Consider the following 60,948-nt stretch of genomic DNA (forward strand, 5'->3'; position numbering starts at 1 on the left):
GGCCATGGCGGCCATGGTGGGAACGACGGTGTGTTCCCACACGATCATGCAGTAATGTCAAACCTAGTTCCTGCCAAAGCATATGGACCTCAAAGCCGCTACAGACCAGAGAAGAGGAGGATAGGAGGTGCGGTGGAATGGCATGTCTATGGTGAGCTGAGTGTGCGGTGGAGCTCTAGTGATGGCGTGGTGGCGATGAAGCGAAATGCGCCCTTGCCCTAGCTCAGCAAGTGGGGCTAGCGGGTCAGGGTGGAAGAGGTGACGATGGTGGTGTTGATGGTGAGCTAGATTGGGCGGTGGTTCAATGATGGCGATGAGTAGGCATGGCAGAGCGACGGCAATGGCGCGGTGGCACGGTGCTCCGCTTTGCTCTAGCATGGGCGAGAGAGAGCACGGTGCAAGGGTGAAATGGAGCGAGCAGCAGAGGCGCATGCCTTATCCCTCCATGCTAGCCTGACCGGTCGGCCTAGCACCAGCGTACGGCTGCCACACAGCGCGCATGGCCTGCCCTCGATCGGCCACTGACACCGATGTCGAAACGGCATCAGGCCCTGATGAACACGACTAACAGAGCGATTTCACGCCATCATTACTCCTAAACCATTCATCCTTTGCAAAAACTTCTTTAACAGGAATTGTAAAGCTACACAAGATCTACAACTTTGATTAAATGAGTTTAGTCTAGATCGGCCTTGTTTACAAACTACAGTGCATCAAACATAGGTTCATTGAAACGGTAAACCAGCTCAAGACTTAGAAAATTTTCAAAGTCGAAAACAGTAATTCTATTGCTACTTGTGGACTATTTTTGAGCATGCTATGCACCGAATTAGGGCTTGACCCAAAAATAAAAGTTGTTACTCAAGTCAAGTACTACAACTTTGCTTAAGGGTGCACTGCCATGTAAACAATCTATGCTATAGTTCAACTTAGGTCAAACATGTAACTTGAAAATGATAGCTTACACTATAACCATGACTTAGAGGCCAAATTGGTCCAAGTCATGAATACCAAAGTTGTTTCATATGACATTCGAAACATGTTAAAGGTACTCCTAAGGTTCCACAAACATTTTATATATTGGTCACATGTAAACCCTAGCATATGTAAAGCATTTAGTAACAAACACATGTGATATAAGCAATCATAGAGATAAAATTTGAGATGCTCATGCTCATGAATGATCAATGATGCTTGTGCTCATGCAATGCCAATGCCAAATGCATGCTTAACACCTAGGGTGTTACAGTCCACATGGAGGTTGGGGACACGGTTCGTGCCCTGACCACCATGCTGGGCTCGATGCACGACATTGTCGCCCCAGTTGGCTAGGTATGATATGACCATGCTTCCGACCCCCATGTTCTCTTTCCATGCCTCTAAGTCTTGTCTTCTTCGCAAGTCCTTATGGCCCATAGCTCCTTGCTGAGGAGACATGGCGGAGTGAGAGGCTGGCCGCACAGCTCGCTGCTGCCCATCAAGAGGTGGCTGGGCTTGCTCCTATCACCCAAGAGGTGGCCGACCACCGAGTCAGGGAGAAGGACGCTCATGACGACGCCTATGAGGCCAAGGAGAAGCTCACAACCCTGATCGAGAGGGCACACACGGACGTCATGGAGGCCGAACGGCTATGGAAGGAGCAGGATGATTTGCTTCAGGCCATAGAGGAGCAACACACGAGGACTAAGCTGGCTCGCTAGGAGCATGCGGACACTCAGCAGCAAGTCGGCCACCTCGAGAAGGAGCTCTAGAGGGAGAGGGACCTGAAGGTTGTAGCTGAGGGCGTGTCCACTGAGCTCGCCGTGGAGGTCGGGCAGTGCTAAGAGGAGGTCCAGCGCCTAAAGGCCAAGGTGCCCCGGTAGCACAATGAGGTGCGTGGGCTTCGGGCGGACATGGATGGTAAGTCCCTAGTTTTCCTTATTGTCTTTCTCCCTAGAATCCATGGTAGGCCTTTTGACATGGTCGGTATGTGACTTGGGCAGGTCTCGATGACAAGCTTAGGTCGGAGGTGGTGAAGAGCCACAGCCTGGAGAAGGAGCTCAGTGAGGTGAAGGGCACCCTCTAAAATGAGAGTGATGAACATGACAACCTACGCGTCGCCATCCAGCTGATCTACGATGAGCTCGAGTAGGCCCTAGAGCAGGAGACAAGCTCCCTCATGGTTCGCGCCACCCGGATTATGGACCGGGCACGTGATATGGTGAGGGGCGCGTTTTGCTTTGGCGTTCACCGATCGTTCGCGATCACCCATTCTCATTACGAGAATATCGATTTGGCAACAATGAGCCAAGGCTTCGTGCCCATCTGTACCGACGCCGAGCTAGACATCATCGAGGAGGAGGTGGCCCCCTGGCGCATGACCTTTTTGTCAAGATAGAGGATGAAATAATCCCTCTGAGGGGTTAGTTTAGTTAGATAGGTCGGGCGGTGCCTTTGTAATAAGTGGATGAGATCCATCCCTTTTGTTTCCTTTGAACAAGTCTGTTATTTTGTTTTGGTTTGAACGAATTTGTTCTTTCTCCCTTTTATGTGTAAAAAGGGGTTAATGCGCTCCAACCCCTCCTTTTGTTAAGACTATAGAGCTTGTGGTGTGGGTGAGAAAACTCTAGTCACACTGGTAAGCAAGAGTGCCGTAGCCACTAGGGCATAGGTTTCTTATAGTCCGACCAGTTTTACTCGGCATTTGTTTCTGCAAACCATGCTTCTAGGTTTTTAACGTGAGAAAGGGTTGGGCATGGCGACTGTTTCAGAAAGGGTATATATATACCCTTATCAGCCCCTAGGTGAGACCCAACCCCTTGCCATTGTTGGGGTCGGGTGTCACTAAAGATCGAGGAGACGATAGCAAAACTGATTGGAGAAAGCATTTTTTGTTTTAGAAACATTATTCTTAGTTTTCGTACATACCGCCTCCCTAGGATCCGAGCCATCATTCTATGACCATGCATTTAGTCTCCTTGCAAGTCCAACTTCCCTTGAGCCCTACGCATTGCAGGGGTTCGGTCAAGGGGTTAGCTCATCTTTGTGATCGTCACCCTGTCCATGGTTTCTGCAACCGGAGGGGTTGAGCTAATGTCACTTGCCTTGATGGCTCGAGTGTCATGCTTGGTGAGCTCGCTAACGGGCATGTCTAAGTGGAATCCAGGTCCATCATTCATAACAGGGTCAGCATAGCCCTCATGTGGCATTCCACTGCTCCTTAACCCACCTCTTGACAGATGTCTGAGTCATTCCGGAGACTGACTCAGGTGGCCCGTTGGCCTCCCCTCAATGGAGATTTTGTGGGCAAGGCTTGAGGTTAGGATCGAACGAGAAGGTCGAGATGACCCTATCCACTTTTGAGGGGGTCGGGCAAAGGCCACTGGGGCTCATCTATATTTTCTCTCCTGGCTCTGTTCGATGCGAGGCGGCCTCGAGCCCTTCATGGGCTAGCCTTCGAACCTCGGTTGGTCGCCGCTCATGTTGAATGAGATGACTACCACTTCGTGACATGACATGAAGCATTGTGATGCAATAATTACATATGCGATGCTTGGATGTATGAGAATGGATGAATGAATGCTCATGCACTAGAGAAGTAAAGTGGGGGTTGGTAAAGTTACCTTGATGGCTCGAGTGACGAGTTCGGGGAGCTCTTACTGGATATGTCCGAGTGGAATCTAGGTCCATTGTTCATGATGGAGTCTGCATAACCCGCATGGGGCATCCTACTGCTCCTTACCCGTCTCTCGACAGTGGGCCAAGCCATTTGATCGACTTGGGTGACCCGCTGGTACAGGACTTACCTCAATGGCTCAAGTGACAGGTTTGGGGAGCTCTTACCGGATATGTCCAAGTAGAATCTAGGTCCATCATTCGTGATGGAGTTGGCATAACCCACATGGGGCATCCAACTGCTCCTTACCCATCTCTCGGCAATGGGCCGAGCTATCCGATTGACTTGGGTGACCACTAGCACAGGACTTACCTACGGAGATAGAGGATGAGATCATCCCACCTAAGAAATTAGTTAGGCAGATAAGCTAGGTAGTGAACTCATAATAAATGGACAAGCTCTTAAATTTCATTATGGCCAAACAGATTTTTATCCCTTCTCCCCTTTTTGTATAAAAAGGTTAATGCGTTCCAATCCTTTTCATCGTTAAGGCCGTAAAGCTTGGGATGCGGGTGAACAAACTCTGATCATGTAAGCAAGCAAAAATGCCATAGCCTCTGGGGCATAGGTTTCTTGTAGTCCAACTAGTTTTAGTCAACGTTCATTTCTGCAACCCTTGCTTCTAGATCTTAACGTAAGAGAGGGTTGGGCATAGAGAATGTTTGCCAGGTGGATATACTCTTAAATGCATTCTGACTCATTCCGTAGTTAAGGCTTAAGAAGCTTGGGGTGTGGGAAAAAAACTCTAATCACGCTAGCGAGCAAAAATGTCATAGCCGCTGGGGCGTAGGTTTCTTGTAGTCCGACCAGTTTTACTCAGTGTTTGTTTCTGCGACCCTCACTTCTAGGTCTTAATGTGAGAAAGGGTCAGACATAGAAAATGTCTACTAGATAGATATGCTCTTACTAGCCCCTGAGTGAGGCCCGACCCCCTGCCATTGCTGGGGTTGGGTGTCACTAAAGATCGAGGAGTTGATAGCAAAACTGATAAGAGAAAGCGTGTGTAAATTTAAGGGTAAAAGCGACATAGCTATTCGATGTTCCAGGCATTGATGAAGACTTTGCCATCGATGGTCCTAAGGTTGTAGGTGCCTGGTCGAAGCACCTCCACGATGACATATGGTCCCTCCCATGGCGGAGAGAGCTTGTGGTGGTTCTTGTTGCTTTGGACAAGGCGGAGCACCAGGTCCCCGACGTTGAAGGCCTGACCCCGCACTCGACGGCTGTGGTATCAGTGCAATGCTTACTGGTACTTAGCCGAGTGAAGGAGGGCAACATCATGCGCTTCATCTAGCTGGTCCATGGCATCCTCGAGGGATGCCTTGGCTCCCTATTCGTCATATGTGCTGACACTCGGTGCTCCATAATTGAGGTCGGTTGGTAGGGTAGCCTTGGAACCGTAGACCATGAAGGATGACGTGTAGCTGGTGGTCCGGCTGGGGTCATCCTTAGGCTCTAGAGCACCATGGGAAGCTCTGTGATCCATTGTTTGCCAAATTTGTTCAACCAGTTGAAGATCCTAGGCTTGAGGCCTTGTAGGACCATGCCGTTCATGCGGGGGTGCGCCACAGTGGCCCAATCGACACAGATGTGGTATTCATCGTAGAATCGGAGGAACTCCTTCCTGGTGAACTGCATGCCATTGTCCATGATAATGGAGTTTGGGACTCCAAAGCGATGGATGATGTCAACAAAGAATAGCATGGCTTGCTCGAACTTGATCACCGAGATCGGTCGAGCCTCTATCCACTTTGTATACTTGTCTATGATGATAAGCAAGTGTGTATAGCCCCCGGGCGCCCTCTTGAGAGGTTCGACCAGATCGAGCCCCCAGACCACGAATGGCCATGTGATGGGGATCATTTGGAGTGCTTGGGCCAGTAGGTGGGTCTGCCGAGCATAGTATTAACACCCTTCATAGGTGCGCACAATCTATTCAGCATTGGCTACTATAGTCGGCCAGTAGAAGCCTTGTTAGAATGTGTTTTTGACCAGGGTCCTAGGCGCGGCATGGTGCCTGCAGACCCCACCATGGATATTACTTAGCAACTGCTTCCCTTGTTCGATGGGGATGCAGCGCTATAGGATCATGGTGTGGCTTGCTTGTAGAGCTCGCCCTCAATAAGGACAAAGGACTTGGCACGACGCGTGAGCCATTGAGCCTCTGTTTTGTCCATCGATAGTACCTCACAGAGGAGGTAGTCGAGGTAAGGCATCCTCCAGTTGGCCAGAGGGTTGGGCTCTATCGCTGGATCCTCATCAAGCTCCATGACTTCAAGGTCGGATGGAGCCACTGGTTGGTTAGCCCCTGAGCCTAGGGTAGGCAGCGCGCCACCAGTCTATTTCGGCTCCTCATAGCAAACCAAGGGCTTATACTGATCACAGGCGAAGACACCCATTGACACTGGCTCTTGGCCTAACGCTGTTTTTGCTAGCGCGTCGACCGCCTCATTAAGGCACCTTGGGATGTGATTGAGCTTGAGATCGTCGAACTTGTCCTCTAACAGGTGGACTTCTCAGCAATATCTAGGCATCTTGGCATTGTGGCAGCTTGATTCCTTCATGACTTGGTCGATGACCAGCTAGGAGTCGCCCTAGATGTCGAGTTGTTGGATACCCAATTCGATGGTGATGCATAGGCCATTGATGAGTGCCTCATACTCGGCCACATTGTTGGAGGAGGGAAAATGAATGCGAACCATGTACCTCATGCGTACCCCAAGGGGCAAAATGAAGACTAGCCCCATGCCAGCGCCTTTCTTCATAAGTGATCCATCGAAGTACATCATCTAGTACTCTTGGTCGATGACTGCTGGCGACATTTGGACCTCAGTCCATTCTACGATGAAATTAGCCAGCACTTAGGACTTGATGGTCGTCCAAGGGGCATATGAAATGCCTTGACCCATTAGCTCGAGTGCCCACTTCATGATTCTTCCTATGGCATCCTAGTTTTGGATGACCTCGCCGAGAGGGAAGGACATCATGATTGTCACTAGATGTGACTCGAAGTAGTGACCCAACTTCCTCTTAGCGATAAGGATGGTGTATATGAGTTTCTAGATTTGGGGGTAGCAAGTCTTTGAATCAGACAATACCTTGCTAATGAAGTACACGAGATGCTGCACTTTGAGGGCATGTCCCTCTTCTTCTTGCTCCACCACCAGGGCAGAGCTGACCACTTGTGTGGTGGCCACAATATAGAGCAAAAGCGGTTCCCCATCGGTCGGAGGGACTAGGATCGAAGCCTTTGTCAGGAGCTGCTTGACCTTGTCAAGTGCCTCCTAGGCCTTGGGCGTCCATTTGAAATGGTCGACCTTCTTCAAAAGCCAATAGAGGGGAGACCTCATTCGCTGAGGTGCGAGATAAAGTGGCTGAGCGCGGTGAGGCACCCTAGAACTCGCTATACCCGCTTTATGTTCTGAATCAGGCCCATTCTCGTGATGGCTAAGATCTTCTCTGGGTTGGCTTCGATGCCACGCTCAGAGACAATAAAACCTAGCAGCATACCCATTGGGACCCCGAAAATGCACTTCTCGAGGTTGAGCTTAATGTCATTTGCTTAGAGTTTCATGAAGGTCTGCTCTAGGTCGGCTATGACCTGGTTAGCCTATTTGGATTTGACCACAATGTCATCCACGTAGGCCTCAACGGTCCACCCGATGAGATCCTCAAAACACTTAAGCATGCAGCGTTGGTACATAGCCCCCACGTTTTTTAGACTGAATGGCATTGTGATGTAGCAGAATGATTCGAATGGGGTAATGAAAGATGTCACGAGCTGGCTAGACTCTTTCATCATGATTTGATGGTACCCAGAGTACATATCAAGGAAGCAAAGGGTTTTACACCTTGAGGTCGAGTCGACTACTTGGTCTATGTGTGGCAAAGGAAATGGATCCTTTGGACACGCTTTGTTAAGACCCGTGTAGTCAACACACATTCTCCATTTCCCACTCCTTTTTCGTACAAGAACAGGATTAGCTAACCACTCGGGGTCGTATACTTTCTTGATGAACCTGGCCGCCAAAAGCTTTGCAATCTCCTCGCCGATGGCCCTGTGTTTCTCCTCATCAAAGTGATGCAAGCGCTGCTTCATCGGCTTGGAGCTTGGTCTGATCTTCAAGGTGTGCTCGGCGACTTCTCTCGGAATGTCTGGCATGTTCGAGGGTCTCCACGCAAAGACGTCTCTATTGGCGTGGGGGAAGTCGGCGAGCGTGCTTTCCTATTTGGAGGAAAGCATAGTGCCAATGTGCACCACTTTGCCCTTGGGGTCACTAGGGTCTATGAGGACCTGCTTGTCGCCCTCTATAGGCTCAAAACACCCGGCCAACCGCTTAGGGTCGGGTGCTTCTTCGACAACCACCTCCTTGATGGCCACAAGCTCTTTGGAGGCGACAATTGCCATGGTGTGTTCGCAACACTTGACCTTGCACTCATAGGCGTGCTGGAAGAAGGTGCCGATGGTGATGACCCTGCGTGGACCCGACATCTTCAACTTTAGATAGGTGTAGCTAGGGACGACCATGAACTTCACATAGCATGGACATTCTAAGATGGCGTGGTAGGTTCCGTGGAACCCGACCACCTTAAAGGTAAGGGTCTCCATCGTGTAATTGGTGGGATCCCTGAAGGTGACGGGTAGACTGATCTACCCAAGTGCCATGGCCTGCTTTCCTAGCATGACGCTGTGGAAAGGTGCCCTGATAGACCGGATGTGCGCTCGGTCGATGCCCATGGCATCGAGCGTTTCAGTGTACATGATGTTGAGGCCGCTACCACTGCCTCCATCCATCAGTACCTTGGTGAGCCTCGGGTCGACCATGAGCGGATATCTTCCCGGCTGTGGGACACTTTCTAGGTGGTCGGTCCAATCATAGGTTATGGCAGACTCCGACCATCGGAGGAAGGTAGGTGCAGTCGGCACGGCCATATAGACCTCACGGCACGCAAGCTTCTAGCGGCGCTTGGAGTCATAGACCACTGACCCTCCAAAGATCATGAGGTAGCCATCCACCGTTGGAAAGCCACCATCCTTCCCCTTGGCAACGTTTGTGGTTGGCTTGGGATCCTTCCTATGCTCCCCTTGTTGGAGCCTCTAGACAAGAACCGCTTCATGAGGATGCAGTCCTTATATAGGTGCTTGACGGTGAAAGCATGGTTCGGGCATGACCCTTCGAGCAGCTTTTTGAAGTGGTCTGGGGTACCCTCAGTGGGCTTCCGACCCCCCTTATGGTCAGCAGTGGCCACGAGCAAGCCCTCACATCACTGCTTGTTCTTATTTTTGTTGGGACGGTTGGAGGCACCTTCGCTAGTGTCCTCGTCCTACATTGCCTTGCCTTTGAGGCAGTCGAAAATTGCCCCGACCGCCTCCTCGCTTGAGGCATGGCTGGTGGCGATGTCGAGGAGCTCCTTGGTGGTTCATGGACCCTTATGTCCTAGCTTGTGAACCAGGGACTTGTAGGTGGTCCTAGACAGGAAAGCTTCTATGACATTGGCGTCGACGACGTTGGGCAGCTCATTGCACTGTGGGGAGAAGCACCGGATGTACCCACAAAGAGTTTCCCTGGACTTCTATTGGCAGTTTTTGAGATCCCATGGGTTCCCAAGACATGCATATGTGCCCTAGAAGTTTCCCACAAAGATCTCTTTTACGTTTGCCCAACTTTGGATTCGGTTGAGCAGAAGGTGTTCCAACCATGTTCGCACCAAATCGGCCAAGAATAATGGAAGGTAGCGGATAATGAAATCATCACTATCCGCTCCACTGGCTTGGCAAGCAAGCCGATAATCCTCGAGCCATAGTTTGGGGTTCATTTCCCTAGAGTATTTTGGGATGTTGGTCGGCAGTCGGTACCACGGTGGGAAGACAGCATTAAGGATGTGTCAACTAAAGGCCTGAGGTCCCAACAAGTCGAGGCTCGGGCTTTAGTCCTCACCACTGTCATAGCGTCCACCACGATAAGGGTGGTAGCTGTGGCTAGCCTCCTTCCTCTCATTACCGTGGGCATGCCTACGGGCATCTAGGGTGTCACGCGCGTCACGGTGGAGGACAAGACGCTCATGCATCGGGGCCGCGGCACACAGCCTACCATCATGCTACACCTGGTGGACTAACACATCCTTGTCGAGTTGCTCTGAGGGCGTGTGCTGGCTGGCATCGAGCTCATGTCATTGGGACAGCTAGCTCTCAGCCTACTGTGCAGCCGCACGCTCGAGTAGCATGCGAATGTTGCGATGGGGCCAACGATCCTCGGGTGTCGTGGGCTCCGGAAGCCCTCGGAATAAGGCTCCTACGACAGCGATGTTCTAGCTTGCCCAGGTGAAGTGTGGGAGGGCTTCGTCGTCCTTGATGATCCTTTGGTTCACATCGTGGGCCATGGCACACACATGCCCACCGTCTCTGTGGTGCTCAATCTCTCGCTTGAGCTCTGCATGTTCCTGCTTGAGCTAGAGTCATGCTTCTTTGAGCTCTTGGTGTCATGCTCTTAGCTGCTCTACCTATAGGCGAGGCAGGGCCCCTACATCCCCCTCAACCTCATCATTAGGGTCATCTGTTGGGGCTACCCCTTCCTCGTGGATTCTTTCAATGTATCCATTGGGGTTACCTGCCATAAAACATTCTCGTGAGGGGTGATGGCTCCCCCTATTGGAGTTGAAGTTGGAGGGTGACTCCAATTCTCCTACGAGAAGGTTGTGGAAAGATTCTGCAACATATTCGGTCATCCCCACGAACCCATCGTTTGTAGGGGATGAGGGCATGCGTTGCGCTGAAAGGTGGCCAACGGTCTCTATGACATTGAGTAGACCAAATGGAAGCGCTATTGGGGTGCTCTAGATGAGGTATTCTAGGGAGAGCGGCTCTCCTCCGGCAAGCTGTGTTATGACGTTAGCGAACAAGAAGGTGAGGCGGCCTAGGTCCTCCTGGGATGGTCAGGGTCCTAGGAAGGCACCGAACTGGCACTCTAACCTCTTATAATCGAAGCTAAGGAGCTGGTCGCTCCTAGGGGCGTGGGCCTCCAGTGCATGCAGCTATAGCTCCTTGAACGCCTCGGTGATCGGGTTGAGGCCAATGGAGTGGAGAGTTTGGATGGCGGCGGGAACTTGTGCCAACTCTCCCTCCGTCGAAATGATGAAGTCTAGGTTCCCAAAGCGCACATGCATGCCCAGGACCTAGCTGACACCGTGACTAGCCATCTGAGGCCTGATGTGGATGTCGAGATGCACAAAAAGCCCCTACCTGGCGCGCCAACTGTCGGTGTTTTTGGACCACCGATGAGTAAATTTGTATTTGCTTCCAAGATCATCGGGTCCTTCTTCTCCTTCATGTGGGTCCTGCCAATCCTGTAGATGTCAATAGGGATGACTCCACATCGTGGCCCTATTCATCACTGTTGCCATGCACTGGCGTCATCTACCAGTCATGGCGTTCTAGTGGATGTCGTGGTGAACTAACGCACCTATCAGCGTTCGTACGAGGGTTAGACAGAATAGCACCGGCACACCCGATGCTGTTCTTGATGTGAATCCTCAGGTATGGCCTGTCATGGCCATGGGTTACATCAAGGCATGCCGGTCTCTTCCCTGATGTCAGAGTTTTGACTCAAGCCCATACGCTTGGACCTAGAGTGGTTGGTGACGGTATGGGTCCCTATCGGATGAGACAGAACCCGCGTCCTTGGGGTCAGGCGAGACGGAGCCTGCACCCGAGGAGTTGGGCGAGACAGATCCCGTACCCAAGGGGTCAGGTGAGATGGAGCATGAACCCAAGGGGTCAGGTGAGATGGAGCCCGTGGCCTCAAGGTCAGGCGAGACAGAGCCCACAGCCTAGGGGTCAGACAAGACGGAGCCCATAGCCTCGAGGTCGGGCGAGATAGAGCCTGTGGCCTTGGGCAAGACCCCCGTGGCTTCAAGATCGGGCAAGACAGAGCCTATGGCCTTGGGGTCGGGTGAGGCGGAGCCCACGGCCTTAGGGTTGGGCAAGACTTTTTAATACGTCTTGCCCCATCCGGGGAAGTCAGCGTGGGCGCTAACTTCCTTGCTTTGGGTATCCCTAATATCGATACCCAACAATAGCAACATAAAAATACAAGTATGTAACCTTGTGTGTGAATGATTGCTTGACTTGTTGAACTTATGGTGGCACCCTTTTTACACACTCATGCATTCAAATTTAAATTTGAAATCATTTAAACATATGCATATAGAGATAGGAAATAGAAAAGGAAATTGGAAATAGGAAAAGCCTCATGGGCTCATTATCCTCCTCACCCTCCTCTCGGCCCATAGCAGTAGCCTAGCCCCTCTCCTCCCTCCCTTCCTCCCGTGCGAGCAGGCCCAGCTCGGCCCAGCCCCGCCCATCAGCTCCGTCGCCTACCTCGCGGTCGACAGCCGTACGCGGCATAGCGCCCGCATCAACGCCCGCCAGCGCCATCCTGGTGCCAGCAGGACGTCAACAGCGACATGACAATAGCAAGACCCCATGGCACCCTTCTTTCTCTCCTCTCCACCCTCTCCCCCTCACTATGAACACGTCTACGGTCGGCGCCATGGTTGCCACCATGCTGAGCCACTAGAGTAGCCACCAAGGCAACTCCAGCGTGCGCACGAGCAAGCGCCAACCACGGCGATGTGACTGGACGAGGTCAACGGTGTGGCCACGTGATGGACAAGGATGGCCGTGAGAAATATCTCGCCGTCGGGACACCTGCCTAGCCGGCCTATAAATAGGCCCGACCGGTGACGCTCTCAGCTCGCCCTCTCTACCACCAGCTCTACCGACGGTGGGAACACCCCATCTCCCCCTCCTCTTCCCCTTTTCCCCTCTTTTTCCACTTTTTCCTTTCCTAAGTTCACTGGCACCATCAGCGCCGCCCTCTCCTTCCATCTTCTCTACTACATCTCTAGCCGATTGGAGCGATTGGTGAGTCCCCAAGCCTCTCCTCTTATGCAGTAGCTAGTAGGTAGTTTAGGTCTCTATGTTGCACTATCCACGTGAGCCCTGCTCCGCCGAGCCACCATGGCCATTGTCCATCACCGGCGAGGCCACCCCAGGGCACATCACCACCATCACTACATTTCTTATTCACCCGCACCCACGTACACATAGTTAGCTAAGTAGTATAGGGCCTCTAGGGCTGAGTCTAGTGCACGGCGCCGCCACAACGACTCCGGCGAGCCACCACCGCCGCCACGGGCACCTGTTGCCGACGGCGACCCCACCACCGGCTATGGCGTGACCCTGTGGACCCCATCCACCCCTCATCCACCACTCCCAAGGACTAACGTCATTGGCGTAAGCTGCTCCAGCGAGCCCTGCTCCCCCTCCCCTGCTCCATCACCGATGTGGGCACCTTCGTCCGCCGTCGTTCCCCCTCCTCCCCTTTCTCTGTCTCCACCAGGTGGGACCGGGAGAAAATGGCGTTGCTGTCCCCATCAGTCTCTCTCTCCCTCCTCTTCCTTCACCGATAGGTGGGCCCATGGCTTAAATGCCGACACCACCATCACTGCTGACGTAAGCAGGTGGCCCACCTATCACACACACAGCGTGGGGTACGCTTTAGAAAATGCTGGGTACACCCGACTAGTGTACATAGAGAGTTAGAAATGCATTTTCCTAGCTTAGAAAAAATCCCAATTTTTTTAAATAAACTAGATGCATTAGGGAAATTAACCATGTAGTTTGCACATATTTTCATGCACCAGAAAATGCATATAAAATTCCACCTAGTTAATTAGCTATAGAATAAACTTCTAAAATATATAACTTTTAAACCCTAACTCCTTTTTTTGCATGAAACCACTTCTAAAATTCATCTAAAATCAAACCCTACCATTTGCACTTAGTGCCACCATATAGTTCTATGGTTGCTTTTGCCTTTTTCTTTCGCGTATAGTGGTAGTCTTATTCGACCGATACGTCCGACAGACAATAGTAATCGTCAAGACGAAGACCCGAATTTCGTAGACGTGCTGGAAAGTGTCAATGACGAAGGCAAGTCCTAGCTCTCCTCCCTACCATCTTGCTTTAAACCACTGAAATGCTAAAACATGACTATGAGATTATTACCCTAGAAAACCTAGAAAAATGAGCTCGATTAATGCGATATGATTAAGATAAATGGTTATCTTGTTATTTCATGAGCTCTACACCATGACTAGATTTAGGGACAATAATAGAACTTAAAACTTGTTAAACCTAAACTAAACCCCGATATACGGCGAGTGGTGGTAAACTATGGAGGTAGTTTATCATGGCAGGAATACCTAGAGAGGATTCCTGTGGGAGATACTCGCCTCGGTCACATAAGGACCGATTCATAGTCCCTCTCGCCTAGTGAGTTATTTTCATACAGCCACATATCTATATGGGTAGGCTTGATCTCACACCCTGTTAGATAGAAGTATAATATCTACTAGGAGGCCGGTGTAGGCAGCGGAATATTAGGAGCCGATACGGGGGATAGGTTTTCCTTCGTATTCGGTTGGCGTGGTTGCTATGTGATCTTCCACGTTAAGCTTTTGTTTTTTAGGCTGCGTTCGAGCCACTGTTTTCTTGACCGTGTTCAAGCCATGTTTTTCTTTTGTGATGATTTGGTATCATCACGTTTGGGGGGATTTGGTATCTTCCCGGTTTTGTTTCTCCAACCCCTGAGAAGCCATAGTAGTTATATGGACATCTAAGGTCGCGTACATTCGGGTATGAGGTCTCGTTAGGTCTATTTCGTCCACCGATCATGGATGAGGTTGCACTTATCGTGTGGGGAAATTTGTATACCTCTGCGAATAGCCACGTCCTTGGAATGAGCAAATGCTAGGATGAGATATTATGATTAGCTTTACGTTTATGTGTAATGAAACTGGTAATAGAATTGATGCTAACCCGAGTACTAGTGGGAATGGTAATACTCCGCTAGGACCCAACCCTTAATTATAATCACCACTACACTTCTATTTCCACCCTATGGTTGGGACTTGCTGAGTACGTATGTACTCACCCGTTGTTGACTCACAGACTTCGGCACAGAAGAAGACTATGCCTTCAAAGATGAAGCGTACCACGAGGATTAGGTTTCCCATAAGGAGATATGATCGTAGGAATGTGACATCGAGGCTAGGGTTTTATCCGCGCTCAAGTTGCTTGTGGAACAGGATGTCATTTCGTTGTGTTATAATTCCGCTTTAGAGACCACCAATAATGTTGTTTCACGGCCATAGCCTTCCGCTAGCTATGTAGCCTATAACTAAGCCCCTTGGGCCACTATTGTAGACCTTATTTTAGATATCAATAAAGCTTAGAACCTTTTGTTATATATCTGTGTACCATCCCTGTGATTATTGCGTATTTATGTGTGATCCTAGCGCAAATATGGATGCACTAAGGACTCTCAAATTAAGGGGCCGACACCCGCCTAGCTCTAGCAGCACACGACCTCCACCCTCCACCACCATCAATAATGCTACTCGATTGAAGCTTGCCGCACTCACTGCCACCATTTCTCAAGGGTTATCCTCCATCACTACAAGGTCGATGCCGCCCCTACCACCTCGCCATCTTCCAAAGTCTACTACTACCTCCAGATCGGTAATAAGCTTTTCAGCAACCCACAAAGTTCAATAGTCTCAACAAGGGCATGCTTAGCACGGCTCCAGCAGCAACTTCTACGAAGGAGCCGTACAAAACATTATTTTTGCTGAGAAGTTATTTTCTGATGAATAGCGGAGGAGCTAGAGCCATCTTTAAATGAGGAGCCGAAGGTGGAAAAAAGCCAATCCTCCTTAAGTGCTCCGACCCATTTGGATGAGCATTTGAGTAGGAGCCATGCCAAACAAACTCTAAGGCCCTAAGATCCTAAAATTGACCTCATATTTAGTGATGGATGGATAAGCAAGTAATCAATCACCTAAAGAGGAGTAAATCTACTAAAATGTACTCCCTCTAATTCCCTAATAAAGCAAGTTGTTTTGGACATCAACACGGTCTTTAAGAACGACTTTGACTGCTACTTTTTGCTATAAAATATAATCAATATATATACTTTTTATAAAACTACATTTTAAGATGAATCTACTTACATCACTTTCCTATTTTGAAACTCAACTAAAAAGAATTAATTTTGAAATCAAAGTTTAAAATGTTTGACTTAAGACAACCTTAGAACGACCTGCTTTAGGGAACCGGAGGGAGTATTTTCTTAAGCAAAAGTAGTTATAAATTGTAAAAGTTGTTTTTATAATAAGTCTAATAATGTCAATTTTGTGGGTAAAATAAAATTTAGACATTATAGTTAAGCTAAAAAGTTTGATTTAAGACAAGACATATATTTGAAAACAACGAAAGTATTTATGTATAAATTATAAAAAGATTGCATGTACTATGATGCAAAACCTTAGACACAAATTTTTACTAAAAGAATATTTTATTAGGCTCTAAAACCCCTTAGGTGAAATCATAATGCACTTTTTTTAGCATCGAAATCATAATACACTTTCTCATGAAACGTAACATCTCGATGATTTATGGATGCTGCTTGTCCTATCCTATTCCGTTCACTTTTTTTTCCCTCTCGGGGTCGGAGCCGAACAAGCGTATATCCATATATCAAATAAAATATCGTGTTGGGAAGTCGGTATCCCGCCATTCTGGTAACACTTTTAATGGATGCAAAACCATAGACTCATTTTTCACGAAAAGAAAATCATTAACACACAATTTAATGCTCAAACATCGTCCCCTCCACTCTCCCACGTTCCTCAGGTTGCGTTCTCCTTGACCAGCTTCTCCTTCAGAGGGGAGTGGTATTATAAAAGATCGTAATGTCCTGTGTGTCTTTGAAAAAGTTCAGCGGTCTTCAGTGTCACTGTTTTAATTTTTTCGTGCCCTCCATGCCATTTCCGTCAGTTTGAGCTCTAACGTCATCAAACTGCATGCGTGAAAAGACGAAAATACCCTTAAGTCTAAGTATGTCATTAAATTTTTTTAAGCATCTTAACGACTTCAAATGAAAAAACTCAAGACTAGAAAGTTATAGATCTCGTCGAGATCTATAATTTTCATATAAAAGTTATTTTCATTTAATTCCACAAAAAATATGATTTAATATGATTAATATATTTTAGAAAAATTATATTTTTTTTGTGGAATTAAATGAAAATAAATTTTATATGAAAATTATAGATCTCGACGAGATCAACAACTTTCTAGTTTTGAGTTTTTTCATTTGAAGTCATTAAGATGCTCAAAAAAAATTAATGACATATTTAGACTTAAGGGTATTTTTGTCTTTTTACACTTGCAGTTTGACGGTGTTAGAGTTCAAATTGATAGAAGTGGCATGAAGAGCACGAAAAAGTTAGAACAGTAACGCTGAAGATCACTAAACTTTTTTAGAGACACGTAAAAATTACGATCTTTTATAACGACACACGTGAAATTCTACCCAACCAAGCTGGTCTCCCCACGCATCCAGCCACGTCGGCATCACACCCTCGCGAGATCCCTCCCTCACTCCCCCCCGTGCACCCAGCTCACGCCGACAACACCCACCGACACGCGGGTCCCAGACAACCCGGTCCCACGCGTCACCCACACGCGCCACCCCGGGGCTGCGTTCCTCGCGCCGTCCCGCGGCGGAGAGTGGCGTTTGACCGCCCCCGGCCGGCGTCGGCTTTTCTTTCTTTCGTTTGTTTAATTCCCTCCGCCTCGCTTTCAGCCTCTCATGGCCAGCGCGAGACTCCACCACTTCTCTCCTCCCCGGATCACCCACCGAACCCAACCGGCGTCCAGATCTTCTCCCCCGCGGTTCAGATCCCCGGACCGCGCTGGCGCCGCCTGAAGAATCTGCAGCAGCGGCGAGGTAAGCTCTTTTGGTCTTTCTTTCTTTTCTTTTTGAGTTGGCACAGCCGTACAGGTTCATTTCGTGGTTGGATTTGGAGCTGCTTCCCGCTAAAGCGTGGCGTAATTGGGTTGCTTTACTGGTAGCTGCGATGCTGCTTAGTTTGATTCTTTTCTGCTTCCTAGTTTTTTTTGCAGCGTGTTTCTTGCTTGGCTATTACAAAATATCCAAGTGTTCTGCTGGTTTAATTAATCAAAACTGCACTGTTCAAGCAATAATTGAGTTCGTCCCTTGCAACTTGCAGAGTGTGTGGCCATCTGACCTCCCTCCATGTCTATGTTTCCTGCTGCCAGGTTGCTTTGAGGCTGTGGTGGATCTCCTGGCCGGCGTGGCGACATGGGGCTGGGTTTGGGAGCTCTTCTCAAATCCGGCGGGCTCTCGGTCTCGGACTACGACGCCATCGTCTCGATCAACATCTTCATCGCGCTGCTCTGCAGCTGCATTGTCATCGGCCACTTGCTGGAAGGGAACCGATGGGTCAACGAGTCCATCACCGCGCTTGTCATGGTGGGCTCTCGCAGTCCGGGTGTTTGTGGTTTTGCTTCCGTGGCCACTGGTTTGAGTGTGTGCCTTGTTTCCTGTAGGGCCTCATCACCGGAGGCGTGATCCTGCTGGTCACTAACGGGACAAACTCACGCATTCTTGTGTTCAGCGAGGACCTGTTTTTCATCTATTTGCTTCCGCCGATAATCTTCAATGCCGGGTGAGTCTGCTTAGTACCATCATGGTTTTTGTGTCTTAGATTTCCCTTTGGAGCCGAATTTTCTTCCTAGGTGGCAAATGTTGTCGTAGTTTGATCTTAGTGTTCAAGCAATATGCAAAATTTCGTGAGTTTAACAAAGCCATGTAATGTGAGAGGTTAATCACTAAATGAGCAATGCACAACCAATGTAGTCAGCTTTGGACCTAATCTCTTTCCTCTGTATGTTAATTACACTATGGTGAAACCCTGAAACTCACTATCTTTACTATAAACCCATTTTCTCCAAAAGTCCTAAACAACTGCTTCCCCGAAGTATAAAGTTGTCTTTGGATTCTCTAGGGTTTGTATCAGGGTCTTATAGGGATCCTTCTATAACTAAATGATTCAAATTATGAGTAAGCACCACTTTGTTTAATCATTTTTTTTCTGAATTTGGCAAGCTATTTCAGTAATTTAGGCTAACAGAACTGTGCTAGACTATCTGCAGAACACAGTAAAACATTTTCCACTGTTTGTCTAAACTCCAAAGTTACATTTGATACAAGTAATGAAGTATACCTTTTTAAATGTTTCCCCACATTATCAGGTTTCAAGTAAAGAAAAAGCAATTCTTCCGCAACTTTATAACAATTATTTTGTTTGGTGCTGTTGGAACTCTGATTTCCTTTGTAATAATCTCTCTTGGTAAGTTGCTAAACCACTTGTGCTGTTTGCATGGTCTTACTTTGGTTTCACATGTATGCTCATATTGTTTCTAATCACACAATATTTTTGAGGAAAAATATATTACCGTTAGTATTTCGCATATAAAAATCATGATCGTGGTAGATTAGGTGCTATATAAAACACTTGCAGTGCAAGCCAACTTCATTTTCCCTAGTCAGTTGTAATAATAGATTGTTGGTTTTGTGGTGTACCATGTGGGATAGGTTGTTGGTTTTCCCTAGTCATTTTCCCTAGTCAGTTGTAATAATTTTCCCTATACGCTAGGTTGAAACTTGAAACAAATGGCTTTGAGAATTTGGATTAAGACATGGAGTGTTAAATGGATATGTGTCCTATAGGGTAGGAGCTGGTGTCTTCAGGGTTCGACGTTCCTTCCAAACCAACAGAATTGTCCTGAGACCTGGGAGGTCTAGTAAGTAGTATAGTGTATATGGCCGTTATTTGTAATACATAGTGACTAGGGCATGCTAACAGTGGACACTGAAAAGAAGTCAGTTCCTTTTAATTCAAAATGTGCCCTTGCATATATATTTGAAAAAAACAACAACAACAACAAAGCCTTTAAGTCCCAAACAAGTTGGGGTAGGCTAGAGTTGAAACCCAACAGAAGCAATCAAGGTTCAGGCACGTGAATAGCTGTCTTCCAAGCACTCCTATCTAAGGCTAAGTCTTTGGGTATATTCCATCCTTTCAAGTCTCCTTTTATTGCCTCTACCCAAGTCAACTTCGGTCTTCCTCTGCCTCTCTTCACGTTACTATCCTGACTTAGGATTCCACTACGCACCGGTGCATCTGGAGGTCTCCGTTGCACATGTCCAAACCATCTCAACCGGTGTTGGACAAGCTTTTTTTCAATTGGCGCTACCCCTAATCTCTCACGTATATCATCGTTCCGAACTCGATCCCTTCTTGTATGATCGCAAATCCAACGCAACATACGCATTTCCGCGACACTTAGCTGTTGAATATGTCGTCTTTTCGCAGGCCAACATTCTGCACCATACAACATAGCAGGTCTAATCGCCGTCCTATAAAACTTGCCTTTTAGCTTCTGTGGTACCCTTTTGTCACATAGGACACCAGACGTTTGCCGCCACTTCATCCACCCTGCTTTGATTCTATGGCTAACATCTTCATCAATATCCCCGTCCCTCTGTATCATTGATCCTAAATATCGAAAGGTATCCTTCCTAGGCACTACTTGACCTTCCAAACTAACAACTTCCTTCTCCCGAGTAGTAGTGCCGAAGTCACATCTCATATACTCAGTTTTAGTTCTACTAAGTCTAAAACCTTTGGACTCCAAAGTCTCCCGCCATAACTCCAGTTTCTGATTCACTCCTGTCCGGCTTTCATCAACTAGCACTACATCGTCCGCGAAAAGCATACACCAAGGGATGTCCCCTTGTATGTCCCTTGTGACCTCATCCATCACTAAAGCAAACAAATAAGGGCTCAAAGCTGACCCTTGATGTAGTCCTATCCTAATCGGGAAGTCATCCGTGTCTCCATCACTTGTTCGAACTCTAGTCACAACATTGCTGTACATGTCCTTAATGAGCCCGACGTACTTCGTTGGGATTTTATGTTTGTCTAAAGCCCACCACATAACATTCCTTGGTATTTTATCATAAGCCTTCTCCAAGTCAATAAAAACCATGTGCAGGTCCTTCTTCTTCTCCCTATACCGCTCCATAACTTGTCTTATTAAGAAAATGACTTCCATGGTTGACCTTCCGGGCATGAAACTAAATTGGTTCATAGAGACTCGCGTTATTGCTCTCAAGCGATGCTCGATAACTCTCTCCCATAGCTTCATAGTATGGCTCATCAACTTAATTCTCCGGTAATTTGTACAACTTTGAATATCCCCTTTATTCTTATAGATTGGTACCAATATACTTCTCCTCCACTCATCAGGCATCTTGTTCGATCGAAAAATATGGTTGAATAGCTTGGTTAACCATACTACAGCTATGTCCCCGAGGCATCTCCACACCTCGATTGGGATACCATCCGGTCCCATCGCCTTACCTCCTTTCATCCTTTTCAACGCCTCTCTGACCTCAGATTCTTGGATTCTCTGCACAAAGCGCCTATTGGTGTCATCAAAAGAGTCATCCAACTGAAAGGTTGTGTTCATATTCTCACCATTGAACAATTTGTCAAAATACTCTTGCCATCGATGTCGGATCTCATCCTCCTTTACCAAGAGATGCTCCCTTTCATCCTTAATGCACTTAACTTGGTTGAAGTCCCGTGTCTTTCTCTCATGAACCCTAGCCATCCTATAAATGTCTTTCTCTTCTTCCTTCGTACTCAAATGTTGGTAAAGATCCTCGTACGCTCTACCCTTTGCCACACTTACAGCTCGCTTTGCAGTCTTCTTTGCCACCTTATACTTCTCTATGTTGTCCACACTCCTGTCATGGTACAAGCGTCTATAGCATTCTTTCTTCTCCTTAATAGCCCTTTGGACTTCCTCGTTCCACCACCAAGTATCTTTAGCCTCGCGTCCCCTTCCTTTGGTTACTCCACACACCACTGAGGCTACCTTCCGAATTTTGGTTGCCATATTGTCCCACATATTGTTTATGTCGTCTTCTTCCTTCCAAGAGCCCTCTTTGATAACCCTTTCCCTAAATACCTCTGACGTCTCCTCTTTCAGTTTCCACCACTTTGTTCTTTCAATCTTAGCTTGTTTATCCCTACGGGCACGCACCTGAAAATAAAAATCTGCCACCAAAAGCTTATGTTGAGAAACAACACACTCCCCTGGTATCACCTTGCAATCCAAGCATGCTCGTTTGTCCTTTCTTCTTGCGAGGACAAAGTCAATCTGGCTACAGTGTTGTCCGCTACTGAAGGTCACTAGATGAGATTCTCTCTTTCTAAAGAAAGTGTTGGCTATCATCAGGTCAAAAGCTACCGCGAAGTCCAGAACTTCCTCCCCCTCCTGATTCCTACTACCATACCCAAAACCTCCATGAACTGCCTCGAAACCTGCGCTTGTAGTACCTACATGTCCATTAAGATCTCCTATAAAAAGCTTCTCATTACTAGGTATAGCTCTAACCAGGCCGTCTAAGTCTTCCCAAAACTGTCTCTTAGCACTCTCGTCGAGGCCTACTTGGGGGGCATACGCACTAATTACGTTCAAGACCATATCACCAACGACAAGCTTGACTAAGATAATCCTATCTCCTTGCCTTCTCACTCCCACCACACCATTCTTGAGGCTCTTATCAATCAAAACTCCTACTCCATTTCTGTTCGCGACTGTCCCTGTGTACCAAAGCTTGAAACCTGTATTGTCTACCTCCTTCGCCTTCTGACCCTTCCATTTAGTCTCTTGAACGCATAATATATTTACACGCCTCCTAGTCGCGGTATCAACTAATTCTCTTAACTTACCTGTAAGTGACCCTACATTCCAACTACCTAAACGGATCCTAGTTGGTTCGACTAGCTTCCTTACCCTTCGCACCCGTCGACTCTGATGCGAAGACCCTTGCTCATTTTTCACTACACCCCGGGCGCCGATGTAGCGCGCCACTAAGGAAGCGACGACCCGATCCTTGGTTACTTGACACCATGCCCAGATCACGACACGGCGCGCCACGGGGGTGACGACCCGGCCCTTGCCCATTTAACACCATACCCGGGTTCCGATATGGCGCGTCGCTAAGAGGGTTACGCCCCAACGATTTTCTTTCGGATTTCATCTCCATTTAAGTGGCTAAGTTTTTACATTGGCTCGCCACGCCTCACACAACCCTCCTCCTTTACCAGGGCTTGGGACCTGCTATGCTGGGACACCAAAGGCGCCCCACCATAGGCGGAGGCCGAGTTATACATTTGAAAACAAGAAATCAGATAATTTAGATAAATGCTAAATTAAGTATGCTTCTTGACAGTTGGCCACCAAATAATTTGTCACTGATAATTTGTTGTTCTTGAAATCTGTGGAGGTCATCTTCATACGGGAAGTTACATTCAAATATGACATGTTCAAACCTTGTAGTTGTCAGACTTGTCTTGCTCAGGCTTCTAAGTCTTTTTTGTCTAATGGACATATCAGGTGCTATGGGATTGTTCAAGAAACTTGACGTTGGTCCACTGGAGCTTGGGGACTATCTTGGTTGGATATATACTAGACCCTTTTCATTCTCTGATAGTCTGATTAGACCATGGATGCCATTGTCAATTTGCTAATACTTGTTTTTTTTGTTTACCCATGTTTGCAGCAATTGGTGCTATTTTCTCTGCGACAGATTCTGTTTGCACCTTACAGGTTTCTTGTTGAACAATCTGCCATCTTTATCTTATAAAATGAGATAGGAAGCCAATTTAATTGGAAATTCATTACTTGCAGGTGCTTAACCAGGATGAAACACCCCAACTCTATAGTCTAGTTTTTGGTGAAGGTGTTGTTAATGATGCCACATCTGTTGTGCTCTTCAATGCAATTGAAAACCTTGATATTGCTAATTTTGATGCTATTGTTCTGTTGAATTTCGTCGGAAAATTTCTCTACCTGTTCTTCACCAGCACCATACTTGGAGTAGCTGTAAGTAATCACCTACTGCCACTGTTGTGAATCGTCTTATGAATACTTTCCTACTGCCAAAATAATCAGAAAATCTACTCTGTTGATTTTAGCATGGCTCTTTTGACTGACTGATAATGTTGTTTCATGGCAGACTGGGTTGCTTAGTGCGTACATTATCAAGAAGCTCTATTTTGCTAGGTCTGTACACAACTCTCTGGCTCTGTAGGGTAGTTTATTGTGTTTTACTTTACACTACAAAACAACAGACATTTGAAAATTACTGTTTCATGCTTGTGATGTGCAGACATTCAACTGATAGAGAAGTTTCTATCATGATACTCATGGCATACCTTTCGTACATGCTGTCAATGGTAAGTGCATGAATATAAGAAGTTCCAAACGTCATAAATAAGCAAGTCTTGGAAAATGTTTAGGGGGGTGTATATTAAAATCATATGGTATTGATATTATATTAAAATTTTAACCTTTAGTTACTAATTTCTCTTGATCTGCTACCTTTGTTCTTATTTTCCTGCAGCATGTACTGATCTCAGTTTCTTAGCCTTTTGCAAACAACATAATACCAAGATTTGTTTCTGATATTTTCTTCCATTTTTCAGCTGTTGGACCTGAGTGGCATTCTTACTGTCTTCTTCTGTGGAATAGTAATGTCACATTACACTTGGCATAATGTGACAGAAAGTTCTAGGGTTACCACTAAGTATGTCTTTTCTGGATTCAGCATTTCTAGCAAAAATTATGGTTCTAACATTATTGATACTAATTGCTGATTTTCCCTTTCCATGCTGCAGGCATACTTTTGCAACTTTATCATTCATTGCAGAAATTTTCCTCTTCCTCTATGTTGGGATGGATGCATTGGACATTGAGAAGTGGAAATTAGCTAGTAGCAGGTACCTTTCGCTGTTGGAATGATTGATATTTTAAGGACTAGATATACCAACATAGATAACATACTAGTAAGAAAATTTCTGCTGTGTTATTAGTTATCTTGAACAAACTACATGTATCAGCTATTGACTCTACAGTCTGCATCCAGTTAGGCTGATGTTATGTCAGTCCTGAACTAAAATATTCTTGTTATACTGGTTCTGTTGTTGGCAAGAGGAACCTGTATTCTTTCTTTTTTATTTAGAGATTCCTCATTGAACCAGAATACCAGATCCTTCATCAGGTTTCTATTAACTGTTGTTTGCCAAGTGAGCAGCAATGGTCCACAACAACAGCTCCCAGTGGATGTCTTTTGTCCTTACTTTCTAAAATGATCTCCCCGCCCCCCCCCCCCCCCCCCCCCCCCCCCCCCCCAACCACCCCCAAAAGCTAATATATCTATTTGTTTCTCCTATGATGCAGTCCTAAGAAACCAATTGCTTTAAGTGCAATTATATTGGGATTGGTTATGGTTGGAAGAGCAGCATTTGTATTCCCTTTGTCGTTCCTATCCAACCTAAGTAAAAAGGAGTCCCGTCCAAAGATCTCCTTCAAGCAACAAGTTAGTACTAGATCTTTTTTTTCATTCTTCTGCCATTGTGTCCCTCTGGAAACCTGAAAGAGCTAACGCTGCTGGTATTTTCCTTTAGGTAATCATATGGTGGGCTGGTCTCATGAGAGGAGCCGTGTCAATTGCACTTGCCTATAACAAGGTGATGTTTGAATCGAATTGTCATCTGCTTTGAATCTGCTACCAGATTTTTACATATCATTGCTTGAGCATCTATAGGCTCTTATTTATACTAGGCCATGTAAACTTTTGCAGTTTACATCATCTGGTCATACTGAAGTGCGAGTTAATGCTATCATGATCACCAGCACAGTTATTGTTGTTCTATTCAGCACAATGGTAAGCCTGCTATATCTTATTATTATCTTGAACAGCTGTTCTTCGTATATATGCATATGTTACACAGTCCAGCACAAAACATGACACTGAAACCATGGGTATAATAATAACACATGTGATGCTTTTCATATTTGTTTCTTCATGCTGTATGTGAATATGCAAATAGAATTGAAGGTCCATACACATGAATCAACTAGTTTGTTTGTTTTTTCTTTTGAGAAAAATGAAAGTACTACCATTTTGCTAATTTATATGCCACCATTTAATTCAGGTTTTCGGTCTGCTGACCAAGCCGCTGCTTAGTCTCCTCATCCCACCAAGGACTGGCCTGAACACGTCATCTCTGCTCTCAAGCCAGTCTATTCTGGACCCACTTCTTACTAGCATGATGGGGTCTGACTTTGATGTAGGACAGATCAACTCGCCTCAGTACAACCTCCAGTTTATTCTCACAGCGCCAACTCGCTCTGTCCATCGCCTTTGGCGCAAGTTTGACGATCGGTTCATGCGCCCGATGTTCGGGGGGCGAGGTTTTGTTCCCTTTGTGCCTGGTTCGCCGGTGGAGCGGAGCGTCCCTGAACCTCACCTGGGCACTGTGACGGAGGCTGAGCATAGTTGAAATGAGGCAAGAAAGATGTATACAATTTTCTGTAGATCTTCAGACAGATACCACTCGTACTCCTATTTTGTCCTCAGAATCCATTGGTGTAAATTGTTGTTGTAGTATCTTGTGCAGATCAGCTCCTTCGGATGGTCCGGTGAACAGTGTTTTTTGGATGGTTTTGGATTATTGAATAGTATTATGTGAGAGAGAATAAGCTGAAACAAGTCAGGACGATACCAGCCGAAAGCACTGAGTTTCTGTAAAGCTACACAAGTTGCTGTAAATTTCTGGGAGGCACTCCCAACTGTAGAATACCACAATTCATCTGTAAATTTCAATGTTGTTCAAGAAGAATAATCACATGCTAGCATATTGGCATGTTTTTTTTTTATAATTGTATAATTGTGGGCCTGGTGCCCTGGTACAAACAGTTTCTCTTTTTCCTGAACTGAAGTTACCATGTCTCAAACAATGTTGAGTCTGGTCTAGTGGTCTTAGTTTTTGTCACGGGATTTATAGATTTACCCCAGGAATGTCAAACGTGAAAAAAACAAGATTGTAAAAACTCCCAGTGATTTTCCCTGTACATTCCCTTGGTTTGATGAAAACCCTGCCTCTTCCTTGAGCAAAAACCTTGAGTTTGATGGTTGGCTGTTTTAGCTTTGTCCTAAGTCAAACTTAACTAGTTTCGACCAAGTTTATATAAAAATACATAATCATCTATTAATGACGAATACTGCATTCCGAACCGCTTCTAAAGCACCACGCATGACTTATTCCGAATACACTTTCTTGATTTGGGTAGAGGGAGTTTGAGTAGGTTCATAAGTCGCCTGTATTTCTCGGTAAGATTGTCCAGTGTGTTGGATGCTTGAAACAAGGAATCATCGGTGTTTCAGTTCAGCTTTAGCTACGTCGTGTAAGCAGCAATGTGGACCCCACATGTTATAAACAAACAAGTAGAAAATGAACCTAACTTGTGTCTCCCAAGTCCCAAGTGCATTTGCATGTTCTGTCATGTGGACCTACGAGCCATTTTAATCTTTAAGCAAGCCTCGATGCTGGGAATTTTTTTTTTCTCAGCACTGCATACGACAGTGGGTTGCGTCGAGGCTAAAAGGCACAATTTGGTTCCAAGCATCGGTAAAAAACTAACATTGTGGCTAATCTAAGCTGATATATCCTGTAAACATTACATTTTCTATAAAGCAGGGCCAATGGTCTTTGATATAAAAAAAAAATACACTCCTTTGAGATTGTAACTCCTGTACTTCCTCCATTCCAAATTATAATGTCGCTTTAACTTTTTTGGCTCATACATTTTGTTATGTATTTAGATAATAAAAAAAAATTAAAGTGGCTTATAATTTATAACGGAGAGAGTAGCATTCTCGTATCTTTGCCTCATAGAATTTAGTATGAAGCAACTCGATCATGGATGGTATAGATACTGACTTGCTTTGGTTGATACTATAAATTGTTTTAGCTTTGTCCTAAGTTGAATCTGTAATTTTGTTTAAGTCTATAAAAATACATTAAATTATTCCCAAACAAGAGAGAGAGAGAGAGAGAGAAAAAGAAGGGAAAGAAAATCAAAAGGGAAAGAAAGGTGGAAAGGGTTGGAAATGCACCCGGAAGTGACCGCAGGCGCACAGACGCCGCAGAAGATCCTCGGTCCCCCTGACCGCAACCATTTGCAGTCCGAGAGACGAGACCGTTACACCCCCCCGCCTCGCCTCGCCTCGTCTCGCTCTCGCCCCTCCCCCGCCTTCGGAGCGGACGAACCAGCGAACCGCGCGCCCGCTCATCTCTCCCCTTCTTCCTCCTCCCCCACCCCCACCGAATCCGTCCACCGAATCCCCTCACACTCCCATGGATCGCTTGTCGCGGCCGGCGAGCCCGGGCGGCGGCGGGCTGGGTTACGCGTCGCGGCGGGGCCTCTACGCGCAGGCGGCGTCGCATCACCACCAGGCCGGCGGCGGCAGCGCGCAGACGTCGCCCGGCGGATCCCCGAAGGAGCTCTCCCCTGTCCACCGCCACGCGCGGGCGGGGGTCCCTCGGCGGCGCCGGGGCGGCCTCCACGGCGGGCCGCCGCGCGGGGGGTCGGCGCCGGCGCCGGCGCCCGCGGGCAGAACAGCGCCGCGCGCGCCGCCGCGCAGCGCCTCGCGCGGGTCATGGGCGGCGGCGCGGCCGGGGACGCCGGCAGCGGGAGCGACGACGACGACGACTACGAGCTGTCTGGGCCCCCCATCGAGCTCTCCAGCACCCCGCGCCGCACCTCCACCCGATCCCCTTCCCCCTCGGTAACCATCGTGTCCATGCGGTGGCATTTGGCTCTGCATGTGATTTTGTAGTGCATACTCTGCAATGCTACTCGATTCTCAATACGACCTGTGCGATGTGCTAAGTGGTGGCGTGCAATTCTGTGTATTTTAGATAGGCCGTTACCTTGCGGATCAGACGCAGGTGGGCCGGCCGCCGTCGCTGACCAACCGTTACACGGCTGGGAAGTCGGTCCCCATGATCCCGTCGATCAAGCGGCCAGCGACCAGCGGTGCAGGGGCCGGGGCTGGCTCAGAGTCTCCCATGCCGAACCGAAGGGAGCAGAGGTAAGGACTGTCCTGCTCTCAAGTATTAATATTAAATTGTGCCCCATGCATGACAGGACAGATTTCGTGGTGCAATACGTTAATTCATTTTGCGAGCATCTTCACTGTGGGCCTGTCTGGAGTTTTTCCAATTATCCAAAAGTTCTGCTATCTCAATTTAGTGTATTATCTGGATTCCATGTCTCTGCTTAAGGCAGATGATTAGTTTTCCCGTGCTTTTTTGGTTGGTAGTTTGCTTTGAGGCTACGACTTATCTTCCAAGCACTATGTTGTGGCATGGTGGATGTGGATCAAAGACTACGGAGTTGATAGTGGCGATCGACAGGCGGCCGAGTCTGTTCGCCTCACCTCACTGGAGCTATGGTGGACTTGAGAGAGAGGTAGAGAGGAAGATAGGAGGAATATTTTTTTCTCATTGCCGGCTTTGGGGACTAGGAGTACATCAGTTTGGTTTATATAACACCAACTGATCTCCTTCCGAAACACCTATTAGTTTTGCTAAACTAATAAGCCTATATAACTGGATTGCCTAATCCAAATCCAAAGCAAACTAATCACCTAAAATACTGAAGATAACTGAAGCCGATATTTCAGGCCGCTATAGGCTTCTTGTTGTGCTGGCTTTAGGTCCTGCCATACATAACACACTATCTATGTTGCGTGTGGCAGTTTCCCAGACGCAGAAACTGTGCTAAATAAATATCAAAGCAATAGAATTGTCTGTTAATTCTTCAGTTAGTTATTAGTGACCACTGCAACTTTAATAGTGGAGTAACTTGATGCTAAATTTGAGATGTTGGTGCCATATTACCATGAGCATTGCAACAGAAGTCACAAATCATGATTCTGCTTATGTGTCATTGTTTGCTTCTGAATGCACCACCACGTTTAATATGAACTAATCATTTCAGCAATTGTAAATAGGATAAGTCATCATTGGATAACTGAAACTCCAAAACTGGGGTTTTCTGAGACACCATTTGTCTAGAACGATTAGCAAGCAAACCTTTGCAACTTTTTTTCGAATGCATACTTAGATAGGAGTGCTTGGAAGACAGTTATTCACGTGCCTGAACCTTGATTGCTTCTGCTGGGTTTCAACTCTAGCCTACCCCAACTTGTTTGGGACTTAAAGGCTTTGTTGTTGTTGTTGCATAGGAAAACTGCGTATCATTATATGAAGGGCGGGCCTGGTGCAAGCGGTAGAGTCTTACCACCTGTGACCGGAAGGTCCTGGGTTCGAGTCGCGGTCTCCTCGCATTGCACAGGCGAGGGTAAGGCTTGCCACTGCATCCTTCCCCAGACCCCGCACAGAGCGGGAGCTCTCTGCACTGGGTACGCCCTTTATAATAGAAGTACAAACCTTTGCAACTGACATGCCACATTACTGAATATAACACTCATTGATTGAATTACACTTGACTTAAGACATTTTTTTAGAAAATTTAGTCATGGCGTTCATTTAAGAATTATTCTATCTATCGGTGTTAGTTATGTAAGTATAAGTATTTGTATTTTATTTAAAAGAACCTTTTGATACCTGCTGCCTTTGCATTCTTGGTTCTCAATGATCACTTGGTAAGTAATATAGGCTACATCATTCTTAGGAGATCAGTTGATCTTGGAAGCTCATTGAGAGCTCGTCGTACATCTTCTTCTCTTAATGATGAGGTAATTTCTTTCATGAATTCAAGTTTTATATAGAATCTTAATGCTACGATCTGTGTAACATTCTGTTAACTGCTTGCGGGGTTAACCTTCAATATGAGTTATCTCTCCTCCATGCTACAATTCTTGTCTAACCAATGTTATGGAGACTGTCAAAACAGCTGTCAATCATTTACCTAATTAGTTTTTTCTCTTAATCTGGAATGCCGCTGTGGTTCTTAATTTTTTATGTCCATGCTTTGCAGATTAACACACTTCAAGTGGAAAATGAAAGCATGTATGACAAAGTGAGATATCATGATTCTATTTTATTTTATGGTTTAACATGTTGGAAGCAATCAACCTTGTTTTATCTTACCTGCATCTTCCCAGCTTCAGCTTGCAGAAGAAAGGTCTGATGATGGAGATGCCAAATCCATGCACATGGAGGGAGAGGTCTTTTCTGTGATAAAATGCTGACTAAATCTTTGCTTCTGATATTACTTGATTGAATCATACCGTCCTATTTTTTAGTTTTTAACTTGACAACTGGATGTATGCTAGTATGATTTGTTTGGATACGTTTTTTCAAAAAAAATGATTTGTTTGGATACCATGCAAAAATTTTCATGTTTTGCATTTACCATATTTATTTCCAAACTTCAGGATTCTGATATTGGTGATGCAGTAGAAACAGAGCCAATTTTGATTAGCGGGTATGGCAGTTACTAAAAATATGCTACTTATTGTCGATGCCTGCATATTTTAAACCATATGTTCAATTTGGCTCTCAGGAAAGACGCAGCACTAGACCAAAGAAAGGTATGTTTCCATAGAAAGCTTCTCCTGCTCAAAGTTTTGAGGGAGCACTAGAGAGAGAAGTTTGCTTTGGTTGAGTCACTTTTGATTATTACTTTGTGCACTATAGAGTTATTTGTGATCAATTTTTGCGTACTAGTTTTGTTCGAGCTTGATGCCTGTTTTGCTCTTAGATTGCTATGCGAATTGCTTCGCGAAGGTCCAGCAGTGCAAGCTGTAATGAGATTGCAACCCTTAAGTCAGAAGCAAAGGTGTATTGGATTTTTCCTTGAATCTAGTTATCCATTGCTGAACGAATTTTCCAGAGTCATCTTTTGCAATCATAAACTTTATTTGCATTTTGTGATAGGTTACTAGTAATCTGGTTACATCTGTATCTCGGAGAGTGAAAAGTGCTAGATCAGAACTGAGATCTCTTCAGGCAACAGCCAACAGAATGATCCTGTCACAGGAAGAGCTGGTGTGTACGTTGGTTACATAATCACAATATGAGCACTTTTTGTCTGTGGCTTATCATTGTAATTGTTCATGAAATTCCTTAATCAGGAGGAGGTGGTACTAAAGAGATGTTGGCTGGCCCGCTACTGGACATTATGTTCTAAACTTGGTACCAAGATCACTTTTGCACTGTTTATACTCCTTTACGATGAGGGAGTATTCCCAGTTGCCTAAATAATGTTTCAAATATTATGTGTTCTTGAATTATAACATATTGAAACAGCAACTAGCAACCATTGTAATCTGTAACTGCTAGCTCAACCTTAGGACCATGGGCTAGGATGCATAATTATCCAACCCTGTTTGTCCTTTCGTGTTCACACCACACATTTTTTTTGCTACTGTTTCACTTAATTTGCGTTTAAACACTAGTGTTGTCTGGTTATTCATAAAGTTTGAACTTGTAGTCTCTCTTTTGTTTTTTTTCATAATAAATTCACACAATATTTCCCCAAAAAAGAAGATCAATGTTAATTTCCAATTTTATATGTTCAATGAAAAAAATGTGTCTCGTCTATAAGCAAGCAGATGATTTTTTAATATAAAAATTGTTATATAGTGTCTGGTTTTGGCTAATGTGAGTCCCCCCTCCCCTTAGGGATACATTCTGATATTGCTGAAGAAAAAAAAGAATACTGGTCCTCATTTGCACCGCGTGCACTTGAAGCAGTTCTATCAATTGGGCAAAAGGCAAGAGATGGAACTTTATCAGGTCATCGAAGCTATCTTTAATTCTTGTTTTGATATTTTACTTCTATGAAGCTGTTGATACAAGAATAATATGTTCCACTTACTATGCAAGTACTTCACTATCTCTATTGGCTAATCATGGAGATGAGACCCAGATTCCCCACAGGTCATGACACAATTTGACAAGTAACAAATGAAAAACCTTCAGTAGTATTCTTATATTATACAGTGATTTGATTGTAACAAAATGAAACAACGTGGCCTATTTCTACATGCTAGAAATTTGGGAACAACTTCAATTGAGTTGCTCAGATTTGACTCTCTATTCTCATCTTCTGGCTGCAAAATAGGATTTATTTGCACTTTACATTTGTACTGTGCAGTGTAAAAGGAGCCTTTTGCTATGTGTACTAAAAAAATCTCATCTGAAGGGCTAATGTTAGTAGTTTTACTGCTTTTAAAATAGTCTCGGATGATGAAGGATTACTAAGTGTATCAGATTTCATGAATGACCTTAGTCACATAACCCCGTTCTTTTCTCATAGTTCATGTGGTGACAGATAATGCTGACATGGAGAGCAGAAGCAAAATGTCTGATGTAAATGATATATCTAGTGATGGCAATATCGAGACCATGCTTTCAGTTGAGAAAGGATTGCGTGAATTGGTTTCACTCAAGGTTTTTCTCAAACTTGAAGTGTGTATGGACCTATATGCTACTTCAAAGTTTCAACTGCATGTCAGCATGATCAATTTAACTCAGAGACATGATTCACACTGTTTAAAATCCTCTTTGCGTGTATTAATTGATGTACATGATTTCCTAGAATGTGAAACCTATTGCCTGCCACGTCTCATACAGTTCTATTCTAGTTAATTGTTCAGAATATTTTGGATTTTGCTGTGCCACATCAGGTGATATGGAAAACTGGATTATCCAACTTCAGAATCCTACTGCTACTAGAGTGACTGGTCCATCTCTGTAAAGTATATAGCAAATGCAACATATATGAGATTGAGTTAGCTTTTGCATATTCTCAGAAAAATGGCATTAATATATTTCTGCTTTTATTCATAGTGCAGTAATAATAACTTCGTATTTCCTTTGAAGGTAGAGGATGCAATCATGCTTACTTTGGCTGAAAATCGACATATCAAACCTCTCTCAGGTGGCTTTTCGAAAATGTACTCATTTCTTATACTTTCATCTTACTAATATTTTATGTACAATATTTCCCTGGACCACCAATAGATAGCCATAACTGGTTATTTTCGTTAACGAAGATAAACCCATAAAAGTAATGATCTTGATTTCTCTTATTCAATATAACAAGAACATAGTAGGGAATAGATCTTAACTCAATGTGATGATGATAATATTTGCATGTGTAGCATGTAGCTTAACTTGCACAATGTTGAGCCGCTTCCGAGAAATATTATGCATAATTCACCTGTAAAAAGTGTTATTGTATGAATTAATGTCATTGGATGAATAATTTTTACCTTTTGATAAGGATTGAACTTCCATTACAGGCCAAGCTTCTGAGGGTCGGAGCCCTTCCGAGTCATTAGGTTAGTTGCTCTGTCAGTACTTTTGTATCCATGACCTTTGACGTTTCACTTTCCTAATTATGTGTCTGACATATTTCCTGGTCCTAGAGTTAAGTGCGGAAGAGCGAGAAGATGTACGCTTTAAGCAGGTAACAGACTACGTTATGTTACTCAAAATTTATTTCGCTCTGGCCAGCATTAATATTCTTTTTTTGTTCCATTGTTAATAATATAGAATGAAATACACTAACAAACTATAAACTTATTTTATGGTATCATCAAGATCACTAAACTCTTAAATACATTGTCACTCTAGGTCCAAATCAGCATGTGTTTGTTTATGTGGTACTCTTGGCTAAGAGAGATGTCCCTCTAATCACATGCTGATAGGGGGATTTGGACCTTGAGTGGCACGGACTGTGATCTGCAATATTAAGAGTTTAGGGACATGAATGACACCATGGTACAAGTTTAAGGATTGCTAGTGCAGTTTATATATAATCTTGAGCCTAATCTCCTAATTCCATATTGTGTCCATTATGTGCTTAACAAACTGGACTACGTTAGTAAAGAGAAATGTAAAATAAATATTATGTGAAAACACTTCATGGCTCTGCTTTTCGTTACCTGGTAAGCTTCATGTTTAGTGTCCTCTTATTTTGACTTCCAACACACTACAGGCATGGTTGACCTATTTCTGGAGGCGGGCCAAAAATCACAACGTAGAAGAAGATATAGCTGATGAGCGGCTACATTTTTGGATAGAACAAAGCAATCACCCAGTTACTACGAGCGACGTAATAGAAGGTAGGTTATTTTCATCCATTCCCATAGTGAAACCTGAACCAAAACCATAATATTTCTATTTTGAGTGATCAACTGACAACTGGATATTTTAGTTTAATGCATGTTCTCTCCACCTGATCCCTTGCTAAATTCAAATTTTGAAGTCACGATGAATTCATTGTAATTGGTTTTTCCCATAATCATGTATAAAACCATAGAGGAATCGGGAAGCTGAATTTCAAACTTGAGGTCAATGAGATCATTATTGATTATCCTTTTCTTTTCCTGCAAACATGTAAAAAGTTGAGAGAGGACTCCACGAGCTGAAGAAGCTGGGAATCGAGTCTCAGCTGTGGGATGCGACGAGGAGAGGTCTCGATGATGATTTAAGCAACCACGGGAGTCCAACTGGATCTGAAGCTTAGCATACAAATCTAGCAAATGCATAATATGGACCGAGGCTCTATTGCCGATTTTGTGCCGTCAGAGGCCCTAGAGCCCTCCTGATATTCTTTTTCGTATTGTTACTGGCCTTTTGCTTGGTATCTTCATGTAAAATATTAAACTTTGATCAAAATATCCACGAATCCTTTCTTTTGAGTTATCTATTTTCTGTTAAATGCTAATTTATCTGTGAAAGCAAAAGGGGTTAATCATGGAGCCATCGTGATGCTTTGCTCTCTGTCAGGTAACTCTACTGCAACAAAAATATGTATTGGATGATTTCCTTTTTCCTTTTGCAATGGTGGTGGTCTATTCTTTTTAGGAGCAAAAAGCGTACCAAAGCAGCTTCCAGGGTTATTAAGCGTAGCAATGATCGGAGCCTTGAATCACACACACTGACGGTCTAGTAGTCGCACTCCCCATCCTGCGATCCATGTCCACGGAGGCGCCGTTGCCGGCGAGCCAGCGGCGACGGCAGTGCACGGCAGCAGTGGCAGCCGCGGGCGCGGCCTGCCTCGCGCCGTTGGTCGTGTTCCTGGCGGTGCTCGTCCTCGTGCCGTCCCTTATCCCGCGGCTGCTCCTCCGGCCGCACCACGTCGTCCCCTACGTCGCGTCCGGCGAGCTCCGCGCCCTTGCCTTCGACGCCGCGGCCTCAGCCGTCACGTACAACCTCTCCGCCGTGCTGCGGTTCGACGGCCCGCCGAGCCTGTACGCGCGCCGGTACACGGGGATCAGGGCCGCGCCGTTCTACGCCGGGCAGGAGCTCGGCGCCGCCGTGGCTCTGCCGGGGTTCACGCAGCGCAGCGGTGGAGGCAACGCGCTGCCGGTGGCGTGGGCCGGCGTGCAACGCGTCCCGCCCGGCCGGCGCGAGCGCGCCGTGGCCGCGGCGCTCGCTCGGGAGCGTGAAGAGGGTTGGATCAGCGTCAAGGTCGCCGTGCGCGCCGCGCAGGACGGCGAGGAGAGCGACTTCGCGTGCGTGCTGAGCTTCCCGGTGCCTCACAAGCGCGACGGGGGTGGTGCTGGCAATAGCGCCGCCCCCGGTGTGTTCGATGGCGGCAGTTGCATCGACGCCGTACGCGGCGAGTTCTAGACGCCACGCCACCATAATGCATGCTCCGACGATGTTTGGCATGCATGCTCCGACGATGTTTGGCTTCGGTTCATTCGTGTCCACCATGTTGTACAATGCTGCGCATGTTCTTCGATTGCCAAGATTAGTTTTGAGCATCTTTAATTCAGATTCGGATTTTTTTCCCTAATCTTGACGGAAATATACCTGATACATCCTGAAAATTTCTACCAAAACACTGTAACTGCCACTTAGGTGTCAGGATCATGAACTCTATTGGAAGCACGTCATTCTTCCAACATGGAAGGCGGTTTCATTGCAAAACAGTTGTAAGCTAGTATAAAACTTGATAGAGCAAACGTGGGTTTCTTCGTCTATCGTCACCCAACAAATCATTACGTTACAGCATTCAAACAAGGCAAACGCCAGAAGCAGAGCTGAGCATTGGTAGCACGACTATTTGCTTCTCTTGACAGCACGCCTTCCCTGGCCCTTCTTTGGCGGGCCCTTGCCACGACGCTTCAGCATTTCCAGCTTAGCCAGACGCCTGCGGAAAGTAGACATGTCCCAGTAAGACAAATGCTCATAGCAATGAGAAAGTTCTATCAAAAAATACTGAGTACTCTGTAACTTATGCATTTTATCTGCTTCTTGGCTCATGATAATGTGGGCAGAAAGAACAGAAAACAACAGGCTATGTTCAATGCTGCAGTTCAGAATGGGAAACACTAATATCTATCATGCTTGATTCACACTTGCTATATGCTTTTCTTAGTATCTTTCAGCTAGCGTGCTCCATTTTTTTTGCATCTCATTGTCAAATCTGCAAAAAAATTACTGTCTTCCAAGGGTGAATACTAAAAGTCTAAAACCAAAGACATATAACTATACATAACAACATCACAAACTCCATTTCGGTCCTCGCAGTAGAACTAAGGTTTGATAAGCAGTCATAAACTCCTATGCCAGTGGAATCTGCAATACCTTTACTGTCTTACAAGGGTGAATACTAAAACCGAAGACTTGTATAATTATATAAGAATAAAATCTGGCATTCTAAAGATGCAAGGCAATCCACAGGTTCCTCATGTAGTTCTCTCTGCAGAACTAAGGTTCGATAAGCATTCTTGAACTCCTATTCCAAACAGCACAGGACAAACCTGATGCAACCCTAATGCCATTAAGAAAACACATATGGGAGTTTGCACCATTTTCACGATTTCAACTCACACCCAGGAAAGAAGGATCAAATTATGATTTTTATGGTTTCAATTGAAACCCAGAAAACAAAAAGAGAGGATTAAGTAGTCACACTGATTCTTGCATATTTTCCATACATTTTTCAACTGTCAGCATTACCTCAGAAAAATTACCAAAAAAAAAAAATTATAGATGGGTCTGTGCCAACCAGTTTTTTATTCCTAGATACTAAGTGGAAATATGCCCATGTGCACGAAGCTTGCAATAAACCGAAAGAGAACTAAGTCCAACATGGTCAAAGACTGAATGATCAGATTTACTGTACTACAAATCATCTCAATACAGATATTCTGGACATGTCAGCTGTAGTATGTATCTTGCATTTCTCAACACATATTAAGTTGTGCGAGAGGACTCCTTATCAAACAATAGATGCATTCTTGGGACGAAAAAAAGCCAACATATCCTATAGTGACACCAAATCCAGATATCAGAGCACCAGACTAGCTGGAGAAGCCAAAGTACATAGTTCTATACTTTACTTGGTGATTACCAGACTAACCCTCTGACAAAAACAAATGCATTGTGCAACAACACAATCAGTAGAAGCTGCTACCCAGCCTGCTGCTGCCAACTTATCATCCAGCATCACTAGCTCCCTACTCGCCCTGGTCTGTTTACTATCAGATTCAGTATGAACAACCATGCTACTGAGGGCGTTCATTTGCTTCACAATAACACAACATCGTGCCAGATCGACATCAACCACCACCAAAGATAGATGAAAATGAACTGGACAGCCACCAGAGGTGCTAGAAATACTAATTGCTCTAGACCTGCAAAAATATCCATCAAAGGTGAAAGCACCGTATTCCCATGCCTAGAAGCACCATGCTACAATGGCACTACAGCATCCTGGTTGCAACAACTAACGATTAGTACATCAAGTCTGTGATCCCATCAATTTGCGTCGGTAATTGAAACCAACAAATGCATCCCCGAGCGTCAGCGAGATGACACACTGGTTCGGAGGCATATCAACGAACACACACCGAGCACGAGCAACCCACGGCACAGGGATCCCGTAGCAAAGCAAGCGAGACATGCGGATCACTACAAGTCCCCCAGCGGCGGCCGAGGAGAAGGGAGGGGGAGGAGGAGGAGGACGTGAGCACTTACTCCTTCTCCTCGCGCGCCATGACGAGCGGGTCGTCGCGCTTGATGTCGTAGGGGTACCACTGCGCCACCTGGTCGCCGACCATCTTCTTCCGCAGAAGCTTCGTCGCCGCGCGCTTCCCCGTCAGGTTCAGCGCGTGTCCAAAGATGGACGCCCGCACCTCCGCGGCCCCCGCCGTCGCCGCCGCCGCCAGCAGCCGCCGCAGCCCGCCCGCCGCCGCGCTCATTTCTCCCTCCTCCCTCTCAGCGGTGGTGGAATGGATGGCTCGTGATCTGACGGACCGACGGCCCAGATCGCCCTGTATTGCCGTGGTTTCGTGGACTTCTCGAGTATTGGGCTGGACCGGGCGGGTAACACGGTAAGCTCGGCCCGAATGAATGGACGATATGTCTGATGGGCCATCATCCTTTTTCCTTTTTTCCGTGCTTTGCACGAGTGTGACTAAATTTTCAGAGAATCCACGAGGACGGTCTTTTTTATAGTTTCCTACTAAATCCATGTTTGTTTCTGTTATAAGAATCAAATCCATGTTTTTACAGTATAGCATAATGTCTCCTGAGGCCTTCACCAACTGATCCGATGAACTTAAAACTTGAATTCAAGCTCCATTTTGAAGTTTGACTTTGTCCAATTCAATTTCTTTGAGATCCATCATGATTTATCATATATCTATTCCGGTCGCTCTTCATCAGTTTTGCTAGGAGTCATGTGTGCAACAAAGCGCTCTCACTGCAACGTACATTGATAAAGCTACTAGTCTCGTAGCACTACATCTAAGTGCTCCCATCACCAAATTGCACTTAGACACTATTATGTACTTAGCCTTCACGAAACTTTGCAAGTTGCAAAATATGCCAAATCCAAACTCGGAGGGCCAAGAAAACCAAATGGCCTCAATTTGACTAACTCGTTGCCGCTATCACTGCAAAACAGTGTTAGCCATAGTTCACCAATCACTAAAACCCCAAAATACCCAAAAATAAGGACCTCAATGCATAAGAGGAGGATGTCAATGTACTCTTTTTTATTTTTATTTATGTTAATAAAAGTCCAGTAGAGGACAACCCCTCCTGTTTCCCTAAAAAAATGTACTCCGCCTACACTGCTCACCATGAGCGGCTTCCAAGGTGTGGGCTGGCACCTTCTTTCTTGAATCCTGCTAGCCAAGGCGCTCGATAAAACGAGGGACTATGCAACTATTGGTCTGTGACATGTGAGATGCTCTAAATGCACTGCTCATCACCTTTTTGCTAGAGGATGACATAGTTTCATGGGCTTATCTCCGTAGTGCAAGAGGATAGGAACAATTGCTCAAGCTTTTCTCTGTAGTTAGAACATCTACTGGAAACAGCAACATTGCCGAGGGCAAAAGACTTTGCCGAGGGCCTGATTTCGGGCACTCGGCAAATCCTTTCTTTGTCGAGGGCCGCCCTCGGCGAAGCTTAGCCCTCGGCAACGGCTCGTTCGCCGAGGGCCGGACCCTCGGCAATCAACGGCCCACGGCAAAGGCCCACCTTTGCCGAGGGCCGGGCCCTCGGCACAGTACCGCCTCTCGGCGACCTCGGCCGAGCGTGATGGCGGCACCGGCCGTCAGCCTTTGCCGAGGGCTCGGCGTTAGGCCCTCGGCAAAGAATTTGGAAATAAAAAAATAAAACTCTTTGCCGAGGGCCAGTTGTACAGGCCCTCGGCAAATATTTTGAACGGGATGGCGCCGGCGGAAATAAAAAGAAAACATCTTTGCCGAGGGCCTTGGATGTTGGCCCTCGGCAAAGAAATTAAATAAAAAAATCTTTGCCGAGGGCTCTGGATCTAGGCCCTCGGCAAAGAGGGGACCCCATATAAAAAAGGGAACGGCCGGGCGGGCGGCCTTATCCCAAGCCGCGCCCGCCCGAGCCGCCACTCGCCCGCCGCCGCCGCCGCGCACGCCACCGCGCGCTCGGCCGCCGCGCGGACGCCGCCGCCGCGCAGGCCGCAGCCGCGCTCGGCCGCCGCGTAAGCCGCCGCGCGCTCGCCCGCCGCCGCCGCGCAGGCCGCCGCCGCCCCTCCCCCGTCGCCCTCCGTTTCCTCCTCTCCTGTCGTCTCGCCCCGTCGCCTGCCCACGGCCCGCCGCCGCCCCGGCCGCGTCCTCCGCCGTCGTCGCCCGGAAGGTTCGGTGCCTCTGCTCCCTCCCCAGTCTCTTCTTTACAAAGTCACCTTGATTTCGCAATCTTGACCTGAAACCTTGAAATGTTGTTATTGCGCATCATTGTATTGCTTTTGCATGGATTAGTCTTTGTTGCTAGTGAACTGATGATTATTTCTGCATAACTGATCCGTAAAGGGACGTTTGAAATGATTCTACTACAAAGCTTAGCAAAATCTGAATAACAACATTTATGCTCGCTATTAAGTATGAATGGAATTAACTCCTATAGGAAGAGAAAAGTGTAATGTGCTTACTTACAGCCCGAAAAATTTAGGATTTACTGGTTCAGTACTTTTCTGCAGTTGCACTTGTTTTATTCACTGTCTAAGCGGGTCATGTTTTGAAGCAATTACTTGGGCATGCAATGCAGGTGGTTCTGGATAACGGCCTCGTCTGGACGACCTTGCCGTCACCTTCACTTCCCCGTCCCTCGGTCGAGTAGAAGGTAAAACCATGGGTTGTCGGCCATCGCGCCGTTTTTTGATGTGGATGGCCTTCGTGCCTCCCATTGTTGATGTGTCGGCCTTTGTGTCATGAATGTGGGTGTTGGCCATCGAGCCGATTTTTTTTGCAGGTTTTGGAAACCTCCCCGTACAGGGGAGGTTCTGCCGAAATTTTTAACTTATACCCTTTTTTTTTGCAGAGCAGAGGACGTCAAAGGAGCTTCAGAGTAGTCGATCGTCCTCGTCGGCGCTATGACTCTCCACTGCCCCGACTCACCACTGCCCCGCTACCCTGTCTCCACCGCCACCTTAGGTATAAACAACCTCTACTCCTGTATCTTTGTCGTAGACTGCGTAAACCAGTTAGGCGTCTCCCGTCTGAAAGAGATATGGTTGGAGGCATGCAGATCACTGTGTGTATCTAACCGTATCTGTTTCTGATTGTCCACGTTTTTTGGACAGCCCGCGTATGCGTAGATGAGGTCAGTTTCCATGCTCCGCTCCGATCCGAGCCAGAATTTCGGCAGCACCTCCCCATTGTTCTCCGAATACACAAACTTCTTTGCAGGACGTGTATTGGGAGAACATCGGAGAGGTGTTGCCGAAATTCTGTCTCGGATAGGAGCGGAGCATGGAAACTGACCTCATCTACGCATACGCGGGTGGGATTAGGATCTATCCTCACCTATTAGACAGTAGGAACACCGGCTAGGTGCAGTTGATGGTTACGTTACTCAGTGATGTATTTGTCAAAGGATGGAGGACCGTCAGTGGATGTACACGGGGCGAAGAAGTCGAAACGATTACGACGTGGATTGGGTGAAGAGGACAGATGACTTCTTGAAACATGCATTTGGCGAGGGTGTAGCTAAAGGGCATTCTCTAGTTTGGTGTCCGTGCAGCCACTGTGACAATAGGAGAAGGGTGGACAAGCAGACCATGGGTAAACATCTTGTGTACCATGGTTATACGCCGGGCTACCACTGGTGGATCTACCATGGTGAAGCTGATCGTATCAGAGAGGAGGTGGTGAGACCACGTCTCGAGCCTTTTGATGATGATGCTGGGGTAGCAGACATGATAGATGACGCTCACCAAGCTCAGTTCGCTGAAGGACGTGACAAGGAGGAGATGGAGGCAAACGTAGAAGCCTTCTACAAAATGTTGGACTCGGCGTCTAAACCCCTTCACGAGCATACAAATATTTCTCAGCTGGATGCCATTGGGCGTGTGATGGGGCTGAAGGCCGAGTTAAACCTGAGTCGAGAAGGCTTCGATAAGATGTTGACTGTGTTTGGCACCATGCTATCGAAGAACCACATTCTGCCCCCCAACTTGTACGAGTCAGAAAAACTCCTTCGTGCGCTCAAGATGCCATATGATAAGATACATTGTTGTCCAAAAGGGTGTGTCCTATTTTGGAAAGAACACGAGCATGCAAAGTACTGTTCGAAGTGTGGATCCTCTAGATACCTGGAGGTAGTATCTGGTGATGGCCAAAAGGTGCAGCTTACGATCCCCGCGAGAGTCTTACGTCACCTTCCTTTCATAGCGAGGATCCAACGACTTTTCATGACTGAGGAAACTGCGAAACAGATGACATGGCACAAGAATGGCAAGCGGTACAATCCGGACAAGATGGTTCATCCATCCGATGCTGAAGCATGGCAGTACTTTAATGATCGACATCCTAAGAAAGCAGCTGAGGCTCAGAATGTACGTGTCGCCTTCGCAACAGATGGATTCAATCCTTATGGATTGATGTCTTCCCCATACACATGTTGGCCTGTGTTCACTATCCCTCTCAACCTCCCCCCTGGCATCACCTTCCAACGACAGAACGTATTTTTGTCGCTGATAATTCCTGGACACCTAGGAAGTAATATGGGAGTGTTCATGGAGCCTGTGATTGACGAATTGATAAAAGCTTGGGGAGGGGTATGGACATACGACCGAGCTACAAGGTCAAGCTTCAAAATGTACGTTTGGTATCACTACTCTCTGCATGATTTCCTGGCGTATGGGTTATTCTGCGCCTGGTGTGTTCACGGGAAGTTCCCGTGCCCACTATGCAAGAAAGCTGTGAGGTTTATTTGGTTGAAAAAGGGTAGCAAGTATTCGTCGTTCGACAAGCATCGTCAATTCCTCCCTTCTGAACATCCATTCAGACAAGACATCAAGAACTTTACAAAAGGTGTTGCAGTGACAGACCCTAAACCCCACATCAGGAGTGGTGCCGAGGTTCATGCTCAGATAGATGCTCTCGTGCCCAACGAAGGAGGTGGTTTTGTGGGTTATGGTGAGGAACATATGTGGACTCATAAGTCCGGCTTGACCAGGCTCCCCTATTTCGATGACCTTCTTCTGCCACATAACATTGATGTAATGCACACCGAAAAGAATATCGCCGAGGCACTTTGGGCAACTCTCATGAATACAGAGAAATCTAAGGACAATGTTAAGGCTAGAGTGGACCTGGCGACGTTGTGCGATAGGAAAAAACAAGAGATGCAACCTCCTAGTGGTCGAAACAAGAAGTGGAAAAAGCCTAAGGTGGATTTCGTCTTGAAAATAGATGCCAGGAGGGAAGTACTTCAATGGATCAAGAACTTGATGTTCCCAGATGGCTATGCCGCTAATCTGAGCAGGGGAGTGAACTTAGGCACTTTGTGAGTCAACGGGATGAAGAGTCATGACTACCATATATGGATTGAGCGGCTTCTCCCTGCAATGGTCCGAGGCTACGTCCCTGAGCATGTCTGGAAAGTGTTGGTAGAGTTGAGCTATTTCTTTCGCCTGCTGTGTGCTAAGGAGATATCTCGGAACATCGCTATGGAATTAGAAAAGGTGGCACCTGTGTTGGTCTGTAAGCTGGAGAAGATCTTCCCACCCAGCTTTTTCTTACCGATGCAGCATCTGATCGTGCACCTTCCCACTGAAGTACGTTTGGGGGGGCCTATGCAGTTTCGTTGGTGCTTTCCAGTCGAGAGAGGACTAAAGACTGTTCGCAAGAAATGTACAAATAAAGCCAGAATTGAGGCTTCCGTTGCAGAGGCATACCTACGGGAGGAGGTGGCAAACTTCACAACGTTGTACTACAAGCCGAACCTTCCTAGCAATCAAAATCCACTCCCTCGTTACAATGCTGATGAAAATGAATCGACCCTCGGCCTTTTCCAAGGACAACTCGGTAGCGCAAGTGGATCGACCGTTATGATCTTGACAAATAAAGAGTGGCGCAGTATCATGTTATACGTGTTGAATAACCTTACTAAGGTGCAACCTTTCATCAAGTAAGTTCTCAATGATCTTGTTTCAATACGCCGTTACTATTCAACGTCCAACCCTATTGATTCTCGCTCCAACAGGGAATTTGTTCGTGAATCCTGGCATGAACCTAGGGATCCTACCCTGTAGGAACAAGACACCCTTCTATCGCAGGGCGCAGGAGCGGATAGGCCTGATTTCATTTCTTGGTTTAAACGAAAGGTAATGTCCAATTTAGCTTGTACATTCGATATTCGAATATAACGATCTATCATGTTTGAGCTTGCAGGCCCAGACCGATTCGTCCATGAGTGATGAGTTGAAACAAGTTGCGAACGGCTGCCAAGCTAGGGTGAAGTCATTTACCGGATATGACGTGAATGGTTATCGTTTCCACACAACAAGATACGAGCAAACCCGGCCCAATCGGAAAACCACAAATAGCGGAGTTTGTACGCCTGGCATTGATGGTCTCGACTACCATGGAAGAGTTGAGGAGATCTACCAACTAGAATTTGATGGTGACAAACCTCTTAAACCTGTCATGTTCAAATGCCACTGGTTCAATCCTCGCGAAACGAGACTGACCCCTCATCTTGGGCTAGTCGAGGTGCGAGAAGATTCCGTTTATCCGGGAAAAGACATCTACATTGTGGCTCAACAGGCCGTGCAGGTGTATTACACGAGATATGCCAACCAAGCCAAACAGGAGCTTCAGGGTTGGGCTATTGTGCACCAGGTTTCTCCACACGGCAAACTACCAACCCCTAACGATGACGATTACAACTTTAACACAAACACATATGATGGAGAGTTCTATCAGGAAGATGGGCTACCGAGGACGCTTCAGATAGTCCTACCCGAGGCCCTTGAAATGGAAGTAGACAACGAAACAGTTGATGACGAGGACGATGGAGATGTGGTGCAAAATGCCAAGGACATACAAATGCTTGAGCGATTACTTGTAGCAAGTGACGAGGACGATAACATAGAACCTTCGGATAGTGTTGCCTATTTGGATAATGTTGACAGTGATGACGAGACCTATAATCCCAATCATGAAGATTATTCGTAATACATGTAATACTATGTCTTGTTTATTTATTTTCATTTATATTTTGTTTATTTATTTTCAGTCTCTAATATGTGTACTAACAAGTCTTGTTCATTCTTCGTGCGTGTAGGTGATTGATCAAAGATGGCGAGCAGCCGGCCACGACGTGACACACCCTCGGCTTACGCGAGGAGGCCGCCGGAGGAGGGGGAGGCAGGCGAGGGACAGTTGCAGGAGGCAGTGGGAGGACGAGGGACAACGGCAGGAGGCCGCAGGAGGAGGGGGAGGCAGACGACAGGAGGCAGTGGTAGGAGGCAGCGGACTTAGCCCCCTGAGCCCGTGCCACCGACGGAGGAGCACGAGGAGGAGGAGGAGGTCGAGGAGGAGCAGGGTGCGGCGCCCGAGGACGAGGGAGGCGAGGCGTCGGGTGTCTACCAGCGAGGCCCGGCGACGCTCCCTTCGTTTCCGCTTCCTCAGAACCGTCTAGTGCTTCGCCCTGTGCCGCCCAAGTAAGTAAATATAAATGATATCACAACTACTTCATATGATATGTTTGAAATCAAAAGAGAAACTGATAAATTTTCTTCTTACTTGTGCAGGGCTTGGGAGGTGTTGTCAGGTACTCCTCTGCGCTCTCCCGCGACCGTCTTGGGTGTGTTGTGCCGGAAGTGGTTCCCCGGCATTGTGGAGTTGCCGTCGGAGGCCCGAGAGCCAGCCTACACGTGGGACAGGTACGCCCTGGGCGAGGACGACCAGTACCGCAACAAGCAGGAGCGGATACTTGCTGAGTTTTGGGTAAGTTCCTCTCGCACAACATTAATCAATCCTTCACATTGAATTCTATTTTTTTTCAAATAACGATTGGATATATCATCTTTTATGCAGAGGTTTTTCAGGGCCGAAGAAGGAACCGAGGGCCTCGCTGATCGTGTGGCGCATGCAGCCTGTAGGAAGTATGTCACCGACATGTTTCACGAGGCGCGCGTCCAGGCCCACATAGACTACTACGCGTTGGCTCGTAGAATGACAGTCACCAAGAGGGAGGCTCGACAGATGACGCTGACCCAGGAGCAGTACCTTGAGGTACATGAATAACATTGATATTGTTTTGTTTTTGAATTAAATATGTTTAATTTCATCTTCATATATGTCAAACACTCGTTGACTTGTAGGTGATTCCCTGGTGGTGCCGAGCGCATGCCGACGCCTGGACAATGATCGTGGCTAGGTGGTTCACGCCGGCCTACATAGAGAAGCACGAGTCTCAGCGGGCACTGCGTATGCTCAGGCCAGCTGCCACTCACTATCAAGGCAGCAGGAGTCTCCCCGGATTCAAATCGGCATATGTAAGTGATTTTTCTTCTATTTAGTTTCACACTTAACGTATGCCTGATTGCTCACCACCTGCCGCCTTTCTCGCAGGAGGCTGCGCACCCGGACGAGGATGTCTCGATGTTCACGGCGTGGGCTATGTCCCACCAGACCAGGGTGGCCGGCGACGTCACCTGGGACCCGGCTGCCCCTCGCGAGGCATACTCCGACCCTAACGTGTACACTAAAGTCCAGGAGTACACGTCGGCGGTACAGCAGCGGCACGGGCCAGAGTACGACGTCCGCACCGAGCCCATTGATGCCGAGGCCATCATGAGGCTTGGTGGCGGCAGGAAGCACGGCCGGACGTGGATTGCGAACACCGCCATCGACCCACCACTGTTCCCACTCTGAGCCAGCTCCGAGCATAGAGCACGAGTTCCAGCCAGCCCATATGCTCACGGCCTACTCCGACACTGCAGCGGGTCGATGCGCTCGAGGTAATTCTTGTTTTACTCGTCGTAAATTAATATTCTCACACTTGAGTTAGATTTGCATTACTGAAATATTGGAGTGCAATATTGCAGGCCCAGAACAACGAGAAGACGGCGCAGATCACGACCCTCACTGCTCGGCTGGAGGCTGAGTAGGCCGCTCGGGAGGCCCAGGAGGTCAGGATTGCAGAAATGATGCAAATCATGCAAGCTCTTGGGCAGAAGACGGGTGTGCCTGTGCAGATGTCAGCTCCTCCGCCTCAGGTGCCGCACGCGTTTGCAGCTACTCCTGTAAGCGTTAAAGTTCACTTCTCGCTTGTGTGACATAGAAACCCAGAGAACACTAGCTACTGATTTGCTTGTATGACATAGAAACCCAGACAACACTAGCTATAAAAAATTTGATAGGTTTCTGTCTAAATACTAAAACTGTAGTCCTAGAATAATTACTGCAATCTCACATAAGCATATAATTGTTTGTGCATCCTCAGTCGGCGGGTTCCAATAACCCCCCTCGTGCGTCACCTGATTCTGGAGGCTTCGTTACACCACCCTCGACGCAGAGGCCAGACGGTTGGGAAGGTTGGTGACGCAGAGGCCAGACGGTTGGAGAGGTTGGCCAGCCTCAGTCGGATTTGAACTTGTGGACTTGACACTTGAGTTAGATTGTGGACTTATGGAATTGTTGAATTTGGACTTGTGATGATACATGTGATGATCTATGTGATATCTGTGAGATATATGTGATATTTGTGAGATATATGTGATGATTGTGATATTTGTGGGATATTTCTGCTGTTGAATATATATATATATTTTGTCTGCATGGAAAGCAAGAAACAGGTGGAATGTTGAAAATTTTCACTGGTCTTTGCCGAGGGCCTTGACCATAGCCCTCGGCAAAGAAATTCCTAGGAAAAATTAAAAACAGGTCTTTGCCGAGGGCCTTAACCATAGCCCTCGGCAAAGAAATTCCCAGGAAAAATTAAAAAGTAGGTCTTTGCCGAGGGTTTTGAACACAGCCCTCGGTAAAGAAATTCCGAGACAAAAATAAAAACGTAGGTCTTTGCCGAGGGCCTTCGATATAGCTCTCGGCAAAGAAATTCCGAGAAAAAAAAAGAAAATAGGTCTTTGCCGAGGGCCCTGCGGTATAGCTCTCGGCAAATAAATTCCAAAAAAAAGCTCTTTGCCGAGGGCCTGTATGTCAGCCCTCGGCAAAGACGTCGTGGAAAATAACCGCGTACCTAACGGCTACTTTACTTTGCCGAGGGCCGCCGTTAGCCCTCGGCAAATACTTTGCCGAGTGCCCGATAAAAGGCCCTCGGCAAAGACTCCTTCGCCGACATTTTTTTTCCCGAGGGTTCTTCACCGAGGGCTGCCCTCGGCAAATCCTTCGCCGACGGCTGAAGAGCCTTTGCCGAGGGCGTCAGGCCCTCGGCAAAGACCCTGCGTCCAGTAGAGGTTGATAGGTGTTTTTGAGTTATATATCGGGTCTAAGATTCTATTGTCCTGTTCGGCTTACCTCATATTCGGCTTATTCGGCTTTTTTTTTCAGCCGGAACAATGTTTTTCTCTCACAACAATTCAGCCGGAACAGTGTTTTTCAGCCAGTTTCAGCCAAGTTTCAGACCAGCGAACGGGGCCTATGCTGCATAGAGCATACTAATCTCATTCTTCTCTTCCTCCTTTTAACTTTTAACTTTCTGTTTTTCCAAATGAGTGCAAATAAAGAGATGTTTTACAACTGTTTCAAATGACATAAAGAGAGAAAGAACAGGTTTCTGGGGTTTCTGGGGTTGCTCTTTATGGCCTTCCTGTTTTCTCCACGTTGCAACCACCGATGCCCTAAAAGTGGTTGCTGAATCCCGAATTTATTAGTTTTTTTATGTAAATATTTGCTGGGACCCACCTGAGAGGACGAAGGCGATGCTTGTGCACTGACAGCTTGTAAAGGCCAAAAAAACAGGACCTGTGTTTGCTTGGTGTATTTTGGTTCTTTTAAAAGCTTTGGTGCTCCTTTCCTGCACGCTACGTGTTTTGCTACGTGGACCATCAAAAGTTCAAAACCACTATAGTCTTTTGTACGTGGAGCATCGTGGGGGGTTTTTCGAGTTCGGTGCAGGAATATGCCTCTGGAATAACTTGTGTTGCTTACTCCCTCCGTCCAACAATAATTGTACGTCTACCATTCAAAATTTTCTCAAAATAAAGGATCACAATGCAGGCTATCACATCCACATATCAGACTGAGCAGCCGTAGGTGGGACAAAAAAAAAGTTCACTTGTGTCATAAAAAAAAACTCACAGAAGCAGAAAAAAATCGACTCCGCCACCTCTGTTCAGACTCTGGAGCCTTCTCAAGCATTCATTCCATCATCAGCTGTATTTAAAAAAAGTAGACGATGCTTTCAGTCAATCCGAAGAATGCCTTCTGCCTCCGCACAGTCACTTTCGTATAGGGGCAAAAGCGTCATTTTAACAGTTGTCTTGGTTTTCACGCTCAACTCTAGATGTGCAAATAATACAGGACGGAGGGAGTACGCCGTATTGAGATCCAAATCACACTCCGGCGAGGAGTAGCACGTCCAGGTTCAATTAACTTATCACACAAAGCAAGCAACTCTAGGTATCGACGAAACCGATCTGCCGATAGAGTCCGTACTTCGCCGCAAAAGCCCGAGAACGTCTCTCGGGAGGAGCACGTCTAAGATTGTTCTAGGGTCGGCAAGGCCACATAGAACGCCGTTGAATCTTGTGGAGAGATGCAACCAACAACATGAGAGTTGAAAAAAAAGGAGAAAATAGGTAATAAATGTAAAAAAGACGATTAAGTATTGGATCCTTCAATCGATCATGATCCTCTGATATATATAGAGGGGTGGTCTTATCCCAATAGAGAACGAGTCCAATCATAATCTTTAAAGTTTTTTATGCGAAAAATGTCCAAAAATCGAATTGGAAAGTATTCGGTTCGGACTCGAACACGCAGTATGGAGAGATGCAACCAACAACATGAGAGTTGAAAAAAAGGCAAAAATTAGGTAATACATGTAAAAAAGATGATTAAGTATTGGATCCTTCAATCGACCGTGATCCTCTGATATATATAGAGGGGTGGTCTTATCCCAATAGAAAACGACTCCAATCATAATCTCTATAAGTTTTTTATGCGAAAACATGTAAAAAAACCGAATTGGAAAGTATTCGGTTCGGACTGAACAGGCAGGCCGGTTTTTGACGGGCTGAGGACGCTGGTTGGGCCGAGGAGCATCAGAGAGACCGGCCAGGCTGGTTGGTTGCGACGATCCAAAGTATGCCTTGGGACCCTTTCATCATTATAAACATTAATTATTGCAAAGCCCGTTGATCATTTTTGTTCTTCAACAACTTGTTTTTTGCATGGTAGAAGCTATATAATATGGAAAAGCTGTTTGAATTAAGTTTTGGGGGATTATCACCCCTGCACCAACCGTTCTAGTTGTGCCTACAATGCAACAAGATGCAGGTTATTACTTGCACAGTATGATCGAGGCTATATATATACAGAAGTGTGCTGTCTTCATTTTTTAGTAGAGGAGGGGTTTAGTAGCATCTGATGCAGAAAATAAGGAGACCCTCCGGTCCGGCCTCATCGTCGACCGTCAACATCATGGCCTCAACATAGACCCAGCACTTCTGCAATTGGAATTGGAACAACATCTGCAGAGGATATTCCACTTGGTTGTTCTCTGTGTCCGATCCCTCTGCCCGGCCGGGTGGATCAACCTCACGTCCCTTAGCATGATGCCATGATGGTATGTGTGCTTGCAGTTCCCAAGAGTCAATGCATGAGTCTATACGCATTGCAATTCAGGATAAATGTTTTTCAGATTCCATTCCAAGCGCTGACATCGCATAACAGAGCAACAACGTATCGATAATCAGATCATGCACCGCACACACCAACTTTTCTCCAAGGATCAGAAAACCAAATGCTCTGAACTTCGAAGCAGCCAGTGATTAGCTAGACAGACAAAAGAGAGAGGAAGATGATAACCTGATGATGGTTATTATTTACAACGAGCTAGTGCTCCATCCATATGAATGATTAATTGTGTATTTGCCGGTCCTGATGACCGACCGATCGATAAAAATCATAAGCAGAAGAACTAGAATAGCTTGTTTTCTGCATGCGTGTTTGATAAGTATCTATCCACTCCCACAAAAGGGGGGTGCAGCGCAGTGGTGGCTCATTCATTCACAGTCTTCTGCACTAGTTACACATCACGCACATCGATCTTGCTTAACTTTCAGGCCATTTTCTTTGTCTTCTGATCAGCCTGACTTGACTGTGTCGATGGCATGCGCTAGCTCCTCGATCTTGGCGCCAGTGACCTCCTTGACGACCTTCCCACCCTTGAGGATCTTGAACGTTGGCACAACCTTTATTCCCAGTTCCTTTGCAAGTGGCTGCAACAACAAGCAAGTGCCACACAAATACAGGCCAGCAGGGTTTCTTTTCAGTATTCATGCATGCCATACATATTCCACAGCTAGCAGTGATGATTGATGTTTTGATGAACGAAATACAGACACAGAAGAGAAGAGATAGATCATAGATGTCAATCAAAGCTAAGTAATCCTAGCTTAGGTAGTTAATAGCTAGCTGACCTTGTTGTCCTGGTTGCAGTCGAGCTTGAGGAACACAACATCCAGGTTCTTCTCAGACATCTCCTGGAACTTGGGAGCCATCACTTTGCAAGGCCCGCACCTGCAAATGAAAACTGTCTCAGATTCTACAATTTACAGCCTCAGATTCTTACTTTCTTAGTAGTAAAAAATTGTACGTACCATTCGGTGTACATGTCGAGGACGACGACTTTGTCGCCGGCGGACTCGACGATGGGCCAGAAGGTGTCCTTGTTGACCTCCGTGACCTGCCCGGTGACGGCCTCAGCTCTCACTCCCACCGAGGTCGTCTCGAGCCCGCTCGACCTCACCGGCGCGACTCCTCCTCCCCGCGTCTCGGAGGCCGTCGTCGCCAGCAGCAGGCTCCTCTTCTGGACCGCCGCCGCCGACGACGACGCCCAGCTGCTGCCAACCGCCAAGAAGACAGCCGGCGAGGAGGCCAGCCCGTGGGACGAGGAGATGGTGGGTATGCGCAGGGCCATTGGTCTGGTCCGTACGTACTCGCTGGTGGACGGATCGATGGGAGCGGAGGTAGCTGAGGGTACAGTAGCGGCCGCTGAGGGACTGACTGGCTGGCGGTGATGGAGGGACGGGGCAAGCAAAGGTGGTGGCTGTGATTGGCCGCCGGGATTCCCCAAGATAAGCCGCGTGGCGCCAATCACACACACGCCACGCCACGCAGCTCTTTCTCGCTCGTTCGCCTGGTGATTTTCGCTTGGGCCGCGGAACAAAACGAATGACAGGCCCAGAACAAGCCCAAGCCCAGGCCCATTCTGGCTGAACACTTTCCCTCTCTGCTTACCGCGGAGCCCAGCCCAGCTGCTCCAGAGGAGCGCAGTTGCGGCGAACTCCCGTGCCGAGGGTTTTGTGCTCTTCTTCTCCCGGTCCGGTAGTGGGTGCTCTCTCTGCTGCTCATGGCGCCGCCCCCCCGCCACCCACCCGCAGAGACCTAGCGGGATCTCTTCTTACTTCTGGTATGGCGCTGGGTTCTTCCTTCCTCTCCTTGCGCTGCTGATCTGAGCAAAAGCTACTTCAGTATAACCCATGGAATAGGCTCGATTCGTCTGTGCTGCTCGTACAGGAGTCGCTTGGCAGCCCTCATAGATTTGTTGGATTTCGTATGAGTTTTCTGGGGCCAGATTTTGATGCGATTGGGTAGGCGTTTCCCAAATATGGAGATGACTACACGTCGCCTGTTCGTTTAGTTAGCCTGTAATCTAGTTCCTTTGGACGGTGGAGAAGTTGCTGGCATGGCAACGTTTTGTTTTGTCGTCTAAACTTGCTTTGGTCGTTGTGCTGTTTTAGAGGGACAGGTCATGGTGGCTCGCTGTCATTTCTTCGAAGAATGTTCTTAGCTATGGCTGTTAGTGTTCTTTGGAGTTGGTTGAAACCGGTGTGACTGTTTTGAACTCATATCCTGTAAACTGCTGGTATCACCAGTTCTGAACTACCATATGTTGGGTTTCAATAAAAGCTGGACCAAGTGGTCTGTTATCTAAAATTTCGAGTTCCATTGTTTTAACTGTTTGAGCAGAATGTGCATACTAGGGTCTTAGTTTGGTGTGTTTCTCGCTTCCTTGATGTTTGCTCTGTGATTTATGGCTGGATAAATAGGTTAACAGGCTATGCCCAAATTCATCTTTTTCATTCATGAGGTAAACAGGTAGGCACATGAACCTTTTAGCGTGCTGCCTAATTTTGTCTTCTTCTTGGCTTCTAGGAGATGTAGGATATTTTGACACAAAAGTTCTTCTGTGTGACCTTAGCTTCATATCTGATCATTCTGCACTCTTCTATATGATCTGCTTAGTTCGTACAGAAGAGAAGGCGGGCGATGGGCTATGGCGGCTACGAAGCGACTGCGGCGCGGGGAAAGCCATAACAGAGGGAGAAAGAGAGGAATGCGGGGCTAAACCGGTTCAAGAACTTCACGCGAAGCTTGAGTTGTGCTTACCGTGACGGAGGACCAACAAAACGGCACGGCGATTTCAGCTTCTTCTCGGTGGCTCGGGATGGCTGCGGAGCTAGGGTTCCTGGCGGCGTAGGGCTTGCGCTAGGGCTTGGTGGGGGAGGCTCAGGCGCAGGGCTTCGCTATTTAAGGCCCGGGCAGCCGTGGGGCACAAGACCGAGGGGGCAGCGTAACGGAGCCGGACATGGACACCGGCTTAGTGTCCAGGTAGAATACGAACTGAGGTTGATGACGGAGCTGACTAGTGGCCCCAGTCTGTCAGCGTAAGCAAAAGAGAGGGACCAGGCGTCAGAGAGAGAGGAAGGGCGCGAGCGCGTCTATTGGGCCACCTGCTGGGCCGCGGGGCGCGAGAGAGGGAAAGGCCGAGCGGGGCGGCTGGGCCGGCAGGGAGAGCAGGCCGACTGGGCCAGCAGGCCGAAAATGAAAGAGAGATAATTTCTTTTTTTTTTCTTTTCTAATTTTCCGAACAAATTTTGAAATGCAAATTCAAATTAATTTGAAGTTTGATTTCAAACCACACAATACAAAAATAATATGCAGCAGCATGAATGCACATACATGTTTGTAGACCTATATTTGATTTTATTTTTAACAAAATTATTATTTTCCTAAATTTAAATGCTTACAAAATGCATAATTAAGTCATTTCCTCCTATTTTAAAATCATGGAATTTTTAGGGTGTTACAACATTGTGTTTAGCACTTGGGAGCAAGGGTGAAGAAGTTGGAGAAGAGAAGGGGTTCTCTGAATTGACCGAACGCGTCCGGTACCTAACCCTGGGCATGGGTAGCAGTGTGGCTGCGACTGGACGCTGGCTTGGCCAGGCGACCGGACGCCCCCGTGCTACTTTTGCTCAACTGGCACGCGCGGCGGCACAGAGGTTACCGGACATGAGTGTAGCGACCGGACTCTGAGTCCGGACGCGTCCGGTCGTGATTTGCGTGTTCTCTGTCTGGATGAAATAATTCGTCGGACACTGGTTGCGTCCGGTCGCTTGGACCGGATGCGTTCGGTTAGCTCAGAGCAGCTCTAGGAGCTCTTTGGACTGTGACCAAACTTGTGGTGCTGGAGCATCCGATCGTTGATCGACGCGTCCGGTCAGTGTCTAACAGCGCGGGTGCGAGTAGCCATTGCGCTCCAATGGCTACATTTGAAAGGACAAGACACGTGGCGCTTCACGGGTGATCGGGCGCACCTGACCGGACGCATCTGGTGCAACATAACAGTGCGTCCGGTCAGTGCGAAGTGACTGTGTTTTGAGCCCAACGGATGTGGGCCTGTTTGGTTGGGTGGCCAACCCCTGGCCAGGCCTGCTGGAGCTAAGATGTGGATGTTTGGTTGCCTGTTCTTGGGCCTTAGCCAGGCTTACGCTGGCCGTTGTACGCACCTGGGCCTGGCTCCCAAAGAACGCAATTGCGATCCGTTTTTTTGGGCTTGGCTTGGCCAAGCCGCGCGCCCGCTCCGTCCCGTGGGCCTGGGTGGCTCTCGGTAGCCACCGAATATAAGCCGCGCCTCACCGACCCCCTAGGGTTTCCCGGGTACTGTTCACTCGCTCTCTGCGGCGCCACGCTCGCTCTCGCTCTCTCCCCCTTCCGTCTTCGTCCTCCTCGGGGTGCCGCCGGTGGCGGTGAACCTCATCGGCGCATCTGGTAAGCGAGTTGGGCCACTGGTACGTGGCCTAATCCCCATCTCCTTCGTGTTTTCTTGTTTCGTTCTTTCTTCTGCTACGGATTTGTCGTAGATCTGTTACGGATGGTTCAATTTTATGCTGAGCTTTTGGGATTTGGTCGATGATTGCTGTGGACCTGGGTGGCGCAGCATGTCCTGTCGCAGCCGGTCCCTAGAACTAATTAGGGTTTTGTTCATACTGCTGCTTTGGTCCGAGTAATTGGTAGCCCTATTTCTTGTTTAGCGTCAAGTTCTGGTTCGGATCCATCTTTCTTTGCCATGACCTCTAGGGTTTCGTCCATGTTTGGCTAGGATCTGGGTGGCGCTCCCTTTGGTGTCGTAGTTGATCGTTTGATTTGGTTAAGGTTGAGGTTGTACTAATACTTAGTCCCAATTTTTTGTTTAGCATCATGGATCCCTCAATTAGGTGTCACCGGCTCATCGTTAGGGGTGCAGCAATGGTTGTCGTCATGAGTGCTTGGCTCTTTGTTAGATTCAGACGGATGTCATCCAGTAGGAGAGGGATTACGTATGGCCCAATGTCTATTAGAGATCAAGAAAGGGCAACAAACCTTAGGTTCATCCACCACAGCGATGACAGCAGCTGTGTGGAGCTTCTTAGGATGAAGAGAGCTCCTTTCTTCCAGCTCCGCGACTTGTTTCGCAATAGGGGCCTGCTCAGGGATAGCATTAACTGTCAGATTGAAGAATAGGTTGCCATATTCCTTCTAGTGGTTGGGCATAACACAAGATTCAGGGTCATCAAACACACTTTCAGGAGGTCTACTAAAACTATCAGTAGATATTTCCAGGAAGTGCTTTATGCAGTCGGTGAACTCAGAAATGAAATGATAGTGGCTCCTTTACTTCAGTCCATCCCAAAATTCAAAATAGCAGAAAATGGAATCCTTTCTTCAAGGTTGGAGTTTCTTACTTCACCTATTCCATTTTCACTACTAGGACTTCCATGTTGATGTACCTTTTTTGTTTAGGACTGTGTTGGTGCCATTGATGGTACTCATGTTCTTGCTCGAGTTCCTGAGAAACACAGAGCTGCTTTCATGGGCAGGAAGCATACAACCACCCAAAATGTCCTGGCTGCAGTTGATTTTGAACTAAGATTCACTTATGTGTTAGCTGGTTGGGAAGGTTCAGCTCATGATGCTCTAATTCTAGCTGATGCTTTGGAAAGGGATGATGGTCTTAGGGTACCACCAGGTATATTGGTATCTCCTTAGTTTCTTTAGTAGCCTAGGTTCTGTAGGGTCCTACACTTCTAATTATGTCCCTCTTTCCTTATGTCTAGGCAAGTTCTTCCTTGTAGATGCTGGGTATGCTGTCTGGCCTGGGTTCCTGCCACCCTATCGAGGCACAAGATATCATCTGAGAGAATTTGGAGTTAGGAGCCCCTATAATCCAAGAGAGCTTTTCAATCTGAGGCATTCCTCTTTGAGGGTCACAGTTGAAAGGGCTTTTGGGGCACTCAAGAATAGGTTCAAGATCCTTTACAACAAGCCATTTCACCCCTACAAAACTCAAGTGAAGCTTGTGTTAGCTTGCTGTATCCTGCACAACTGGATACTTAGGTATGGTGTTGACGAAGTCATCCCCCTAGAGTCTGACTGGGAGGCCAACCCTACAAATGAGGCAGCCCCAAATGACAATGTTATTGATAACAATACTTGGGCATCCAAGAGGGATACCTGGGCCAACCAGATGTGGCAAACTAGGAATGGGGTCCATATTGAAGCTTGTTCCAGCAGCAGTATGGATGAACTCTGTAATGTTTGAAATCTGTTATGTTTATGAGACCATTCCCTAATGCAATGATGCCATGTGCTATGTTGTAATCTGAACTGAATTTGGTACCTACTGTTGTTTGTCGAATTATATTTGTAATCTGAACTGAATTTACTACCTGTGCTATGTTTACTGTTCTGTTGTCTTGCTTTTCCCTGTTTACTTATTCATGTTCTTTATCTGATATTGTGAACTGCATGCTTTATTTTCTTCTGCATGTACTACTTTTTTTTGGGTAGCTATGGCTGGGCTTGATGGGTTTGACATCTTTGGGGGTGATGTCCAAAATAACCATGTCGATGAGGTGCAAGAGGTACAACCTGAGCCACAGGGAAATGGTTGTGGAGCTAGGCTGAACTGGACACCTGTGATGTTTACCTATGTCCTCAGCAAGTTTTCAGATTTGGTTACTGAAGGAGTTAGGACAGACAAAGGGTTCAAAGACTATCATGTCAATGCAGTGGCTAGGGAACTACAGAGTTACATAGGCCAGCAAGTTTCAGGTACACAGGTCTACAACCACCTCCGCAAGTGGCGTACCAAATGAGTGAAGATCTGCAGGCTTAAGGAGCTCAGCGGTGCTAACTGGGATGAAGAGCTATGCATGATCACACTGGACCCTGAACACTACCATGGTCATGTGAAGGTAATCACACTCGGCCCTGAAATTCTCAAAAACTAATTTGTATCCATCTCAATAACTAACTGTACTGCAGAATCACTCAAAGGACGCAGAATTTCTCAATGTTCCCATTGTAAACTACCAGTACATGCAAACCATTTTTGGTTGTGGCGTGGCTACTGGGAGGTTTGCAATGGGCTCCAATGAAGCGCTAGGCCAACCTGCAACTGAACCCGAGACCATTGATGTTGACTCCAATGAGGCTCCACCTGCTACCAAGGAAGATACCTCTGCTGCCAAGGACAAGGGCAAGTCCGATGAGAAGAAGAAGAGGAAGAGGATGCTGAATGAAGAAGATGTAGCTGTGATGACAGGGTTCACTGATGCCATTTGGGGACTGAACGCCGCAGTAAGTGAAGGCAACCACTCAGATGCAGCACCTGGGATCTATGAAGCAGTGATGGGATGCTCCAACTTCACTAGGCAAGAGCTTATGGTCTGTCTGAACTTCCCGATGCAGCACAAGGGACCTACGATGGTGTTTGGGGGGATGAAACCTGAAGATAAGGAGCTGTGGTGCAGGACTCACCTTGATGAGAAGAACAGTAGCTAAAAGAGAGATCTGGGCTAGGCATAATAGCTTTGGAGCACTGCATGAACTTCAGCAACTTAACCCATTTTGATATGTAACCTGTGATGTAAAACTTTAACATGGGTTGTCTGGGTATCCCTTGTGGTGAACATCTTAAACTATTTCTGCCATGCTAAGTTGTTGTAAGATGCTTTGAAGACTTCATTAGGCTATTTGTGTCATCTATGCTATCAGTCATCCAGTTGAAGTGTTTGAAGTTCCTTTGTTTTGTTTGTGTGGCTTTCCGTTGTTCTATTATGCTATCTGCAATCAGGCTTTTGAACTTGAAAATGCATGTATGCAGTGGGACGATGAAGTTTTATGTCGTCTCCGTTGGGCGCAAACCTGGAGTGTACACGACGTGGATGGATTGTCACCGTCAAGTGTCAGGTTATCCAAACAATCTGCACGCGAGTTTTGCATCTAGGAATGAAGCTGAACAAGCATTGTCTGAGTATCAGCAAGCGCAATCCAAGCCCAATGTTGAGGAAAAGGTGAAGGAAGTCGGCAAGGAAACAGCAGATGCGAAGATCAATTTTTTAAGTGCTAAGGACCTTTGTGTTGTACTGCTCCTAGTTGTAGTTGTTTTCCAGGCCTATTTGCTATTTGCTGTATCTTAAATAGTTGGCCATGCTGTTAAGAACTACTGTGAACCAGGATGTCAGGCACCTTGTAATGTGAACCTACGTTCTAATCTGAAATTATTAGTTGGCACATTTCAATGGAATGTTTTATAATTTGGCATCCATGATCATGTAAACCAAGTACCAGATGACAGGTTTCCAGTACTAAGCATTTGAGTTCCAACCATCCATTACATATTACTATCATAGTTACAGAAGAGGTGCACCAATCACTATGAATTGGGCACAACCAAAAGATGCTAACTTCTGGCAGTCATCAGTGCTATCCTAAGCACAACATCTAACTTTCAGACCACGATGCTAACACATTTAGTCACACACTACGCTATACAAGAGAAGTGCACCATTCAGTTGCCACAATCTGAAATGGGCACAATCAAAAGATCAGGTACCACTGCATTCTGCACTTAACCGAGTTCATCCTAACCATACCAGTTAACTACTGCAAGTAACCGAGACCTCTTGAACACGATAGCAACCACTACTGATACTAACAGAAGACAAAAGACCACACAACCCAGCGAACAGTAGTATGGACCTATCCATCACTTGGCCTTGAACACGATAGCAACCACCAGGAAGACGATCACTCCAATCAGGCAGTAGATTAGGTACATCAGCTTGCTCTTGTCGATTACTGCGACGGCGGCCTTCCTCTCGTAGGTACCGCAGATGCGCTGAGCCACACGCTTGTTGCTATTCACTTCCTCCTGCAAAGCAACTCTAGCCAAGGTTGCAGTGTCACTGGTCTCCACGACATCATGCAAAGCTTCATTTGCCCTTGCTTCACAGCGCCTGGTGAGCTTCAGCTCCTTCCATAGCTCTTTCAGGCTATCCTGCACCCGTTCTGGCCATGGTTCATCCAACCACTCAACAAACTGTCACTGATCAACCTCCTCCTAAGTCAAGCATATCAAAATGTTACCAGGAGAGCAAGAACTGTAATCTGACAACTATAGGATTAAGGGAGAAATGTTTTTCATACCTCCACTGGGCACCCAAGGAAGTGCCTGCCAGTGTGCTTTCCCCCCCAGCATTTCTTCATGACAGCGTGACGACCATGGTTACACTTCTTAATTTTGACAACATGCATTCCACTCCAATCATGCTCATAGACAGCATCAGGGATTGCGGTGTCGCTGTTGTCCTACAGACAAAAGGGGAAAAATCTTGGTCACCACTACGACATCAAAGCATAATTTGAGATGAAATGTACTCTACATTACACAAGAACTAATCAATCGCATCGATGGCATAAATTTGGTCGCAAACGAAGTTCAACATACAATAAAAAAGGGAAAACCCTAAATTTGGTCATGAATTCGGCAGAAATGCGCATCTAGGCCTTCATTCATGTGTAGATTACACTACGAAAGCTCAATCGATGGGAGATTACACGTCAAAAATGGGTTTTGGGTAGTGGAAGTAAAACCCTAGGGGAGACAGAAAGGGGAACGGAGGTATACCTCGGATGCGGTCACCTACTCGCTGCTGCTGTGGTCCGACGAATTGACGGAGTCCGCGCCGTCACTTTTCGCCGAGCGGCTCCTTGACGGGGACCCAACGGTTGGGGAACGAAGTGAAGACGCCGAGTGCGAGGAACAGTTGCAACCAGAGCTACCATTGCATCGGCCCAGAGCGTGGCGCACGACAGAGGTGTCCTCGGCGGCCTGGTGGTCGCTCATCTCAGTGGTTCGGGTGTGAA

The 60,948-nt window shown here is 46.8% G+C and overlaps 4 protein-coding genes, 2 long non-coding RNA genes and 1 pseudogene across 11 annotated transcripts; 5 read left to right on the forward strand and 2 right to left on the reverse strand.

Moving 5' to 3' along the window:
- The first annotated feature begins 17,362 nt into the window (after positions 1–17,362).
- Positions 17,363–26,561, forward strand: LOC136509904 (sodium/hydrogen exchanger 1-like). 2 transcript variants are annotated; one of them, XM_066504492.1, is made up of 15 exons: positions 17,363–17,511; positions 17,844–18,057; positions 18,135–18,253; positions 18,840–18,937; positions 23,061–23,120; positions 23,227–23,273; positions 23,355–23,549; positions 23,683–23,729; positions 23,836–23,902; positions 24,152–24,252; positions 24,344–24,445; positions 24,906–25,044; positions 25,133–25,195; positions 25,309–25,392; positions 25,664–26,561. In XM_066504492.1, exons 2-15 carry the CDS (start codon positions 17,887–17,889, stop codon positions 26,009–26,011), a joined length of 1,641 nt encoding a protein of 546 aa, XP_066360589.1. In that variant the 5' UTR covers positions 17,363–17,511; positions 17,844–17,886; the 3' UTR covers positions 26,012–26,561. The 2 variants fall into 2 exon arrangements, with proteins under 2 accessions (XP_066360589.1, XP_066360590.1); XM_066504493.1 differs by lacking the exons at positions 17,363–17,511; positions 18,840–18,937 and having other exon boundaries at positions 18,042–18,057.
- A 1,151-nt stretch (positions 26,562–27,712) lies between these two features.
- Positions 27,713–35,208, forward strand: LOC136513915 (coiled-coil domain-containing protein SCD2-like; annotated as a pseudogene).
- Positions 35,209–36,390: 1,182 nt separating this feature from the next.
- Positions 36,391–38,770, reverse strand: LOC136513928 (small ribosomal subunit protein mS33-like). Its single transcript, XM_066507904.1, has 2 exons — positions 38,489–38,770; positions 36,391–36,656 (listed from the first exon to the last, which is right to left on the reverse strand). The coding sequence occupies exons 1-2, from the start codon at positions 38,710–38,712 to the stop codon at positions 36,566–36,568; spliced, it is 315 nt and encodes a 104-aa protein (XP_066364001.1). The 5' UTR covers positions 38,713–38,770; the 3' UTR covers positions 36,391–36,565.
- A 1,746-nt stretch (positions 38,771–40,516) lies between these two features.
- Positions 40,517–41,383, forward strand: LOC136509988 (uncharacterized). Its single transcript, XR_010772581.1, has 3 exons — positions 40,517–40,633; positions 41,042–41,116; positions 41,315–41,383. It is a non-coding gene; the product is annotated as an uncharacterized lncRNA (long non-coding RNA).
- LOC136509987 (uncharacterized) lies at positions 41,379–46,447 on the forward strand. 2 transcript variants are annotated; one of them, XR_010772579.1, is made up of 4 exons: positions 41,379–41,427; positions 45,566–45,944; positions 46,035–46,230; positions 46,321–46,447. It is a non-coding gene; the product is annotated as an uncharacterized lncRNA (long non-coding RNA). The 2 variants fall into 2 exon arrangements; XR_010772580.1 differs by lacking the exon at positions 41,379–41,427 and adding an exon at positions 45,310–45,461.
- A 4,812-nt stretch (positions 46,448–51,259) lies between these two features.
- Positions 51,260–52,483, reverse strand: LOC136512926 (thioredoxin F, chloroplastic-like). The gene is made up of 3 exons (XM_066506933.1): positions 52,071–52,483; positions 51,891–51,990; positions 51,260–51,689 (listed from the first exon to the last, which is right to left on the reverse strand). Exons 1-3 carry the CDS (start codon positions 52,388–52,390, stop codon positions 51,555–51,557), a joined length of 555 nt encoding a protein of 184 aa, XP_066363030.1. The 5' UTR covers positions 52,391–52,483; the 3' UTR covers positions 51,260–51,554.
- Positions 52,484–52,750: 267 nt separating this feature from the next.
- Positions 52,751–58,799, forward strand: LOC136513846 (uncharacterized). Of its 4 annotated transcripts, none has more exons than XM_066507820.1 (3): positions 52,751–52,882; positions 57,586–57,992; positions 58,063–58,799. In XM_066507820.1, the coding sequence occupies exons 2-3, from the start codon at positions 57,951–57,953 to the stop codon at positions 58,579–58,581; spliced, it is 561 nt and encodes a 186-aa protein (XP_066363917.1). In that variant the 5' UTR covers positions 52,751–52,882; positions 57,586–57,950; the 3' UTR covers positions 58,582–58,799. The 4 variants fall into 4 exon arrangements, 1 of the variants encoding a protein (XP_066363917.1); XR_010773455.1 differs by having other exon boundaries at positions 52,753–52,882; positions 53,719–57,992; XR_010773457.1 differs by having other exon boundaries at positions 52,757–56,764; positions 56,853–57,992.
- The last annotated feature ends 2,149 nt before the right edge of the window (positions 58,800–60,948 follow it).

This window comes from Miscanthus floridulus, chromosome 16, assembly GCF_019320115.1.
Source record: "Miscanthus floridulus cultivar M001 chromosome 16, ASM1932011v1, whole genome shotgun sequence".
Classification (NCBI taxonomy): Eukaryota; Viridiplantae; Streptophyta; class Magnoliopsida; order Poales; family Poaceae; genus Miscanthus; species Miscanthus floridulus.

What these genes read in the sequence shown, in the direction of transcription:
- LOC136512926 (XM_066506933.1), bottom strand. Translation starts at nt 52,390, where the DNA reads ATGGCCCTGCGCATACCCACCATCTCCTCGTCCCACGGGCTGGCCTCC. An exon ending in CTCGACATGTACACCGAATG is followed by an intron (nt 51,991 to 52,070) that starts GTACGTACAATT and finishes TTTCATTTGCAG; the next exon opens with GTGCGGGCCTTGCAAAGTGA. An exon ending in ACTGCAACCAGGACAACAAG is followed by an intron (nt 51,690 to 51,890) that starts GTCAGCTAGCTA and finishes TTGTTGTTGCAG; the next exon opens with CCACTTGCAAAGGAACTGGG.
- LOC136513846 (XM_066507820.1), top strand. Translation starts at nt 57,951, where the DNA reads ATGATCACACTGGACCCTGAACACTACCATGGTCATGTGAAG. An exon ending in ACTACCATGGTCATGTGAAG is followed by an intron (nt 57,993 to 58,062) that starts GTAATCACACTC and finishes ACTGTACTGCAG; the next exon opens with AATCACTCAAAGGACGCAGA.
- LOC136509904 (XM_066504492.1), top strand. Translation starts at nt 17,887, where the DNA reads ATGGGGCTGGGTTTGGGAGCTCTTCTCAAATCCGGCGGGCTCTCGGTC. An exon ending in TTTCGTACATGCTGTCAATG is followed by an intron (nt 23,903 to 24,151) that starts GTAAGTGCATGA and finishes TCCATTTTTCAG; the next exon opens with CTGTTGGACCTGAGTGGCAT. An exon ending in TGGAAATTAGCTAGTAGCAG is followed by an intron (nt 24,446 to 24,905) that starts GTACCTTTCGCT and finishes CCTATGATGCAG; the next exon opens with TCCTAAGAAACCAATTGCTT.
- LOC136513928 (XM_066507904.1), bottom strand. Translation starts at nt 38,712, where the DNA reads ATGAGCGCGGCGGCGGGCGGGCTGCGGCGGCTGCTGGCGGCGGCGGCG. An exon ending in ATGGCGCGCGAGGAGAAGGA is followed by an intron (nt 36,657 to 38,488) that starts GTAAGTGCTCAC and finishes TACTTTCCGCAG; the next exon opens with GCGTCTGGCTAAGCTGGAAA.